Here is a 72089-nt window from a genome sequence, read left to right as displayed (position 1 = left end):
TTTGCAAAATCTTTTGAATGCTGAAGCGTTTTTGCAAAGATATAATAATGTATGTGTATATTCTTCAGGCCGTAAACAAGAGGCCAGTTATTCTTGCTGACCCTAATAGAACCGAAAAGCCACATGTGCGTGTTGGCCGGGGTCTCGTAGAAATGCACACCAAATCTGCAGCAGCGGAAACTGTAGTTCATGGCGAAAAACTTTTGTCGAATCATACCAAAGTAGAAATAACTACAGTCTTACCAGGCCATGAAAACTTGCAACTGCCTGTCCCAGTTCGTGGCGACATTACCATTCTGGGAGATGCGCTTGGAAGTTTCATCCAATGGCCTGAAACTCACATCTACTTGGCGAAGATATCTCCGCCTCAGTAGCGGAAAGCAGTTGAGGTTAGAAGAAATACCTTTATATATATGTTACATTTTTAATTGTTGAATGTTTTTATATGTTAAATTTATATGTTATTTTTTTTTGTAGGGAACAAAAAAGCCGGCTTTGGCGGATAAGCCTAAGTCCACAGACATGCCAACGACCTCGTCGAGACAACAACTTGATGAGGTATTTAATTAACTTCTCCATTTTTTTAAAAACCTCGCTCCCTTTATTTATATTTTGTCTGTATTTATAAAAAGCATGGTAATTTTGTGTAGGGGACAAAAAGACCGATAAGCCTAAGTCCCCGTCTTACTCGCTACTACTACCTCATCATTGAAAGAGCAGGTTGACGAGGTATTTAATTAAGTACGCTTTTATTTTTATTACTCCAACTAGGATATGTTACCTTTGGATTTTTTATTATTTTAATTATCTACTATATGTGTAGGCTGGTGGTAGTAGCACAAAATCAAAGACTCATTCTTTCCCGGATCTGAAAGTTAGGAGTTTAAACTCCACACAATATAAAGGGAAGGATTACATGCAAAAAGTAAGAACGGTGACGATGATGAGACTGCATGAGGAGGCTGGCCATCGCATAGCCACCGAGCAAGTGATAGTTATTCCGCTCGAGGAGGATATTCTAGGGGCTGAGCGCCAAGCACATTGATGCATGTCCTAAATATGATGTGTTACATCCCATTTTACACGCATTTCAGAGCTCATTCATGTAGTTTATGCTACATTTCTCCCTATTTCCGTCTACTTCCGTATTTTTGTACATTATTGCAGAAATGTGAAGAATCCAGCGGAAATCGAGCTAAATCCGTCCCCGAGTATCCTGCGTTGCATTTGACGTGAAGTATTTGCTTAAGGAACGAGCTTGGTGCGCATTTCAAGGCCCAAAGGACAAATCCACGAGTTATAAGAGGCAAGTAGCAGCTCAAGCAGTCGATCGACCGTTACCTTCAGTCGATCGACCAACCATCGGGGTACAGAAGCTACTGTACACTGCTAAGCAGTCGATCGACCGGCCACTTCAGTCGATCGACCAAGACGCTATTCCAGACGAGAATTAAAAGATCGAGATTTATCAAGCCCATTAGTTACTAGGTTTAGGAATTATGTTACGTATACTCTCTTTATAACGTAACCTAATTCATTCAGTTTGATTATCAAGCTTTATTCAGTAGTTTTACATTAAGTTTTACACAGTAACTTTCGGATTATTTTGCATAATTAGGGTTTGGATTATTGTTGAGCATTGGATTTTTAGTTCTTATTCCTAATCTTTCCTCTGCAAACTCGGTATTCTTCTGCCCTATTTTTAGTTCATCAATAGTATAGAATTGCTGAGTAGATTCCCGCAACCGTTATCATCGTTTATGTTAATTGTTTGTTCTACTGTTTTAAGCATGAATTCCTCTGTTTATTTTATTAGTTTTATTATTGTTATCATCATTAGCATGAGTAGCTAATTAGTTTGTGCTAGGATGTAGGCGAATTATAGCATAGGCGGCATTAGGTTAAACATAGCCTGATTCGCGTGTCAGTCGATCGACTGACATTCTTGGTCGATCGACTGACCTCGTGGGATTTATTCTCGTTTTAATTGTTTTAATGTTGTATTTGACGAATCGAGTGCACGCGACCAGTTAGATACCTAATTTACGACTGACCCATTAGATCGAAAGATAGGGACAGTTGTTAGACCACCAATTAAATCGACTAAACTGTGCTGAGATCGAAAGATAGGTAAAGTTTAGACCATAAATCACTTTTCAGGACGAAAGTTAGTATTAGTGACATTAGGGACCTATAGCGAGATCGAAAGATGCTATTTGTTAAGAGTGGACCGAGAGGACCTCTTGTTTCCCGCCTCACCTGTGTTCGATTTAGACCTGTTTAGTATGCTGCCGCCGAAGCTATAATGAACCGACCATCCTAGTACCCCTTCTTTATCTGTTTAAACCGTCTTTTTAGTTTATTATTTTTAGTTATTCTTAGCTTTAGACCAAATCAATCAAACCCCCACTATTGTTACCTTGGACTTTTATTAGACAGCTAGCAATTACGTCTGCCTCCTTGTGGTTCGACCCTGTTACCACTAGCCTAGGTTAGTCTTAATAGGAAAATATAAATTTTATCTTTGGTACTCACAACGACGGGTATCAAATTTTGGCGCCGTTGCCGGGGAGGCAATAGTTCTAATTTTTAGCTGTTTTAATTTTAGCCTTTCTTAGTTTAAGGGACTTCTGTTCCTTAAACTTTTCTTATATTCTTTTTTAGTTTCTTCTTATGCGCAGGTCACAGGGTGGTGAACTAGTACCATTCGATCCTGAGATAAAGAAATCTTTGTGCGAGTTGAGACGATCACAAAGGGTATTACCGACAGAGGAAGAGCTGAGTACTCTGTTAAGCTATTACGAGAACGAGCTTTTCGAGGAAGATCCACATTCTTCACCCGTTTCCACTTCTTCAGCCGAGACAGTTACTTCTCCGGAAATTCCAGTCATGGACGAGGAAGCAAGTATAGCTAGTCATTCTGAGCCGACAGCTGAAAACTTATATAAGGGGTTCGAATTACCAGGAGATGCCAGGAAGTTCGAACCAAAGACTTCATACATCAATATGGTTGAGAGAAACCAGTTCGGGGGAGCTGCAAATGAAGATGCAGCTAAGCATATGGAGACCTTTATTGACTACTGCTGTTCCATACCCCCACCAGCCGGCGTGACCCAAGACCAGATCAAGGAGACCATGTTCCTCTTCTCCCTTCGTGATGCTGCAAGGGAGTGGTATAGAGATCTGGACCGAACCGTTCATGGGATCACCGACTGGAATTCCTTGGCATTGGCATTCTACAAGAAGTACTTTTCTGCTTCAAAGACGATTGCTATTAGAGCCCAAATCACGAGTTTCAAACAAGGGCCAGATGAGAACTTCCACGAGGCATGGGTCCGATTTAAGAAGCTGGTGCGAACCATACCGCATCATGGGTTTGAAAAATGGAGCTTGTGCAATCATTTCTATAATGGGCTGTACGACGATCAGAGGGCCATTTTGGATGCTGCAGCTAATGGCCGATTTGCTGAGAACTTGGGAGCAACCAAGGGGTGGAAAATCATTGACGATCTAGCCACCCACAAGGCTGAGTATGGTAATTCCAGAGGGAACCAGAGGAGAGCTGCTGAATCTTCTTCTGTTGCTGCGCTTGAAGCTCTTACTGCGAGATTTGACAAGTATGAACTAGGAGGAGCTTCAAAGGGGGGTATTTACCAAGTAAATGCTATGTCAGACGGTCCTTTCGTCTGCGAAAAGTGTGGAGCTGAGGGACACGTTTCGAAAAACTGCCCTAGTCCTTTTGAGTCTTGTGCTGCCTTTCAACACTATAGGCAGACAAACACCTACTATGAGCCGAATACCCATCCAAACTTGAGTTGGAGGAGCCAAAATGTCTTGAATCCGACTCAACCTCCGCTACAGCAGCAACCACCTTATGTGCCCCCTCATCAAAAGAAACAATAATATCAGGAACTTCCCTATGTGCCGCAGCAGCAACAATCGCAGAATTCTGAATTTTCCGAGCTTAAGAACTTGTTGCTGAAGGAGTCCCAAGCTAGAGAGGCCGGGATGAAGTTGCTAGAAAGCCAAATTGCTCAATTGGCTAGTAAGAGTAACACTCGAGCCCCGGGACACTTACCGACCCAAACTGACCAAAAGGAGACCTTAAATGCCATCACTTTGAGGAGTGTGTCCACCCTTGACGGTCCTGCCATGGTCGAGGACGCTGTTGAAAAAGATGAGCCGGAAACAAGTCAAAAGAAAGCTTCAACGAATAAATCAAAGAAACAGGCGTCTACCAGGTATATCAGTCGATCGACTGATACACCCGGTCGATCGACTGATATGCGGGTTACAGGAGCTTCTGGAACTGTGCATCCTGGTCGATCGACTGAGGATAGTGGTCGATCGACCAAGATTACTGCTGATAGCGAGATTGTTCGTCCTCCGATGCCCGACAATTTGAGAGACTATTTGTTTCGGGGTTTGACAGTCCCGAAGACATTAGGACAAGACCCGAGTGCTGATGGGTCAGTCCCGGCTCCGAAGTTCGATCCGATGACGGTCAATGGCTCACATTTGCGACGGTCAGAAGAGGGGTCAAGCTTCAACAAGGAGAAGGTGATGGACTTTCAACCTAAGTCCACGGATACCGGCACACGCGATTTAGAGGAGAGGGCCAAGGTACTTCTTACAGCCTCATATCCAGAGAGACTCGTGCCGACGAAGGAACAAGTATCTTTCAGTAAATTTGAAAAGGTTATTATTCGTAGTTTGAATGTACAAGTTCATTTTCTCGAGTTGGTCAATCAAGTGCCTGCATACACTAAATTCATGAAACAATTATTGTCAAAGAAAAAGTCACTTGAAACAGTGCACACTGTAGCACTCACTGAGGAGTCATGCTCCTATTTATCTCACACTGCACCCCCTAAGCTAGAAGACCCGGGAAGTTTTTCTGTTCCGTGTAATATTGACACCTTTCCTATTGAGAAAGCCTTATGTGATCTAGGAGCCAGTATAAGTGTCATGCCCTTGAGTCTAGCTCGGAAGCTTAAGTTGACTAGGTTTGTTATTACCGATATGACAGTACAGATGGCTGACCCATGTGCGGTCCAGCCAATAGGGGTCTTAGAGGACATTCCAGTCCAAATAGGGAAGTTTTTCTTCCCCATTGACTTCGTTGTACTTGACATGCCTGAGGATGCCCATATTCCCATTATTTTGGGTAGGCCATTTCTTGCACACTGCTGGTGCAGTCATAGATGTCAGTCTAGGAACCTTGACTTTCAAAGTGGGAAAGCATTCTATTGTCTTTGCCCAGCCGGCTAGGAAAAAGGACCTTATGTGGCCTGTCACCTGTAACACGGTTTCTGAAAAGAAATCGTACTTTGTGCTTCCTGATTTACCCATCTCTATTACTACTCCTGTGTTAACACCTCCGCCCCAGACTGGGAGCAAAAAGGAGGAAGAATCTGTTGTTTCAAACATTGCAGGAGCTGGTTTGGGGAAGGAAGAGCTGCAGAATGCTTCAGCTGTAGCAGAGCAGATTGTTTCAAGAGGCGGTCTTGGGTGTCTAAGCTATGGGACTGATGAGGAAGTTGAAGATGAGCCGGCCAAAGTGAGATGGTCTGTTTTGGACTTGGACGAGCCGACAGAGGTCATTGATTGGGGAGATGAGGAGACTATTGATCCGTTGAGCCATATGGACGTGGAAGCTAAGAAGGGTGTAGCTGCTAAGATAAGCACCATTGAGGCTACCTCTAGTAGCCAAAAGCCGACGAAGTGGGCCATACCGTGGCCGTTTTTGATCAACTACTAGTTGGTCACATGTTTTCCAAACATTTTATTGCTTTTAGACAATTTCTTCGCATTTTATTTCGCTTGCTTAGGATTTTATATGCTTTAGACTTTGCTTTGGGTTTTTGCGCAATTTTGGGCGCGTATTATTGTGCACTTGCAGGTTTGTAGAGCTCACTAGCTCAAATAATTGAGCAAATACGAAGAAATAAGGAGTACAGCAGTACTTTCAGTCGATCGACTGGCCACATTGGTCGATCGACTGAGTTGCACTTTCCAGGAGCTACTGTTCCTAAAATAGTGGTCGATCGACTGCCATCCTTGGTCGATCGACCAAGGACGCTGCTGTACTTATTCACGACCTCTCCCCTGCTGTGTTTGGTCGATATGCGGACTTAAGGGAGTTTTCTACTCCACTTTACTTTCCGTCAAATTATTTATTTCTTCCGATTTTCTCATTTCTGCACAATTTTACCGCTTTAAAATTGTCTTCTCGATTTTATGCGTGGTTTTGATTTGTCTTTCAGGTACTTTTTAGTAGCACTGCTGGCTACTGAAACCTCCTAGCTCACGCTGGTTTGGGGAGGTTTCCTTTGCTGCGCTTGAAGTCTTGTAAGTTCCCGACTTCCACTTCACGTCATATTTATTTGAATTTACGCAAACTCCCATTTCTCTTTTCTTATTACATGATTTTGCACAATGGGGACATTGTGCGATTTGGTTTGGGGAAGGGTTTTGCGTCGCATATCATTTGCTTGCATTCACGTTTACATCTTGTTTTGCATTGTTTATTTCTTTAAATATTTATATAAATTCCAAAAAAATTGAAAAATTTCAAAAATTTCCATAAAATGCACGTTTATTTTAGCATATAAGTCGAGTCGGAACGGTAGTATTTCAATGATGATATTGCAATTGCATCTGTTTTCGCCTAAGCCTTGCTAATTAACATGTTATTAGTAGAATCATATATGCATATCTACGAGTTTTCGTTAAATTTATTTGCTGAACTTTAGACTTGACTTTGATTATTGGCAAGCTACATCATATTTCTGAGTTTTAGAGCCTATAACTGGTGACATTCATGACCGGTTTATCTAGGAATGTGAGTAGTTACTCCTTATGAGACATGTTTCCTTAATTTGCATAATTATGAACTTGATCTACTTAATACCTGTATGCATTCGGTCTATGGTTAGTTGACACATGTGGTAGAGGTTTCCCCTTATTCATTTTGCCCATGAACCCCACACTGCCAAAAACAGCCTTTTTGTCCCATTACTACATCCTACATTTAGCCTGTCCTTTGTCAAGCTAGTAGTCCATGTTTTTGGGATTGTCACTTAGTTTTTGGTAGCATATGATCTTTTGAGATGTTGTTGGGAAAATGAGAAGAAGGAAAGAAAGAAAGAAACAGAAAGAAAAAAAAATGAAAAATGATTCGAAAAAGAAAAAAAAAGAGTTTTGTACTGTTCAAAGCAGTCGATCGACTGGCATCATTGGTCGATCGACTGGGATCCGAGAAAGAAATCAATTCGCATGATTCAAGCCTTTATCTTATGGCGATTTTTGCTCCCATGTTGCATCTATATCCTATGGGGAGTTTTATTGATTTATTAGTTTGGAGATTTGAGAGTTTTGTGCTTGCTATAGCACCGTTTCTGTTGATTATGAGCAAGAAGTTGGATGTTGCCATATGGTTCCGTTTTGGTACTAGCTTGATCACCTGTACCTCCACTTTTCCATAATTATCTTTGCCTCTTCTTACCCATACCTCACATATCCCATATATACCTCGGCATGTGTCATGGTCATCTGTTTGGTTGGAATGCATATGTACGGTCATAAAGATCATTTTCATATTTTATTGCTGGCATGTTTTCATAGGTCGCAGTTAGGTGAGAGTCTTTACAAAAATAAATTCTTTCTATTCTCTTTTATATGCACCTGTGCTTATGTGTGATATGAGCGACCCGTGAGAGTCCGATTTGACAAGTCTCTATGGTTGACGGTTCAGCAATATTTCTAACGACTTCATAACTCGTTTGCAGGATTCATTTGCTAATAGATTATTGGTTGTGCATTAAAATGGTTTAGGCTTTGCAGTTTGTAATTCGCTCTGAGATTGAACTCGTTCCATTAGGTAATTAGATCGAGTCTAGTTCTTGCTTGGGGAAAAGCAAGGGTTTGGTTTGGGGAAGTTTGATGCATGTCCTAAATATGATGTTTTACATCCCATTTTACACGCATTTCAGAGCTCATTCATGTAGTTTATGCTACATTTCTCCCTATTTCCGTTTACTTCCGTATTTTTGTACATTATTGCAGAAATGTGAAGAATCCAGCGGAAATCGAGCTAAATCCGTCCCCGAGTATCCTGCGTTGCATTTGACGTGAAGTATTTGCTTAAGGAACGAGCTTGGTGCGCATTTCAAGGCCCAAAGGACAAATCCACGAGTTATAAGAGGCAAGTAGCAGCTCAAGCAGTCGATCGACCGTTACCTTCAGTCGATCGACCAACCATCGGGGTACAGAAGCTACTGTACACTGCTAAGCAGTCGATCGACCGGCCACTTCAGTCGATCGACCAAGACGCTATTCCAGACGAGAATTAAAAGATCGAGATTTATCAAGCCCATTAGTTACTAGGTTTAGGAATTATGTTACGTATACTCTCTTTATAACGTAACCTAATTCATTCAGTTTGATTATCAAGCTTTATTCAGTAGTTTTACATTAAGTTTTACACAGTAACTTTCGGATTATTTTGCATAATTAGGGTTTGGATTATTGTTGAGCATTGGATTTTTAGTTCTTATTCCTAATCTTTCCTCTGCAAACTCGGTATTCTTCTGCCCTATTTTTAGTTCATCAATAGTATAGAATTGCTGAGTAGATTCCCGCAACCGTTATCATCGTTTATGTTAATTGTTTGTTCTACTGTTTTAAGCATGAATTCCTCTGTTTATTTTATTAGTTTTATTATTGTTATCATCATTAGCATGAGTAGCTAATTAGTTTGTGCTAGGATGTAGGCGAATTATAGCATAGGCGGCATTAGGTTAAACATAGCCTGATTCGCGTGTCAGTCGATCGACCTGACATTCTTGGTCGATCGACTGACCTCGTGGGATTTATTCTCGTTTTAATTGTTTTAATGTTGTATTTGACGAATCGAGTGCACGCGACCAGTTAGATACCTAATTTACGACTGACCCATTAGATCGAAAGATAGGGACAGTTGTTAGACCACCAATTAAATCGACTAAACTGTGCTGAGATCGAAAGATAGGTAAAGTTTAGACCATAAATCACTTTTCAGGACGAAAGTTAGTATTAGTGACATTAGGGACCTATAGCGAGATCGAAAGATGCTATTTGTTAAGAGTGGACCGAGAGGACCTCTTGTTTCCCGCCTCACCTGTGTTCGATTTAGACCTGTTTAGTATGCTGCCGCCGAAGCTATAATGAACCGACCATCCTAGTACCCCTTCTTTATCTGTTTAAACCGTCTTTTTAGTTTATTGTTTTTAGTTATTCTTAGCTTTAGACCAAATCAATCAAACCCCCACTATTGTTACCTTGGACTTTTATTAGACAGCTAGAAATTACGTCTGCCTCCTTGTGGTTCGACCCTGTTACCACTAGCCTAGGTTAGTCTTAATAGGAAAATATAAATTTTATCTTTGGTACTCACAACGACGGGTATCACACATCTATCATGGGATCTGCTAGCCGTATGGGCTGGCCTAGACCAGATTGATATAGCACACATATTTGTTTGGATGAAGTAAGTTTCTTAATAAATAATTTCATAGTCTAATATTCTGACTACTAGATAGTGTTTTAAATACCGGAATTAATACTGTAATAATGTAGGATATTGAAATTGAGAGTGATCCCCGAGAAGAATATTCCATCTGATCAATACGGATTCCTGTGCCCCTATGTTTTATCTTTATTTATTCCGGATTTCTCGTTCGAACAACGGGTAGATTATATTGCTCAGCAATTGGCGACAACCAAGAAGCTGATTTTTGGCGCTTATAATGAAAAAGGGTAATAAACAAATTAATATTACGTTTCCCCCTACAATTGCATTTTCATAACTAATATATGTAATTGTTAATAATGATGATGTCTCTTGATGTAGGACTCATTGGGTGCTAGCAGCCATCATGCCGACAAAGAATAAAGTTTTCTGGTTGGACTCTTTACATCATCAACCAAGCGAGACTTTTAAGCGCTTGATTAATATGTAAGTTTATAATACTGATTTATTTATAATAACATTAAGTTTCAATTTTTATTTATAGAAAAAAGCTCATTTTTGCCCCTAAAAAAATGAGTTTCTGCCTCCTTTTTTATTTTTAAAAAAAAGGGCCTTTGAGAAGAAAAGAGCAAACGAGCAGGATCAACCCACGAAAGATTCTGATGTTGGCCCTGATTTTATTACGATAACAGGGTACGTGCTCAAATACAATAACATTAAGTGCAAAATCTGTGTTTAATACTAATACAATACCTAAAGTTCAAGATTCTGATGTGAGCCTTCTCTTGTCTGTTTGTTTTTATGTAATAATAGGCCCCTCGCCAGCCAGATAGCATACAATGTGGATACTACGCTTGTCGGTTCATGTTGGAGATGATTAGGCGAAGATATATCATTATTCCAGAAAAGGTTTGTAATTTAATAATGTGTTTATTACTTTTTTTAAATTAGAGCTATAATGTTGTCTTGCTTGCTACTATATATACCATGATGTTGCTAATGTTGTCTTAGCTTGCTTGCTGCTATATATACCATAATGTCTTCTCTTTGTTTTTTCCGCAGTATGCAATCAACCCGTCACAACATTCAAAGAAGACTCAAGTATAGATATAGACGAGGTAAGAGACATGTGGGGCAACTACGTCTTAGAAAATATAAATAATGCATGATACTCAGAGTTTAGATCAACTTATTAGTAAATTTTTTGTTGAAGTTAGGGAATGATTAGTTCATGTAAATTCAACTCCTTGTAAGTATATATATATATATATATATATGATGCTGCTGTTGTGGTTGAATTGAATCTATTGAGTTCTGATGAACCCAAATTGTGATTTATCTTTGGTGTTGGTATATGGTGCTGCTGATATATGCAGGTTTTTGAATGGCATGAAACAAATTTAATTTTTCAAAACATTAGGAATTCGTAATAAAAACGGTTACTAAAAAAAACCGTTGTGAATACTTTTCACAACGGTTAATAAAAAAAATACCGTTGTGAATGACTTTCACAAATACCCGCGCATAATATTCAACAACAGGTTTTAAACGAAGAACCGTTGTTAAAAGTCTTCACAATTTTGAAGGTAAAGTTACAACAACGGTGGCTTCAACTAAGAACCGTTGTTACTAATAATTTCAACAACGGGTATGTAGCATAAACCCGTTGTCAAAAGACTTCACAATTTTGGAGGGAAAGTTACAACAACGGTTATACATACGACAACCGTTGTTATATTATTCCCTCCAAAATTTTGAAACACTTTCCACAACGGAGAACACCCAACAACAACGGCTTTTAACCGTGGTGAATACTTTAGACAACGGTTTCATTAAATAAGCAAACCGTTGTAAATACCTTCTACAACGGCCGCTTTAACAACGTCCGCTTTTTGTTTTTACAACGGTTTTTACCCGTTGTTATAGGCTGTATCTGTAGTAGTGTAGCACCCTCACTTAGCCTTTCACACATCATACACCCTAAGTCCTTCTCGAGACCGTTACAGGGAGATAGTTAAGAATTTTGAGAATCCTCTAAAGCTCGTCAAGTATACCAATCTTTTAGGGCCAAGACATGGAAACTTAAACCCACATCATTTTAACCTACCTTTATGTGCTCAGGCTACATCAAGCCAGGAGACTCCATTTCTAAGCAATATTACAAGCCATAACCCCATCAAGCCTTAACTCCAAAAAATCAAGCTCCAGAGATTTGTTTCATCAAAGCCTCTTATTACCGAGCTCCACATTCCAAATATCCAATCCAGTTTCACCTTGACCCATACACGGAGTCTTCAAATACTTTGCTACCCAGGACGGGATGAACCCAATTCATCCTTAGGGTCCATTAAGTGTGCTCACATGACAAGGGAAATTTTACAAACTTAATTATACCTCCTTGGTCTATGATCAGAGGGAGTTATCTCAAATCAATTCCTCGAGTCACCAAAGGAATATTATCCTTGTGACCTATGCACTTTAAGGTCCTAACAACATAGCTTAGGCACACACTTGAACTACGAGCATGGTTTGATTTCACCTCTTCAGGTGGATACGTAGGCAGTCTTTTCTTACACAAGAAGGATACAACCACAACACCCAAATAAAGTTAACCAACCCTCAGAACTACGATCTGGTTTGATTTCACTTCACGTGAATACGTAGGCAGTCCTGAAGGACACAACCATCCTAATTAACAACTTTCAATCACCTCAATTATCAACCATCCCAATTTTCAACCTTCCAGCCTCAATTAACATCCCTTCCACAACCAACACCTCTTTACCGGGGGCTCCTTCTTGTCGCCAGTCTCTTTTATCAAAAGTACAGAGTCATCTTCTCATCCTGGGGACTTCTCTTTCGAGATGCCACCCTTCCTTTATTCCTCTCTCATTTGAGTCTAGCTAGTACTCGGTCCGGACAATGACAAAGATCTTAGATCGATTCTCGAAGTTATCATGCCTCAGAGAGGGGTCTCTTTTACAGCGAGCGGCGGCAAAAGATGTCCAAGTAGACAGATGGTCTATGCCTCATGCCTTGCCTTTATATGCCTTCATCATTCTTACAATTCTTATACCTTTGGAACTGATACGCATTGTCACCCACACTTGGCTAGGGATTGCGAATACTTAAATAAAGTCTGTCAACGTCATTCATGTGTCGCGTCAAACCTAAGTTAGTGTCGCGTCAGTCCAAGCTAAGTCTATATCTCACGTCCGTATAAGGTCTGTGTCATGTCAAGAACTATGTCTAAAGCCCATTGAGTATGCATAACGCATTATAAACAACAAATTTCTTTGAACAAGTTTTAAACGACTTTTGCAAAGCCCATGTGTTTCCTCATTCAAGGTCTATGTAATAATCGCTTACGTGCATATATTAGATTGCATTCTTGTGTGGCTACTAACCATGAAGGTAAGTATCAGAAGCAGTACTTTATCAAGACCTCGCTTGCCACAACGAACGAATATTCTTTGACAGGTGTTTCGACACACCTCTATTCTGTTCCCCCAGCGAGAGTACACGGACAGCCAATCGCCCCTCTCGAGACATGGAGATCAGTTCCCGATTATGTTCCCCCAGCGAGAGTGCACGGACAGACAATCCCTCTCGAGACATGGAGATTAGTTCCCGATTATGTTCCCCAAACGAGAGTACACGGACAGACAATCATCCCTCTCAATACGTGGAGATCAACATCAACCCCAAGACTTATTGAAGTTTGTTTGAAGACGACCCAAGCAGCTTCCCCAGCAGTTCCCACCTACGTCCTGCTACCCTTGACATTTTTGTTTCCTCACAGAGTTCGACAAAGGTGTCGTTCTCCAGAAGATCCCAAACCAGCGCCTCCTTCCTTAGGTTCGTAAACCCAAAGTTAGGATTCTTACCCCCTAGATTCTTAGATCCCAAAATGGCTTCCTTTAGGTTCATAAACCTTTAAGCTCTCACACCAACATCCTTAGGTTCATAAACCCATAAAATCCTTTTGGAGTTCTCATACCTCAGAAAGCTTAAGCGCACGCGTTTAAAACAAGAATTAGTAACCCAGTAGTTCCTAAACTTAATGTTAGGATCCCAATTCCTTTAGGTTCATAAGCCTTTAAGCTCCCACACCAACATCCTTAGGTTCATAAACCCATAAATCCTTTTGGAGTTCTCATACCTCAGAAAGCTTAAGCGCACGCGCTTAAAACAAGAATTAGTAACCCAGTAGTTCCTAAACTTAACCTTAGGATCCCAATTCCTTTAGGTTCACAAGCCTTTAAGTTCCCATACTGGCCGCCCTTTTAGGTTCGTATACCCAGGTTCAGACACCTACCTTCTTTTAAGTTCCCAAACTCCCTAGAGTTCATACACTTTTCCTTTTAGGATCATATTCCTTTAGGATCCTTTCCTTAGAGTTCCTACACCCAAACCTTGGTTACCCCTTAAGTTGAGATTAAATTTGGCCTCCTTCCCGACGATGCTTTCCTTTAGGGTCCCACACCCTAGCACAATCCTTATATATCTTTTAGGTCTTACCCTTAGCTACTATGCTTACCCTTAGCTCCTACGCTTACCCTTAGCTTCTACGCAACTCCGGAAACATCTCGAGAAAGAAGTCTCAGGTATGGTCTCTTCTTATGGCTGGCGAGCTTCCATACGTAGTCTAATGGACTTTAAACGACCCTCCCCGATAGTCGACAGACTCTAAAATGTTCCCGACGACAGGTCCTTGGTTCAGACCCCTTGAGCCGCCTCGCGTCGCCATAGTCGTCAGGTTGTAATCTTCGATTGACCTGAGGGCTATACTTTGACTTTCGCCTTGTCCAAGCCTTAGTCAAAGTGGGGGCTCTGTAGACACCTCGTTTCTACACCTCCCGCAAACACCAGGTGATGATTGGGCCGCATGTTTGGTACACAGAACGATTTATGACAGTTCGTAAGTTTATCGTCAAGTGATCGCTCAAATACTTGTGTCTACCCCTCGGTTATCATCTAGGTGTCATTACGGTCGTTTTGGCAGTAATTAGAGTACATTTGGAGTCCGGGTAAAAAACCGTCTTCATTTCCTAAAACCGTCAAATCCCGAGTCAAAGCAATGTGCTTGTCTACCTAAGGTTAGGATGTCATAAAATAATGAGATTATATCTCATTTTTAGTCTCATGTCTCTTCATTAGGCTAAACTAAAAGTTTACATTACAAAATGTGCATTTCATTTAAAAAAAAAAAAAAATTGGCTAAAATGACAACCCAAACTTTAGGCCCGTTTTACGAGGTGATAACGACTTTTTTGGGTCAGGCCTATTTCACAGAAAGTTCTAGATCTCTTTCTTAGCTTTCCAAAGCCACAAAAATCACCTTATTCCGAGTCTTGTAGAGAAAGTTATGCCTAAAATACGACAGGCTGTCAAACGCGCTTTCTTGCGCAGGAGGAACCCGCTGAGGAAAGGACGCAGCAAGTGCTGCGCCTCTTCCAAGGGACGCAACTCTGCTGCGCCTTTTCCTCAAGGTTTTCTTTTTGTCCAAGTTTCCGTGTTTAACCTAAGTCGGTTGTTTCCGGATCTTTCCTTCCGTATCCTACTCTTACCATAATTCCTCCGCGTGATTAGTATAAATAGGAGCCTTCGCGCCTCATGTTTCTCACGCGAGTGTCCGCCCTTCTCTTCTCCCTTTGCATTCTAGACCTTTGTTCTTACTTTTTGGCGTCTACGTGCTTGAACATTCGACCACGTAAGCTCGGATCCTTCTGAGTACCAGCCTCGTTTGCATGACCGACCAATTTGACTAACTCCACCATAATAAACTTTAATCAATCTGTTTTAATTCCTCTTACGAGGGCACTTTCGTTACATTCGAGTCGAGCATCACTAATCATAAACTTAATTCATCTCGTTTCGTCAAATATGTAAGTCTGAGGGTGTAAATCTCTCCTTTTATTTATTGTTATTTACTTTTTGTATTCATCATGTAAGGTTTATGTCGAAAATACTTCTTAAAACCGATTTGTAAAACCTAGCTTTAAAACCCTTTTTGCGGATTATCAAAAGACAACCGTCGAGAAAGGACGCAGCAACTGCTGCGCCTCTTCGAAGGGACGCAGTACCTGCTGCGCCTCTTCGTGAGGCTGCCGCAGTTCCTGCTTCCTTTCTTCTTCCTTCGTCTTTTGTCAATTCGTTTGTTTTTATTTTCTTTCGTTTGTTCTTCAATTCATTGATATAATAGCATAGTAATTCTAACATGTAATATATTATCATCATTAGTATTTAATTCATCTCATTAATTTCCGACTTAAATCCCAAATAACCAATATTTGCGGGTTTTCGTCATTAAACTCAATTCGGGTTTTAGAGGTTCGATTTACCCATATTGAATCTCTGGAATTCATCATTGATATATTTGCATCTGTTTATTTATTGTCACCGTCATATGTTCGTCATTAATCCATCGTATTTAGCCTAATTAGTTTAATTGGTTAATTTGTTCATTAATCATGTAATTAATTCGTATTAATCAACTTCATCCATATTCGTCTCATCCATGTTTTATCGTTTTTATGACCTTAATCATATGTAAATAACTTATTTAATCACTTTCATCCGAGTATATATTATAAATCAATCATTAAATTAACCCACGAACATTAACGATTTGCAGTTCCGGCTTCACAGCCAGAACTCACCCTTGGAACAGACGCAAAGAATCAAGCTGCGCGCCTCTTCCAAAGGGCGCGATCTCTTTGCGCCTCTTCCAGGTTGATTTCTGCCTCTGAACTTCCGTTGTTGCTTGACCTAGTTTAATTAGTTTACGTATAATTGACTATTAACCGTATTATCGCCTACTGATTCATTCGTTAATTGTTTTATTCTTTTTCTCAAATTATCCGTTTTAAAGGTATTTTCGACATAAATCGCTAAGTCCAATGTAATTATTGTAATTTTCTTTATTGTAATTTTATTTATTATATCTATCATATTTCTTGTATTATGTAATTGAACACTAACTCCTACTTTGACATTTATTGTATGTTAAATTACGTGTCAACCGACTTAGTCTAATTTTTCACATGTTAGGATTAAAACGTTGGATGTTGCATTGCATGCATATAACCGACAATGTATCGAGTATGAATAACTTCCCTAATCATTAGTAGAGGCGGCTATCGAGGCGGGCGGGATTAGGTGTTTGATCAAAAGAGCTTCCTAATACGTACCCTCACCCCTTACTCCAGATCTCTGTGAACATCCGTGTTCATTGGCATCCACGAGAGTCATTCTAGACATAGAATGCTAAGGGTAACGAGTTCTTGGTGTTCATGTCACTACTTTGTGTCTTGACATGACACGAGGTATTCGAACGGTTCCAATTTCCCATAAAAATTGGTGGCGACTCCACAAATGCAAACGCTTGTTTCCCAAGCGCCCCCGTGGGCCCATTGTCCACAGGCTCAAAGGGGGTGAATAAAAAAGGGAGATAATGGAAGAGACAAAACAAGGCAATTTGGCTATGTGAGGTTCATATGCATGTGGAAACAAATTTTATTTCATAACTTGTGCACAAAAAATGAAATGCAAATCATGGTCTAAGGACGGAATGACACACTTATGCGTCTAGACATAACACGTCTCGCGAGGAGACCTACTCACAATCCTAAGTGGGGGTCGGGTACGAATTCACCGACCCTAGGAGGCTCTAATCCTCACATTTGAGTAGTTAGGTCGAGGTCTAGGTCTGGCCTACGGTCCTTCCGGTCTCACAAGGCGGCCAAAACTTGGTGGACATGCCCTTTTTCCATATGGTAACCATGTGACACGGGTGTGAGCCACGAGGAGGGGGAAGGCACAATCAAGACATAACTCATCATTGGGGTATCATAATCCCTCCCTAGACCACATTTTTTTGAAAACATGTATTCACAAACTCAATGCAAACGCAAATTAAGCACAAACAAATATATACAAGACACAACGCATGCGGAAATTAAACAAATATGAATTGAAACGTGCAACAAGTTTGACTAATCCTAGCAACACATCAACACCAACAATCCAAAAGTTCCCCAAGGGAACATCCAAGGCACAAAATTTCCCATCCTCCTTCAAATATGCAAGATATATAAAGAAAGAACGGAAAAAGGAGAAAGAGATAAGAACGTCTATACCAAGCGGTCTTCTAGTCTCCTTTTTGCCTCAAATGGTCAATGCTTATGCCAAAGGTTAGCCAAACATATATAAACAATGCAATATTTTTGGAATTTTTGGAATTTTATCGATTTTTAGGCATTTTTTATAATTTTTCAAATTAACAAGTATATATGTATATGTACAAATATAAACAATATTCACAAAGTGGATATTTCCCTCCCCACACTTGAAATTTACATTGTCCTCAATGGAACAAAGTATAGGGAGAGAATCGTAAAAATAAACAACATATTTTTGGTGGTTTTTGAATTTTTCGAAATTAAAGAACATGTTTTTGGATATTTTTAAATTTTTCAAAATAAATAACATGTTTTTGTATTTTTAAAATGATGGAATTTCCTCCCCACACTTATTTATTTACATATTTCCAATGGAAATAAATGTGTGGAGGAAATTCGGAAATGAAATACATGTTTTTGTTGATTTTTTTTTTTTTCAAATTTTTAGTGGTTTTCAAATAAGTATGCAATGCATGATCTAACCTATATGCAATATTGAAATACGATGCAAGCTATACTATATGAATACAAAGAGAGCTAATTTATATTAGCTCCTTTTCGGATCATGTCACTAAATGCAAAATGCGGTAAAAACTTAATTAAAGAGAAAGAGAATATATACATTGCGGTGGTTCTTGAGTAACTCCACCAAACCTCTTCATTCAAGGACTTCATTCAACCGGGATCAATATCCCTAGATCCCACCAACCTTCCACCTTCAACACAAGAATCAACAAGACACGAACCCTTGGTCTTCATCATCAAAGCATGCAACTTACTCATGGCATCTTGAACTTCTTGCCATTTTCGGTTCATTTCTTCTTCAAGCTTTTCCTTAGTCTCTTTGTCAACATTAGGGTCACATACCCTCTTTCCTTTTGATCTCTTCCTCCATCTCTTTGGCTTCTTCTTATCAATTCCTGGTTTTGATTTTGGAGGGGGATTGGTGCTAGAATCGAACTCGGTTTCCCAAGTCTTGCCCTTTTCCCCACACTTATCTTTAGCATTCACTTCTTCTTCAAGGAACTTATTCGGTGGCTCATCATCAACTTTTGGCTCACAAGAAATCAATAGTTCCATGTTCTCATCTTCATTTTCATGGAGTTCTAAAGTTTCCACGACAAACATGTTTTGAACCACGGTTTTCTTTGAAGCATGTGGTAGCTTGAATTCAACTTTTTCCTTCCCAACTTTGAATGACAATTGTCCCTCTTTGACATCTATGACGGCTCCTCCCGTGGCCAAGAATGGCCTACCAAGAATGACACGAGAGCGTCTTCCCATAGGGATGTCCAACACAATAAAGTCGGTAGGAATTGAAAGCTTACCAACTTGAACCATGATATCCTTGAGAATCCCATTTGGAGATTTGATTGTCCCGTCGGCAAGCTTGATTGTAATGGAAGTGCGGGTTAAGCTTGAAATATTTAACCTCTTAACAAGGGCAAGTGGTATGACACTCACACTTGCCCCTAAGTCACATAAAGCACTATCCACCCTTTGGTCACCAACGGTACAAGGAATTGAGAAACTCCCGGGGTCATCAAGTTTGATGGGGATTTCTTTAGATTTGACCACATTGCACTCCTCACTTGAGGCATCAAGCTCATGTCCACTAATGTCCACTCTTCTAAAAATGACTTCTTCAAGGAATTCGGAATAATGAGGCATATCCACCAAAGGTGGATTGGAGGTTTCCATTTTCACTACCAAGTTTATAAACTTGTCATACCTTGAAGTATCATTGGCCCCTTCTTGCTTGGCCAAACAGTGTTCTTCCACTATGATCATCTCTTCTTTTTCCGGGCTCCTCTCAACTTCCACCATCACATTTGGTGCTTCCACAATTTCTTCAAGCACAAATTCTTCACTCATAGTGGTTGGTGTAGTCATAACCATCTTTCCCTTATCCGGCTCGACTTCAACATCCAAGCTTGTACCATGAATTGTCATTATTTTCTCAAGCACATAGTCTTCTATGCTCTCTTTTTCGGGCTCATGGTCAACTTCTTGGAATGTTGCCATAGCCATGGAAAAGGGAGTAGTGTAAGATAACTCCCCTTGACTTGGCATATCAAATGACTCTTCTTTTTCCTCTTCAACTCCAACCATGATTGCATTAACTTCCTTTGACTTCATAGGGTCTCTTGGATTTTGCCCTTGTCTTAGAAATACACCCGGTGGTTTTTGAGAACTCATGAGAGCTTGGGAAGCCACTTTAGCTTCAAGATTCTTGATTTGTTGTTGGGTATTACTTGCCAAATCCCCTATCAATTTCACCAAGTTGTCATATTTATCATCTCCCATGATATTACTAGCTTGGGGTGGTGGCTCTTGGTTGAAAGGTTGGTTGGAAATTGGAAGAGGAAAGCCATATCCTTGATCTCTAAAGTTGGAAGTTTGGTTGTTCCCTTGGTAACCTTGGTTAAACCCTTGATTTTGCCCTTGGTTATACCTTTGATTATTGTTGTATCCTTGATTGTTCCAATTGTTGTTGTTCCATTGATTGAATCCTTGACCAAACCCTTGGTTGGCTTGGTTTCCTTGGTAAAAGTTTTGATTACCTTGGTTCCCTTGGTTACACCCATAATCTTGGTATGCTTGAGATTGGTTGGCAACATTTTGGTTGGATCCTTGGTTGTTGTTGAATGAGGGCCTAGGTGGACGGTTGGAGAAATTGTTAAATGCTTGGAAAGCATTCACCTCTTGCACATTGTTCCCATCAAAATTGTTACGGTGGTTATTTGCACATACTTCATAAGTGTGACCTATACCTCCACATGACTCACAAGTTGATCTTTGCATCACTTCTTCCATGGATGGTCCATGAGATGTGGTAGTTTGGCTCACTTGGTTCACTTGATTCTTCTTACTCAATTCTTTAAGCTTCTTGGTGAGCATATCAATACTGATAGATGTACCGTCAGGGGTTCATCCTTGACTGGCTTGGTCAGTAGCGGAGGTGAGGATAGATATGCTTTTAGGTCTTCAAAGGCTGATTGGTGGCCAGGAGTCCACTAGAAGTCTTTGTTTTTACTGAGCAGGTTATAAAATGACTTGCACCTCTCCGATGACCTGGAAATAAATCTATTCAGCGCGGCTACTCTTCCTATCAACTTTTGTATATCCTTGACACTTTTTGGTGGTTCCAGTTCCAGGATAGCTTTGATCTATTCAGGACTGGCGTCAATCCCTCTTTTTGTCACCATATAGCCCAAGAACTTGCCTGCTAAGACTCCGAAGTGGCATTTGGACGGATTTAACTTCATGTTAAATTTTTCCAGTATTTGGAATGCCACTTCCAGGTCTTTGACATGGTCCTTTGCTTTCTTTGATTTAACCACCATGTCATTAATGTAGACTTCCATGATGTCTCCAATTTTATCTTTAAACATATTGTTGAGTAGCCTTTGGTAGGTTGCCCCTGCATTTTTCAATCCAAAAGGCATGGTAGTAAAGCAATATATCCCTCTTTCAGTAATGAAGGTTGTACTCTCCTGGTCCGGAGGATACATTTTTATTTGATTGAATCCACTGGAGGCATCCATGAATGTTAGCATCTCGTGGCCTGCGGTGGCATCTACCATTGTATCAATATGTGGTAGGGGGAAAGGATCCTTTGGACAAGCTTTGTTCAGGTTGGTGTAGTCCACACAGACTCTCCACTTGCCATTCTTCTTCTGGACGACTACCACATTGGCTAGCCAGTCAGGGTACATAACTTCTCTGATCATTCCCATGTCTAGTAGCTAGTCAACTTCTTGGTTGATGATTTCATTTCTTTCTGCAGCAAATTTTCTTCTTTTTTTGCCGTACAGGCTTAAATGACTTGTCGATATTTAATTATGAGTTATAACATCAGCATCTATACCAGTCATATCAAAATGTGACCAAGCAAAATAAGACATCTTAGTTTTAAGAAAGCTGACCAAATTGGGTCTGACTGAGTCAGGTGCATCAGATCCCACAAGTATTTTCCTGTCAGGATAATCTTGTTCTAGGATGACCTCTCCTGTCTCCATCTGCGATTGAGCTATATTTGCATTCTTGATAGGGGACTTTAATTGCTATGCAAGGGACTTACCTGACTTTGAAGGTTTCAAAGCCTGAGTGTAACATTCCTGAGCTGCTTTCTATTCTCCTCTGATGGTGGTTATCCCCCATTCAGTTGGTATCTTTACACACTGGTGATATGTTGATGGGATGGCTTTGAAATTGTGGATCCAAGGTCTGCCCAGGATTACGTTGTACAAGGACAGGCAATCCAGGACTCCGAATCTTTCATATGAGGCTACCCCTTCTGCGTAGGTTGGCAAGTTGATTTCTCCCAGGGTATTCTTTGTTTCTCCGCTGAATCCGACCAGGACACTCGACTTCTTGGTGATTTTTTCTTCGTCTATTTTCATGGCTTTAAGGACGTCTAGCATCACTAAATTAATTGAGCTGCCTCCATCTATAAGGATCCTTGACACCTTAGCTGTACCAATTTGCATGGTAATCACCAGGCTATCATGATGCAGATCTGGTACTCCCTGTAAGTCAGAGTCATCAAAATTAACAGCGGGTAGTGATTTAGATCTAAAAGGAGATTGAAGTTTTGACTCCCTGATAACTTTTTTGGCGGCTGAACTGGTCAGGCCACAGATTTCTGAGCCTCCGTTTATGAATTTGACTTCATAAATGGGGGGAGGAGGAGGAGGATCTCTGTTATTCCCTGGATCTCTTTTGCCTGATCCTTCATCTTTGCCTCTGGGTTGCTAGATCAGATCTTTGATGTAACCTTTATTTAGGAAGAACGCCCCTTGTTTCCTGAGCTGAATGCATTCCTCTGTGGTGTGTCCAATGTCCTGGTGGAAGTCACACCATCTTGAAGGATCTTTCCTGGGGTAGTCTGATTTCTTGGGCCATCTGACTGTGTCTCCAAAGTTCTCCAGGCGTTTGATTAACCCTGCAATATTTATAGAGGAGTTATATTCAGGAATAGTTGGTAGGCTAGAAAGGTTACCTTTGTATTCTTGTGCCGTATTGACTTTAGACCGGTCAGGCCTAGAATAAGGTGCTGATCTGGAGTTGCTTCCTTTGTGGTAGGAACTTTTTCTGTTGGTGTGGCCATAGCTTTGCTTTCCTCCGAATGAGTTTGTCCTGAAGTTGAGATCTTCTTTCAGTCTGATATGCTCTAAGACACTAGACTGAACGGTAGCAAAGGTCGGGCAGGCCTTCTTGGTGAGATCTGCATAGATGTCACTGTCAAGCAAGACTCCCTGCCTAAATGCTTCCACTGCCGTCTTCTTGTCACATCTGGGGATGGCCACCTTCTCTTTGACAAATCTGGCCAGGAATTCTTTGAGGGGCTCGTCCGGGAGCTGCTTCACTCTGAACAGGTTGCTAGGTCTCTTTGTCATGTCCCTGTTGCTTGCGAACTGTTGGTTGAAGACATAGACCAGATCCGCGAAGTTCTTGATGCTTCCATTTGGGAGGTTGATGAACCACTGCAATGCTGCTCCGGTCAGGGTAGTGCCAAAGCCTTTACACATGCAAACCTGCTTGAGTTCACTGGGTATCGAGGCTGATAGCATCTTCTGCTTGAATATGGAAACATGGTTTTGTGGATCTGAGGTCCCATCATAAGTTTTCATATATGGAACGGTGAATTTTTTGGGGAGATCAATCTTTGCAATATCATCCGCAAAGGGTGAATCAGCAAAGCTATCAGCTTCCACTTCAGCTACAGGATCTAGCACTCCGGGTATATTCTCTATCTTGCTGTGGAGTTTCTGGATTTCCTGAAGCATGGTCATCATTATTGCTACATCAGTTTTGTCCATTCCACTATCAGGGGTTGTGTGTGGATTAGGGTAGACATCCTTCTCTAGAGTTCCAAAACTGGAGAAGTAAATCTGCTTGATGATGGATGAGAATGGAGTTCCAGGCTCAAATCTGGTTTTAGAGCCTGAAGCCTGATTCTTCAACTTCTTCTTCTTCTGGCTGGATTCTGATTCTTTGAGCCTAGTGATCTCAGACTCCGCCTGGGCCGCCTTTTCTTTTACTGTTTCCAGTTCTTTGATTTGAACCAAGGCAGCAGCTAGTGGCTGTTCTGGGGTGAGTTCAACCATATTCTTGCGAGAGTATTGAATGAGGGATGAGGAAGTTTTTTGAGAATTAATGAACTAGATGCCCCACGGTGGGCGCCAATTGTTTTAGCAGGATTTTCTCTGGAGAGATCCGGCCTGCTTAATATATGGTCAGGGTATCTAGTTCTGTAAATTATAAGTGAAAATATAAATGAGATATAGATAAGAATGAGAAATAAGTAATGTTGTTGTATTTCTTATATTGGCTGAATACAAATATTGTGTATAAACTCGAGTACCAAGGAAGAATGTGAGTAATTAGTAATTTTTAATGAATTATCAATAATCAATGATTGATCCTTTACAATTGTTCGAGGTAGCTATTTATATGTCCCAAATACTAACGTTGGATGCTCCTCAACGTCTCTCTTAGCCATTGATAGTTGTTGCTAAAAAATAGGGCACATTCCCTATTAACTCTCTTGACTTAGTCTTCCTCAACAGACATTAGCCTGCTGCGATAATAGGATGCTTTTGGAATTGGACTAGGTCTTCCATGAAAGTAGGACACGTATATTTCCCCTTTACATAACCGTTATGTTGCCTGATAATTTAATCTGGCTTGTTTAAGAGCTCTGCTAGGCTGTTCTATGCTTTCCTGTCTTGGTATCAAACTTTCTGTAACACCCCATACTCCAAGTGCCTTACCAGGACCACTCAGGTATAAGGATGCTACCATCTCGGTTACCCATGGCAATGATAATCATCAGACAATAACGAAACAACATTTAAATAGTATAACTTTAGTGAAAGGTTACAATCCAAAACCAAATACCAAAATACGAATACAAGTTCTCAAAACCAACTGTCTATCAGCTAAATGAAATGTTTATTAAACTACTAAAGCTACAGCGGAAGACTTCTATCATCAGACGGTGGCACATCCCAGCTATCCCATTAACTCGACTCATACCTACTCAATAACTGCTCACCATCCCCGAATGGATCACCACAGTTTTTAAAACATTAAACGGGGTCAGTACTAATCACACAATTTATATAACCAACAACACGGTAAACAAACAGCTCAAACGATCACACACACAATCACGCCCACTCCAATCAATCTCCGTCACCGACTGTCCACTGGACCAGCACTGCCAGTGGGGGACCACAGCCGTACCCACCAAATCCCCGCTCATCATACCGAGCGATAACCATGTCCCATTAATGTGCACATCCCCTCCCGTGACGGGTTCCACGGAGGGCGAAACTAGGGCGTGAAGCCACTCCCGCAAGTGACTCCACTCAGCCGAGAACGCATCTCGAGAACCAGAGACAAACAATCACAACCATCAAACAACAATCCACCAACAACCGTCACAATACGAATACGATAATATTCAACAATCACGAAACACCAACAATGCATTATGGGACAAATACTGAGTAGGGAAACCCTACCTGGAAAACAACACAGTTAGACGGTCTCACAGCTGATAACAAAAGGCTTCTTCTACGAATCCTCCTCCTAACATACAAACATATAATCACTACCAATCACGAAATACAACAAAACCCCCAAATCCCAAATTAGGGTTTAACCAACTTTAACGAAACACTATAAAAACGGTACGTAGATCTTACCCTCGACGCAAGGATCAAAAAGGTATAAAGAAAGGTAAAATCCGACCTTCCAAGCTCCGGGATTTGCCAACAATGCGATTGATGCGAAGAACGTAGTTTTTTTTCTCTTTTGAAAGCAATTAGGTTGTAAAAGTGTTTAAAGAAAAGTGGCGGAAGTAATTATATACTTAATCGCATTATTAACAAAACCCGACAAGTCATCACCCCGTAAACCGGCTACTCGATCGAGTAGCTGAGGTACTCGATCGAGTGCCCCCTTACTCGATCGAGTATCAAGGTTACTTGATCGAGTACCCAACAGGTCAGAAACTATTTTCAAAACGCAACACACCCTTACTCGACAGAGTAAGGCCTACTCGATAGAGTACCCAGAGACTCATAAAACCGTAGTATTACAGTCTTCCCTCCTTAAGAAGAACTTCGTCCCCGAAGTTCAAACCACAACAAGACAAAGACGCGCACTACAACACTCCCGACTCAACAACCAAAACAAAACTCAACATAAAACATGTTACTAACCCAAACTCAACCCGACTCAACCACAATAAACATACCGACACAACATAAAAAGGGTATAAAAACTCTTAAAAGTCTTCGCGATCATCTCCTACCCCCCTAAAAGAAACAAGGTTACGTCCCCGTAACCATACATACCTGATCAAAAAGGAAAGGGTAACGCTCTCTCATGGCCTCTTCTGCCTTCCATGTAGCTTCCTCAGCTTCGTGGTTAGACCAAAGGATCTTAAGCAAAACTGTCTCACCATTCCTAGTCTTCCTAACCTTCCGGTCAAGAATCTGCTTAGGTACCTCAAGATATGATAAGGACTCATCTAGCTCTAAGCTCTCTGCCTCTAACACATGTGACGGGTCACTCACATACTTCCGCAACTGAGATACATGAAACACATTATGCACTCTCTCTAACGCATCTGGTAAAGCCAGACGATATGCAACCTCTCCAACCCGCTCTAAGATCTCATAAGGCCCGATGAACTTCTGACTGAGCTTGCCTTTCTTCCCAAATCTCATAACCCCACGCATAGGAGACACTTTCAGAAGAACCTTGTCCCCAACCTGAAACTCTATATCCCGGCGATGTAGATCTGCGTAACTCTTTTGCCTATCCTGAGCTGCTCTCATTCGTTCCCTGATCATCTTAATCTGTTCAACCATCTCTGGTCCTAGAACCACTGCCTCAGCACTGTCGTCCCAACAAATCGGACTCCTACATCTCCTCCCATATAAAGTCTCAAACGGTGCCATGCCAATACTAGTGTGATAGCTGTTGTTGTAAGAAAACTCTATCAAATCCAACCTCTGTTACCAGCTACCACTAAAGTCCATCAAACAAGCTCGTAACATATCCTCAAGAATCTTGATCGTTCTCTCAGTCTGACCGTCTGTCGCAGGATGAAATGCTGTACTCATCTTCAAAGTTGTTCCCAAAGATTCTTGCAACTCTTTCCAAAACCTTGAGATAAATCTCGCATCTCTGTCAGATACTATGTCCTTAGGGACTTCATGTAACTTAAGCACGTTCTTCCGATAAGCCATAGCTAATTGTGCTTTAGTCCATGTATCTGTCATTGGCACAAAGTGAGCTGACTTGGTCAGTCGATCCACTATTACCCATATCATGTTGTTACCCTGTTGACTCTTTGGCAAACCCACGATAAAATCCATAGAAATGGATTCCCACTTCCACTCAGGTACCTCTAAAGACTGAATCTTACCTTGTGGTCGTCGCTGTTCCCCTTTAACTCTCTGGCATGTCAAACAACGGGCCACAAACTCAGCTGTTTCTTTCTTCATCCCAGGCCACCAAAACGTGTTCTTTAAATCCTTGTACAGCTTGTCACCACCTGGATGTACTGAATATGGTGTACAATGTGCCTCTGTCATGATAGTCTTTTTTAGCTTCTCATCATTAGGGATACACCACCTACCATCAAACCTCAAACTACCATCTGTATGAATAGAGAATCGAGACATTGTCCCTTTCTATACCCCAGCTCTCCACTCAACCATCTTAGGATCCAACGCTTGTTTACCTCGAATCTCATCATAAAGATCAGGCTGTACTGTCAAATCTCCCACGGCATCCCTCTCTGTATTATATGTATCCTAAACTTCCCCACCTCATCTCTCAACCTCATCAAAGATAGAGCTGTACACAAAGAATGCACACTCTTCCTACTCAAAGCATCTGCAACAACATTGGCTTTCCCTTCATGGTAGATAATATCCATGTCATAATCGCCAATCAGCTCCATCCACATCCTTTGTCTCATGTTCAACTCCTTTTGAGTGAAAATGTACTTGAGACTCTTGTGATCCGAAAATACCTTAAAGGTCGCCCCATAAAGGTAATGTCTCCAAATCTTGAGAGCAAACACCACTGCACCCAACTCCAGATCATGTGTAGGATAGTTCTCCTCATAAGGCTTCAATTGCCTAGAAGCATAGGCAATCACTTTACCATTCTGCATCAACACACATCCCAACCCATTCTTTGAGGCATCTGTATAAACCTCAAAGTTCTCGATCCCTTCAGGCAATGCTAAGATAGGAGCTGTGGTCAAACGCTCCTTTAATGTTTGGAACGCCGTCTCACAACTCTCATCCCAATGAAACCTGTTCTCTTTCCTCATCAAAGATGTCATAGGTCTAGCTATCTTGGAGAAATCTTTCACGAACCGTCTGTAGTATCCAGCTAAACCCAAGAAACTCCTGATTTCAGCAACATTCTTTGGTGCTTTCCACTTTGTCACTGCCTCAATCTTTGCCGGATTCACAGCTACTCCCTCCATAGAGATCACATGCCCCAGAAAAGCAACTTTCTCTAACCAGAACTCATACTTGGACAGCTTAGCATATAACTCATGCTCCCTCAAAGTCTGCAATACAATCCTCAGATGCTACTCATGTTCCTCCTTAGTCTTGGAGTAGACTAAGATGTCATCGATAAACACCACCACAAACTTGTCCAAAAACTATCTGAAGATTCTATTCATCAAATCCATAAACACAGCCGGTGCATTAGATAACCCAAACGACATCACCACGTACTCATAATGACCATACCTCGACGTGAAAGCTGTCTTTGGTATGTCCACCTCTCTAATCTTCACCTGATGGTACCCCGGCCTCAAATCAATCTTGGAAAAGACTGATGCACCACTCAACTGATCAAACAGGTCATCTATCCTTGGCAAAAGATACTTGTTCTTCACCGTCACTTGGTTCAGCTCTCTGTAGTCTATGCACAACCTCAAACTCCCATCTTTCTTCTTCACAAAAAGAACTGGTGCTCCCCACGGAGATACACTAGGTCTAATGTATCCCTTCTCTATCAGATCATCTAACTGTTTCCTGAGCTCCTCCATCTCTTTAGGACCCATCCGGTACGGTGCCTTAGAGATTGGCCCCGTCCCCGGTTTCAACTCAACCGTGAAATCTATCTCCCTCTTCGGTGGCAACCCCGGAATCTCCTATGGAAAAACATCTGCATACTCATACACCACTGGTATCTGATCAACTGTCGGACTCTCTATCCGGTCATCTCTCACATGGCACAAGATCAAAGGGCATCCCATCCTCAGATAAGACTTCAAGGTCATAGCTGCAATCAACTTAACTTTGGGTTTTACCACAAACCCACGATAAGACACACTAACACCTTTAGGACCTCTCAAAGACACTTTCTTTTGATGACAGTCTATCTTAGCTTCATACTTTCCCAACCAATCCATCCCGACTATCATCTCAAAACCGTCTAACGGAAACTCTAGCAAGTCTACAGGTAGATCAACTTGCCCAACTATCATAGACACATCTCTATACAACCTCCCACATGATACAGACTCACCCGAAGGTATAAAAACTTTTTCACTTACAGACTCATATACCCTCAAACCCAACCCTTTAACATGACTCGAAGATACAAACGACTGAGACGCCCCCGAATCAAACAAAACAAAGGTATGAATACCGTTAACAAGAAAAGTACCAGTGATAACATGTGCATCATCCTCAGCTGCTTTCTTGTCCATCATGTACAACTTTCCACTGGTCTTCTATCCACCTCCCTGGACAGTACTGATGTGGTCGGCTTAGCACCCGACCCCGATTGTTGTTGTTGTTCGTAGCTGGTTTCTGATAAGAATTACCGCCATTGCGGTTACCTCCACCCTGATAGCTCTGACTTCCCCGGTTAGACCATGACCCAGACGGTCTATTGCTCGCATAACTCTGTGCAGGTCCCTGAGAATAGCTCCCCTGAGCCGATCTCTGAAAAGCTCCAGGCATACTCGTGCACTCATGTCTCTTATGGCCTACACCGCCACAGCCATAGCAGGTCATCCCCCAACTACCACTACTACTCATACGGCCACGCCCAAAGGAATCCCCAGCACTGAACCCTGACTCAGAAGAAAACCCTCTAGCTTGATTGTGGTTGCCTTTCTTGTGACTAGATTGGCCACCACCCTCACTCTCAGCCTCTCTTTTCTCAACCACTCTCTCTTGAGCCATCTCCACCAACCTCTCAGCTCTCCCAGCCCTCTCATAAGCTTCCTTAACATCAGTAAGGACTCCCACGGGTAGCTTATCCATGATCTTAGGGGTCAACCCCCTCTCAAACCTCAGCGCCAGGTTCTCCTCGCTCAAACCCATATCCTCAGCATACCTAAACTTCTAATTAAACTGCCTGTAGTACTCAGCAACTGACATATCAGATGTCATCTTAAACCCATCAAACTCCTCCCTCAGTGATCGGAGCCATTTAGTTCACAAATTAAGCAATTGTGGTCGTTGGTCAATGGTCGATACAAAACACAATTTATACTTCACAAACAACTCTACAAATTAGTAAAGAGGCAAGTAAAGGTCGGATCCCAAGGGACGGGTATTGAAAACGAAGATTTCTATTGCTACTAGTGGTGTCTAGGGGTGTCACAAGTTGGGTTGATGTAGAAGGTTACTAAACTAAAATAGCAATGAAAATAAACTAACAAGGTAAATGAAATAAGGGTGTAAACAATTGATTAAAAGCACTAGGGTGTCATGGGTTCATAGGGGATTCATGGGATATGATCATACAAACATGTTCTCAATTTATAAGCAAGCAATTATTGTTGTGATGGATTGAGTTGGGTTATATCTTACAATCCTAGGAAAGTTTGGGTCCCGGAGCCGAATCACATAGATTGTACAACACCTACAAGTCGACTTAATCTTTCCTACTTAACACATGCATGATCTAACAAGACTCGAGTTGGGTTATGTCTTACAAGTCAAGTTGAAGAGATAGTAGATGATAATAAATGCAAGGATTCATAGGCTTAGCATTTCATCAAACATAACATGTGCATGTATTAAGATCAAAACAAGCAAGCAAATAAGATATGAAAGCATATTGATTTAAGCATGAATCATTCCCCATGTTGGTTTCCCTAATCACCCATTAAACCCTAGCTAAGAGACTACTCACTCATTATCATATTGATCATGCTAGAAAGGTTGTCAATCATACTAACATAATGAAACATGATGAATAAATGAAAGTAATTAGCAATAATTAAAAAGGGATTAAGAGATTATACCTACTAATGATTCCAACAATAAAGCAAGAATAATAGAAGAACTTGATGATTGATGGAAGGTTGTCAATCTCCCAATAAACCCAATAATCTTCTAATTACCCAAAATAAATGAAGAACAAGAGAGAGATTCAAGAACTAAAACTTGGATTAAAACTAGATTAATATTTGATTACAATATTGAAGAGAGATTTGATTGATATTAACTACTCTAAATATTGATTAGAAGAACATGCTCCTCTAATTAGACTAATGGGGTATTTATAGTGAAAATTAGGGAGGATGCATTAGGGTTAACTAAGGGTTAAACTAGTAATTACACTTTTTAAGTTGAGCAAGGAGACTCCGGTATTCAATGAGAGAAGGGCGTCTCCATTTTGTAACTTGAAGGACGAAACCATGCTGTACTGTGATCCGAGCGGATGGAGGTCGAGACGGACGGATGGGGCATGGACGATCCGAGCGGATCAAGGCGAAGACGCTCGGATTGGGCCTGGGGGATCCGAGCGGATCCTGGGTAAGGACGCTCGGATTGAGCTGGGCGGACGGACGGATCATGGATGATCCGTTCGGATTCTTCTACAGCGTCATTCCTTCTTCTTTTCTTTCCTTTTCTTCATAGAATCCTTGGGGATTTCCTTGGGGACTCAAGGATCCTTTCTCAACATTGATCTTCTACTTAGCTATGTACAAAGGCCTTCTAGTCTTGTCTCTCCTTGATGCTTGGTCATTGAATACGATCCATTTAGCCTCGTTTTGCCATGAAAATACAAGATTCTTACTCCTTTCCTACCAAGGGATCAAAATCTCAAAGAATATGCAAAACAAAGATCTAAAGATAAGAAATGACCCAAATAGGCACTAAAAAGCATAGAAACAATGGTAATTCGGGGGCTAAATATGCGCCAATTATGGTCGCATCAAATATCCCCAAACCGAACCTTTGCTCGTCCCGAGTAAAGAGGTGACAAAGACTAGGACCAATACTAACCTAACCTAATAATAATAGCCGATATGAGACAATTAGCGGGTCTCACTCCGCCCCTTCAACTCACAACAAGACAACCATGAGGTAGGATGCCTTCTTGCAAGGCAAGGTGGGTCTTGCCAAAATGGCGACACATCCAAACATTAAGCACACAAAATCAAGTAATGGATGCATCTACAAAAGAATAGCCACTTTCCTCATCTAAGTGGCGGGAATTATCTACAAGGGAAGCAATTCAAGGGCACACAATCCTTCATAGATGCAATTTGTTCAAACTACTAAGCCTAGAAGGATACCAATAAATCACCTCCAAAAGGTGTCAAGCTAGGGTACCTTTGTCCTCAATCGTTAAATGCTTTTGTCAAGAGTAGACTCCCTATGGTGTTAGAAACACTGGAGGATCGCGGAATTCCCCCTCTTGCCTAGACAAGAAGAAGGGTCGTCCCCTCTCTACCATGCACAAAAATGGATATGATGGATAAAGGGATCGATAGACATTTGAGTTTCACTTTGGGAGTTTGCTTTTGTTTTTGTTTTCCCCCCAAATTTCTTTGGCATTTGACATTTGAGAACACTTTCTTTGCCATTTCTTTTTGATTTTTGGCATTTCAATACTTGACAACTTTTTGCATTTTTGAACATTTCCAAAGTCACCCCAATTAGTAACGAGGGTGCCTTGTATTTGAAGCTTTAGGAGTTCTATTTTTGCTCCTCTTTTCATTTGATGCATTTTTGCAAACTTTTTTTTTTTTCACTTTTCATTTCTTTGAACTCAAATCAATTTCTTTTTGTGCCCATTCCCTTTGATGACAAAAATGTGGTAGAACATGGATGATGGATAGAAGTATGCATGGTTTCAAGGGTCACCTTGGAATAAACGGTAGCCAAGGAGTTATCACACCACAAGGTACTCTTGACTCGGCCTTAAACCATGGGTCAAAGGATACTAGCATGACACATCCTAGGGTGTTTTACAAGCATTCTAACAAGCAAATTCTTAAGAATAAAAAGCATCTACTAGGGCCTATATACACTTGTCAAGCTTCCGAAGTAGACGGTTTCGCAAAATTTTTCTAACATGCAAACTACATGCCATGATGCAACTAACATATAAACATCCTAATGCAAATGATTCTACCAACTAATATGACATATAAACTAAATGCAAGTCCTAAGTTCACATTGTTTTACCGCATCAATCAAAATAAAGCCACATAGTCATTAACATAAAGAGGAAAAAGGAGATTGGAAAGATCATACCATGCGGTCTTCAATATCCTCATGTCTCGGATGTGGCGTAGTCAATCAAAGTGAACAAGGATGAAACAAACATAATATATACAAGACAATATATACAAAGGAAATGAACTTGTTTTTGGATTTTTCAATTTTCAAATTTTTATGATTTTTGAAATTTTTCAATTTTTATGGGTTTTTGAATAGAAGTTAAGTGTTAGAATTCCCATCCCCACACTAATATGGGCATTGTCCTCAATGGCCAAAATGATGGAAATTATGCAAGAGTGATGCATGATTTCTATGCTAAATGCAATTCTACACTAAGCTATTCTACATGATGCATGTTGTTTTGTTATGACGGAGAGGATAATTTAGATTACCTCCCGTTGCGTATGCATCAACTTCCCCAAACCAAGTAAGACACTATTGCTAATGTCGAGACATGGGGGAGTTCATGCACATGCTATGCTATGCATGAGACTAGATTGTCATTTTGGATTTTACAAAAGTGGGAACAATAAAGAGCACCTCAAAGGAACCGAGGTGTGAGTCCTTTGATGTTGCTAGGACTCAACTAACCAATGATCAAAATGAAGTAAAGTACAAAGAGATATAGACAAACTGTGGGAGAGTAGGAATCTCCAAGGCTAGTCTTCCATCATACTATCATTATCACCACTTCCCTCATGAGAAGTGGTCTCATTGCCACTTTCCTTGGCACTTTCTTCATTGCTTTCCTCATCATCATCTTCACCATCTTCACCATCCCTTTCTTCATCTCCACTTGCTTCTTCCTCAATATTATCATCAATCTCCTCATCATTTCCAACAACCTCATTATCTTCCACCACATCCCTTGATGCACCCGGGAACAAAGCTTCTCTATCCGCCCAACTAGGCAAAGGACAAGATGGATCAAGGAGTCCTTGCCTAGCTAAATGTAGGAGGGGAGGATATTGAGCTAGATATGCATTCTTCCGGTCTTCATAAGCTTGCTTGTGCATGGTTCTCATAAGAAGAGTTACATAGTCTTTCCCAATTTCAATTCCTTCCGGCGTAAACTCTTCATAGTCATAGGGGTAAGGTGGTATGATAATGGAAGAGGAGGGGGCCTCATGGTCACCCTTTTGTTGTTGAATGATGTACTCGGCTTCTTTGGTTAGGGGAAGTAAATAGTTGGTCCGGTGGACACTAAGACGGCAAATCTTTGCGGGTAAAGTGAATGAACGAGCCTCACTAGTAAGCCACCCATACTTGGTATCAAGGGAATTGTGAACAACCCACTTAAACTTGTTAATCAAGGTGGACATATCAATGAGATGGCCACCATTCTTAGCCTTGTACTTGCTATCCTTATTGAAATTAGGATCAAAGTGCTTGGCTAGGACCGTGACAAGGCCGCCATTAACAATAACGGTCGTACCCTTCTTCCCACTATCTACATGAAGCCATCTATCAACCAATAGCCTCAAACAATTGTAAGGCTTGGTGTGAATTCTTCCAATATTCAAAGTTGATTCAAGGAGAATAAAATCGAGCCCCGTGAAATGATTGGTGTCTCTTCTAGCAATTATGGTATTTCCCACAACTTTGTGCCAAACTCTTATGCCCGGATGATGGACCAAGAGAGCACGACAAGCATGAAAATCTTCATATTTCTTCCCGGAGATTGCCTCCCAAAGAGGCGCGGGATCGTACTTACCATATTGCTTATAGAATTTATGTTCATCGCTAAGACCCAAAATTGCACCCAATTCCGGAAAGGAAATGCGTCTACTAGTGTTAGCTAGACGAAACTCAATATTTTCCCTATTCTCAACTTTTGTCACTTTCAAGGAACTTAAGAATTCCAAGACAAGGGAGGGGTATGTTACTTCTTTCATTTCAAACAATTTCTTCAAACCCATGGCATTGAAAAAGACTCTTGTTTGTTCAAGGACACCTAGCTTCTCTAAGGTTTTTTCACATATGAACTTGGTGGATTGAATTTGTTTCATAGCAAACTTGACAAATGAATTTCTATGGTCATCGGAAATGAAAGTTACCTCCGGATAATGCAAGAGTTGATTAATTACCGGAGTAGAAGGTGATGCTTCCATAGAAATTTGTTGAGTTTGTTGCACTTCTAAGTTTGGTGTTGACACCACCATTGCCAAAGCTTTCTTTGTTTGTAGAGCTTTTTGCCTTTGAGAGAGAGCCTTTGCTTTTGGTGCCTTTGTTGCCTTTGTTGCTCCCTTTGTTCTTGCCATTTGATGAACAAACCAAGTAGAGAATCAAAAATCTTCAATTTGTAGAATGCCCAAATCGATTTTGAAAGTGAAAGGCTTTGCCTTTATTAGAGCAAAAATCGACTCAAAGGGTGAAGATTTTGTGCTTGGTTTTGATTTTTCTTGAAGATGGAGTGATTAATTTGATGTTTGAAGGGTGGTTTGATTTTGTTTTGGTGATTTTGTTGAGGGTTTTTGTGTTTGAGATGGAGAGGATGAGGGTTTTGGTGTTATGGGTAGTGTTTATGAATGAATGAATGAATGAAGGTGGGGGGTATTTAAAGAAACGAAAATCTCGAAGATGCAGGCACGATCCGTGCGGATTAGGCGCAATCCGCTCGGATTTTCAAGCTTCAAAATTTAAAAATCCCGCCTAAAGACGGGCGTCTCTGGGAAATCCGGACGGATTTTTATTGAGGGACGGGCGTCTCTTGGGAAATCCGGTCGGATTCTCATCCGAGATTTTTCTTGTTTTTCTTCGACTTCAAGACGGGCGGATTTTACCGAGACGGACGGATCCTGGGAGACGGGCGTCTTTCCGAAAATCCGCTCGGATTCCTTAACAGACAGAATTCTTCAATTTTTGCACAGGCCCAAGACGGGCGTCTTCTCACCGGGGCTCGGATCCTCTGCAGACGGGCGGATTCTCCAGAATCCGCTCGGATTCTTCCTTGATTACACGGATCCTTGCGCAAACCCATTCCTTAACATTCTTTCTTTCTTTCTTTCTTTTCTTGTGTTCTTCATTGTGGGGGCACTACTAAGGCGTGAATAGCCTAGGCAATTGCCATCCCCACACTAAGGTAAATCACTACACATCAATTAAAATCATTAGTCCCTCCCTCACTTCTCTCTTTTCATGACAATTATTTTGATCAAGGTAAATAAAATCCAAAAATGACAAAAATGCAATGCAAAAATTAAATGTAAGTTAGGGAGTTAGAAATATTTACAAGTGGTGGTTTAGGGAGGACTCCACCAAACTCTCATTCTTGATGAGATGTCAAGGAGGCATGTTCAAGGTGTTGTTGATGTTGCTCAACACCTCGAAGAAGTAATTAAAAGCTTGTTCGTTGTTATGGTAGAGGTTCTCAATAGACCGTGGTTCTTGTTGTTGATCATGATCGATGGCATGCCCAATGTAGGGATTAAAGATCCCTTTAAATTCGTCGTCCCAAAGACCACAAACTTCATTGAGTTGATCATTGAAAATCTCTTGCTTGGATGGAGACAACTCTCCCAAATTCTTCTTTTGGCTAATGAGGCCATCTTCTTCTTCCTTGGTTGATTTTGATGAGCTATGCAAGCTCTCCTTGTCACAATTCACTTGTTCTTTGAATGGAGCATCTTCAACTTTCTTCCTCCATTGGAGTTCCGATCTCTTCTTCTCATCTTTCCGGCTATAATGATCAATCATGAAACATGGCTCATGCAAACGAGGAGCTCTCATGGTCTTGTCAAGATTAAAAGTTATGCTTTCATCTCCCACTTCTAGAGTGAGCTCTCCATGCTTCACATCAATCACCGCACCCGCGGTGTGTAGGAAAGGTCTTCCTAAGATGATTGGAATGTTGGAATCTTCCTCCATATCAACAATGACAAAGTCCACCGGGATGAAAAACTTCCCAATTCGCACGGGGACATCTTCCCATATCCCTAGCGGTGTCTTCGTCGATCTATCGGCCATTTGAAGTGTGATATTGGTGCACTTAAGCTCTCCCATTCCCAACCTTTTACTCACCGAGTACGGCATGACACTCACACTAGCCCCTAGATCACATAAGGCTTTGTTGATCGTTGTGTCGCCAATGGTACACGGTATTGAGAAGCTTCCCGGATCCTTTAACTTTGGAGGTGAACTCCCTTGAAGTATGGCACTACTCACCTTAGTGAAGGCGATAGTCTCAAGTTTCCGGATCGACTTCTTCTTTGTGAGGATATCTTTCATGTACTTTGCATAGGCCGGAACGTGATTGATTAATTCCGTGAAAGGAATTGAGACTTCTAAGTTCTTCACAATTTCCATGAACTTTCCAAGTTGATCATCAAATTTGGGCTTGACTTGACGACTTGGAAAAGGAAGTCTAATCACAATGGGCTCCTTTTCTTTGGCTTTATCTTCATTTTTCTTTGAACTTTCTTCTTTTGATGATTCCCCTTCTTTGGGACCTTGCACCACAACTTCATTCTCACTAGCTCTCACAACTTCATCCTCAACTTGCTCCTTCGGTGCTTCATACCTTGTACCACTTCTCAAGTGAATGGCACTAACCGTTTCATGTCTAGGGGATTACTTTGAGGTGGTAATTGCCCCCTTTGTCTTTGTGAGCTTGAAGATGCTAGTTGGGTCAATTGTGTTTCCAACATCTTGGTGTGAGCTAGAATGTTGTTGATGGTGGTATCCTTCGCTTGGCTATCCTTTTGCATTTGGGTGAAGAATTCTTGTTGATTCTTTTGCATTTGAAGGACCGCTTTTTGGACATCAAAACTTTGGTCATTGTGGTGATTGTATGGATTTTGATTTTGGTAACCTTGGTTTTGATTGAAAAAGGGTCTTTGGTTTTGATTTCTCATGGGTGGTGGAGTGTATGTTGTTTGAGGGTTTTGAACATTTTGGCTTTTGTATGAGAGATTTGGGTGGAACTTGGTATTTTCATTGTAAAAATTTGAATAAGGGGTACCGCTTTTGTAAGCTTGGAAAGCATTGACTTGCTCGGTTGTTCCCCTACATTCACTTTGATCATGACCTAAGGTTCCACAATTCTCACATATCCCACTTGGGATTGATGAGGATGCCGTCATGGCATTGACATGATGTTTTGATTTTGAGTTTTCCTCAAGTCTAGCCATAGCTTGTTCAAACTTCAAGTTGATAGTGTCAATGTGAGCACTAAGTTGAGCACCCAATTGAGTAACGGTGTCCACTTCATACTTTCCTCTAGTAGCCTTGCGAGGCCTACTATATTGCGAATTATGGACCGCCATTTCCTCAATCTTGTTCCATGTTTGATTGTCATCAACTTCGGTGAACATTCCATTTGATCCCATATTGAGAATGTTCCTTGAATCTTCATATAAACCATTCCAAAATTGTTGCACTAAAAACCATTCGCTAAGTCCATGGTGAGGACATGAGCGACAAACACCTTTGAACCGCTCCCAAGCTTCATACAAAGATTCTTCATCCCTTTGTTTAAAACTCGTGATTTGAGCTCTTAGCATATTGGTCTTTTCCGGTGGGTAGAATTTTTTGTAGAAAGCGAGAGCTAACTTCTTCCAAGAATCTATTCCAAGGGTGGCCTTATCGAGGCCCTTCAACCATTGCTTTGCGGTTCCGATTAACGAAAAAGGAAATAAGACCCATCTAATTTGGTCTTGAGTCACGCCCGTTTGAGAGATAGCATCACAATAATCGCAAAAGGTTTCCATATGAGAATGAGGGTCCTCACTTGGCATGCCCCCGAATTGGCTCCTCTCAACTAGTTGGATGAAGGCGGACTTGGCAATAAAATTTCCGGTAAGATGTTGTGGGGTAGGAGTACCGTTTGGTAAATTCTCCTCGGTGGGTGTAGAGTGGGACGAAAATTTAGGCATTGTAGGTGGATTTTGTGTGGTATTGTTTAATGGGTTCTCTTCTCCTTCTATTGCGAAAGGATTGACAAACTCACTAGTGGGTTGAACAACTTCACCAACACCTCCCAAATTCCTCCTAACAAGTCTCCTATTATTCGTCAAGGTTCTTTCGATTTCACGGTCAAAAGGTAACAAATCTCTTTGTAACCTTCTAGACATGCAAAATATCAAACAACTAGAAAACAATTAGAACAAACCTTGAGGAGTTTTACTTCCCCAAGGTGAAAAAAGACACAACTAAAAACAATAAAAGAAATCTAAAATCAATTAAACACCGTCCCAAAACGGCGCCATTTTTGATCGGAGCCATTTAGTTCACAAATTAAGCAATTGTGGTCGTTGGTCAATGGTCGATACAAAACACAATTTATACTTCACAAACAACTCTACAAATTAGTAAAGAGGCAAGTAAAGGTCGGATCCCAAGGGACGGGTATTGAAAACGAAGATTTCTATTGCTACTAGTGGTGTCTAGGGGTGTCACAAGTTGGGTTGATGTAGAAGGTTACTAAACTAAAATAGCAATGAAAATAAACTAACAAGGTAAATGAAATAAGGGTGTAAACAATTGATTAAAAGCACTAGGGTGTCATGGGTTCATAGGGGATTCATGGGATATGATCATACAAACATGTTCTCAATTTATAAGCAAGCAATTATTGTTGTGATGGATTGAGTTGGGTTATATCTTACAATCCTAGGAAAGTTTGGGTCCCGGAGCCGAATCACATAGATTGTACAACACCTACAAGTCGACTTAATCTTTCCTACTTAACACATGCATGATCTAACAAGACTCGAGTTGGGTTATGTCTTACAAGTCAAGTTGAAGAGATAGTAGATGATAATAAATGCAAGGATTCATAGGCTTAGCATTTCATCAAACATAACATGTGCATGTATTAAGATCAAAACAAGCAAGCAAATAAGATATGAAAGCATATTGATTTAAGCATGAATCATCCCCATGTTGGTTTCCCCTAATCACCCATTAAACCCTAGCTAAGAGACTACTCACTCATTATCATATTGATCATGCTAGAAAGGTTGTCAATCATACTAACATAATGAAACATGATGAATAAATGAAAGTAATTAGCAATAATTAAAAAGGGATTAAGAGATTATACCTACTAATGATTCCAATAATAAAGCAAGAATAATAGAAGAACTTGATGATTGATGGAAGGTTGTCAATCTCCCAATAAACCCAATAATCTTCTAATTACCCAAAATAAATGAAGAACAAGAGAGAGATTCAAGAACTAAAACTTGGATTAAAACTAGATTAATATTTGATTACAATATTGAAGAGAGATTTGATTGATATTAACTACTCTAAATATTGATTAGAAGAACATGCTCCTCTAATTAGACTAATGGGGTATTTATAGTGAAAATTAGGGAGGATGCATTAGGGTTAACTAAGGGTTAAACTAGTAATTACACTTTTTAAGTTGAGCAAGGAGACTCCGGTATTCAATGAGAGAAGGGCGTCTCCATTTTGTAACTTGAAGGACGAAACCATGCTGTACTGTGATCCGAGCGGATGGAGGTCGAGACGGACGGATGGGGCATGGACGATCCGAGCGGATCAAGGCAGAAGACGCTCGGATTGGGCCTGGGGGATCCGAGCGGATCCTGGGTAAGGACGCTCGGATTGAGCTGGGCGGACGGACGGATCATGGATGATCCGTTCGGATTCTTCTACAGCGTCATTCCTTCTTCTTTTCTTTCCTTTTCTTCATAGAATCCTTGGGGATTTCCTTGGGGACTCAAGGATCCTTTCTCAACATTGATCTTCTACTTAGCTATGTACAAAGGCCTTCTAGTCTTGTCTCTCCTTGATGCTTGGTCATTGAATACGATCCATTTAGCCTCGTTTTGCCATGAAAATGCAAGATTCTTACTCCTTTCCTACCAAGGGATCAAAATCTCAAAGAATATGCAAAACAAAGATCTAAAGATAAGAAATGACCCAAATAGGCACTAAAAAGCATAGAAACAATGGTAATTCGGGGGCTAAATATGCGCCAATTATGGTCGCATCACTCAGCTTACTCCTTACATGCTCCGGTACAAACTCTTTCCTTATAGCCCTCCGAAACTCTTCCCAAGGTATAGCAGGTAAGCCCTGGTTCGCATACATCTCCCTAGCACTCACCTTCACCTTATCCCACCACTCGCCAGCTACTTCCCTCAGGTAGAACGCAGCTTGTTCTACTCTCATCTCATCAGGACAGTGAACCAGGTCTAGTATGTTCTCCATCTCACGATGCCAGTTGTCAAGAAGGTTCGGTTCCCCGGTTCCCTTGTACTCTTTTGGGTTAAACCTCGCTATATAAAGGCTGATCTTAGAGTGGTCAACCTCCTTATCCTTTCCCACTTTCTTTAAGGCCTCCGTAAGAGCATCCTGATGCTCCAACATCTTAACGATATCATCTATGTTCATGGTCTCAGCTCTCGCATACAAGGCGTTTCTCTTGGGCGGCATCTTGAAACTATATAAGAAAGGGTAGATATAAACATACGCACTAAAACCTCAAAACACGAAAGCTGACTGCCCAGACCACACTCGATCGAGTGCCTAAACCTACTCGATCGAGTAGAGGCTACTCAATCGAGTGCCCACCATACTCGATCGAGTGCCCAGACATCAGACCCAAAACAGACCTTCTGATCTCTAACATACTCGACCAAGTAGCCCAGCTACTCGATCGAGTGACCCCCTACTCGATCGAGTGCCCTATGTACTCGATCGAGTACCCAAAAACACGTTTCTGGTTATAAAAACGTCAAATACCCACTCGATCGAGTCAAACCCACTCGACCGAGTACCTCACCTACTCGATCGAGTACCCCCTTACTCGATCGAGTCATGCTGACTCGTATATACTACCCGCATGTTATCTCACATATCCCAACATACTCTATGCAACTTTATAAACTCAACATTATAATATAGCTAAGCATGCAATTCTACCAACTCTTCATATGATCAACAAAGCACTAATGTTGAACTTGACCTTGAATAAAAACTAAAAAATGCTAGAGATAGAAAGAGAAATATTCTCTGAAATTTTAACCTAGTTTTCAACAATCATACACAATAACAATGGCAGTCATGACGTTCTCAGAAAATTCTTTCTCACCTTTAGCTTCAGCTTCAACGTCTAAAGCTCAAAAAAACACAAAAACACCAAAAAGTAAGGATAAACAACAACAAAATAAAGAGACTTTGGGTGAGAAAAGTGGGGATAGTCATGGAAAGCCCGTGGAAACTACAATACAGAGACCAGCAACTGCAGATGCTAAAAAGACAGTATCTTTGGGTGAATTAGTTGGTATTCCTGTCCTAAACTTGTCAGAAGGCGGGGAGGAACAACAGGGTGCTGGTTGGTCACTTCGAAAAGGTAAAAGGAACATTCCTATCATGGAAACAATTGCAGAGGATGAGGAGCTTGCTGAGTTACTTCAATTTACTGCAGATGATGTAAAATCTGAGGTAGAATTCTGGTCTCAGTCTGTTTATTGCTATATTCTGGGCTCTAATCCACCTTTTGAAGTTATAGAGGATTATGTTTATAAGGCCTGGGAGGAATTTGGCATTTACAGAGTTTCTTTCATGTCTAATGGGTTATTTCTGGTTAGGTTTAAAACACAAACTGGTATGGATGCCTTACTTAATGCAGGGTATTATTTTTTTGATAACAAACCTATCATAATTAAGCCATGGGATGCTGAACTTAACTTAGTAAAGGAAAAAGTGGAAACTGTTCCTGTTTGGGTGAAACTATCTGGAATCCCTTTGAAGTTTTGGGGGGATTGTTTGCCTGTCATAGCTGGTTTGGTTGGTACGTATGTTAGAAAGGATGTGGCTACCATAGACAAGACCAGGCTGGCTTATGCTAGGGTTTTAGTGGAGCTTAAAATGGATCAAAAGTTACCACAACAGGTTAAGTTCTTAGATGAAGCTGGTAGAGTGGTGGTTGTTAAAGTTGAGTATGAATGGAGGCCGGTTACCTATGAGCATTGTAAGGAGTTGGGTCATACAAAGCAGCAATGCAGGAAGGCTCTCCCTAAAGTTAAACAAAAGGTGGGTGTCAAGCCTACCCAACCTGCACAAAAGAAACAGCAACAGTGGAGGCCTGTTCAGAAGCCTGTGGAACCTGCTCAGGAGAAACTTTTCACCCCTGATGTTTTCCCACCTCTGGTTAGGCTATCTGTTGCTACTCCCGCTATGCATATTATGAAACTTAATAGGCAAGGAAGGATTACTGGAATGAGGGCAGCAGGGAAGACGAAGCCATACTCTTTCCTTAATGCACTAAATGGGACTACTCCTAGGGGGGGTAGGGAGAAGTGGTAAGGATCCCCCTCCTATAACCCCTCATGCATAATATTGGCTTTTGGAATGTACGGGGTCTAAATGACCTGAATAAACAGAGGGTGGTCAAATGGTTTATGCACTCTCAAGGTGTGGGTTTATTTGGATTATTAGAAACAAAAATTAAACCTAGGAATATGTTGAATAAGAATATGTCCTTCTGTGATGGTTGGAGCATTACTACAAATAGTAGTTGGCATAAAGGAGGGAGAATCTGGATCTTATGGAAGCCTGATCTTTTTTGTGTTAATGTGCTAGCTTATGGAACTCAATTTATCCATATGAAGGTTGAGTCAAGACTAGAAGGGAAACAATTTCTTCTTACTATGATATATGCTCATAATGACTTGTCTGAGAGGATGAAATTATGGAAGTTTCTGAAAGAAATAGCTTTACACTGTGATGAACCTTGGATCTGGGCAGGAGACTTCAACACTGTGCTCTCTCCAATTGAAAGGTTGGGGGCAATACCACTGAGGCTGAGATGGAACACTTTCAGGAGTGTGTCTCTCTTTGCTATGTAGAAGATCTTCAAGCTATTGGAGCTTTATTTACGTGGTCTAATAAACAAGAACCAGCTCATAGAGTTTATAGTAGATTGGATAGGGTGATGAGTAATCATGAATGGATGTTGGAGTATGGGGACTATATGGCACATTTTCATCCAGAAGGGATATTTGATCATTGTCCTTGTACCATTGTGCACAAAAGAACTGAGTTGATTGGTAGAAGAAGCTTCAAATATTTCAATATGTGGGGTCAATCTCCTCAATTTAAGGCCTGTGTGAAGACTGTATGGGAGAGACAGTACTTGGGCACAAAAATGTACCAACTGGTGAAGAAAATGAAAGAGCTTAAACCAGTGCTAAAAAGTTTAAATAAAAGTTGCTTCTCGGATATTGAAAACAGTTTCAACTTGACAAGTGCTTTACTTGAGCAAATTCAGACACAACTGGTGGATAGTCCTGGGAATATGGAGTTAATGCAGCAGGAGATGGAAGTGTCTCAGGAACTTAGGGCCTTACTTACTACTAGAGATAGTTTTTTGGTGCAAAAAGCTAAGGTCCAATGGTCTTTAGAATGTGATATCAACACTGCTTACTTTCATAATGCTATTAAGAAGGGGGTTTTGCAGAATAAGGTGTTGAGCATTGAGGATCACCATGGTAATCTATGCACTGATGGAAATAGCATTCAGCAGGCATTCTTAGACTATTATACTGATTTGCTGGGTAGTCAGAGTGCTACTGACTCTATTAATGTCCATGTGGTTAGGAGGGGGCAGTGTTGTACTCCTGAACACTGGGAGATTCTTAATAGGCCTGTTACATGTGATGAGATTCAGAAGTGCTTATTCAGTATACCCAAGGATAAATCTCCCTGTCCTGATGGGTATACATCTCAATTTTATAAAGATGCTTGGGATTTAGTAGGTGAGGAAGTTTGTGCTGCAGTGCTCAATTTTTTTGACAGTGGAAAGATGCTAACTCAGATTAATGATACTTTGATCACTCTTATCCCTAAAATGGATAGACCTGAGAGTGTAAAGCATTTTAGGCCTATAGCCTGTTGCAATGTCATCTATAAAACTATTTCCAAGCTCCTCTGCAATAGGTTGGCTGCTATTCTCCCTAATATTATAAGTAGGAACCATGGAGCTTTTATTCATGGAAGGAGTATCTTGGAAAATATACTGATTTGCCAAGACCTGGTGAGACTGTATAATAGAGGGAATTGCTCACCTAGGTGTATGTTCAAGCTTGATCTTCAAAAAGCTTATGACTCTATTGAATGGAGTTTTATTGATCAAATGTTGGTGGCCTTGTAGTTCCCTGAGAAGTTTAGAAAGTTGGTGATGCTGTGTGTGACTACTCCATCCTTTTCTTTGAATCTCAATGGAGCTACTTTTGGCTTCTTCCCTGGTAGAAGAGGTTTGAGGCAAGGGGATCCTATCTCCCCCTTGCTGTTCACCATATGCATGGAATATTTGTCAAGAGTCTTGGATTTTGCCACAAATAAATGGGAGTTCAGATATCATCCCCTTTGCAAAGGGCTTAAACTGAACCACTTGCTATTTGCAAATGACTTGTTGCTGTTTTGTAAGGGAGATACCACCTCAATCATGCTGATGTTGAGAGCTTTCTCTACCTTCTCTGCTTCCTCTGGCTTGAAAATTAATGTGGCTAAATCTGAAGTTATTTTTGCTGGTGTTTCTACAACTGTGAAACAGGATATTCTCCAAGTTACTAGATTTAAGGAGGGTGCTTTACCTTTTAGGTACCTTGGGATCCCAATTCAGGCTGGGAGACTGACAAGGCATGATTGTAACATCCTTGTGGAGAAGATAGTAGCTAGAGTTAGAGGGATTGGTGCACGTAAATTGAGCTATGCTGGTAGACTGACATTGATTAATTCAGTGTTGAATACTTTGCACAATTACTGGTCTGCAATTTTCCTTATCCCTAAGATGGTTATACATAGGATTGTTGCAATTTGTAGGAACTACTTGTGGGATGGGGGCACTGAATACCAAAGAGCCCCACTGGTGGCATGGGATAAGGTATGCTGTAGCAAGAAAACTGGAGGATTAGGTATTAAAAATGCTGAAATGTGGAATATAGCTACTGTTGGAAAATTGGTGAACTGGATCTATATTAAAGCTTATAGGCTCTGGGTTCAATGGATAGATCATATATATATGAAAGGCTCTGATTAGGTTTCTTATGTCCCTCCTGCAGACTCCAACTGGAATTGGAGAAATATATGCAAGGTAAGGGATAAGATGGCTACTGGTTACGTGAATAGTTCTTGGCTGCCTGATGCTAAGGGTTATTCTATTAGGTCTGGTTACTGCTGGCTGCAGGGTATGAACCCCTCTGTAAGCTGGTATTCTGAGGTTTGGGATAATTGGTGTGTTCCTAAACACTCTTTCATTGGATGGTTGATAAAGCATGAAGCTCTCAATATGAAGGAAAAGCTGCACAAACTTCATCTGACTGATAATGATTGCTGCATTCTTTGTGCAGCTGGACCTGAAACACATATGCATCTCTTTAAGTCATGCAGTTACAGCAAACAGATTTTGAGTATGATTGAGGACTGGATGCAGATTAAATTGGAGCATGGTATTCAGCATGGGACTGAGTTGCAGAGACATGCTTGTAGAATGGCTCAGATGGCCTGCTGGTATTACATCTGGCTAGAGAGGAACAAATGCAGGATTGAATTGAAGCTCATGAAACCTGCCTGTATTGTGAAGGATATTCGAAGATTGGTGCATACTAGGATTAATCAGTTTATTAGATTACCTTTATTGAATGTTGACAAAACCTGGGTACAACATTTGGATATTCTATGCTAATTAGCATGGATGCTAAGTGTGGCCCTTAAACCCTTGTAATCATTGCTCTATCTTTTTGTTCATTAATGAAAGCTTACATTTAACCAAAAAAAAAAACAAAGCACTATATCATATTATCAAACGCCACATAGTAAACATCCAACTTGCTTCTTGTTCAAACAACAGTTCTATACGTTTCACCAACCTTTCATTCGCAATCTCAACCTTCTACTCCAAACATCCAACAATGACAACATACATCATCACATTCACATACAAACTAACAAACATCACATACGACCTTGTAATATACCCCCCATGTGACCGGTTCAAAATTGTAGGGCGAGTTCCCGACTTTAGGACGTCTCCCAAGCCTTTGCATTAGCTCCTACAACCTTTACCCCGGGTTCATTTCAATTGACTCCCTATGTTCATTAGATTCATTGGTTACAGGTTTCAGGATCGTTGCTCTGATACCATTTTGTAACACCCCCATACTCCAAGTGCCTTACCAGGACCACTCAGGTATAAGGATGCTACCATCTCGGTTACACGAGGCAATGATAATCATCAGACAATAACGAAACAACATTTAAATAGTATAACTTTAGTGAAAGGTTACAATCCAAAACCAAATACCAAAATACGAATACAAGTTCTCACAACCAACTGTCTATCAGCTAAATGAAATGTTTATTAAACTACTAAAGCTACAGCGGAAGACTTCTATCATCAGACGGTGGCACATCCCAGCTATCCCAGTAACTCGACTCATACCTGCTCAATAACTGCTCACCATCCCCAAATGGATCACCACAGTTTTTAAAACATTAAATGGTGTCAGTACTAATCACACAATTTGTATAACCAACAACACAGTAAACAAACAGCTCAAACGATCACACACACAATCACACCCACTCCAATCAATCTCTCACCGATCGTCCACTTTGGACCAGCCACCCGCTGGGGGACCGCAGCCGTACCCACCAAATGCCCGCTCATCATACCGAGTGATAACCCTGTCCCATTAATGTGCACATCTCCTCCCGTGGCGGGTTCCACGGAGGGCGAAACTAGGGCGTGAAGCCACTCCCGCAAGTGACTCCACTCAGCCGAGAACGCATCTCGAGAACCAGAGACAAACAATCACAACCATCAAACAACAATCAACCAACAACCGTCACAATATGAATACGATAATATTCAACAATCACGAAACACCAACAATGCATTATGGGACTAATACTGAGTAGGGAAACCCTATCTGGAAAGAAACACAGTCAGACGGTCTCACAGCTGATATCAAAAGGCTTCTTCTACGAATCCTCCTCCTAACATACAAACATATAATCACCACTACCAATCACGAAATACAACAAAACCCCCAAATCCCAAATTAGGGTTTAACCAACTTTAACGAAACACTATAAAAATGGTACGTAGATCTTACCCTCGACGCAAGGATCACAAAGGTATAAAGAAAGGTAAAATCCGACCTTCCAAGCTCCGGGATTTGCCAACAATGCGATTGATGCGAAGAACGTAGTTTGTTTTCTCTTTTGAAAGCAATTAGGTTGTAAAAGTGTTTAAAGAAAAGTGGCGGAAGTAATTATATACTTAATCGCATTATTAACAAAACCCGACAAGTCATCACCCCGTAAACCGGCTACTCGATCGAGTAGCTGAGGTACTCGATCGAGTGCCCCCTTACTCGATCGAGTATCAAGGTTACTCGATCGAGTACCCAACAGGTCAGAAACTATTTTTAAAATGCAACACACCCTTACTCGACAGAGTAAGGCCTACTCGATAGAGTACCCAGAGACTCATAAAACCGTAGTATTACAATTTCTTCTAGGGTTTAACAGGTTACCTGCCCCGGAATGTACTTTCATTCGTCAAGTAGTAGTTACATTTGCCCGGTCCTTGGTTGCCCCACTTAGCCTAATTACGCCAGGCTAGAATGAGGTCGGTCCAAGTTAAATTGGGCTCAACAGAAGCATTGGGAGCCGGCCAACCGGATTTGAAGACCTGAAAATTAAATTCTGAATAAAAATTTGACGAAGGAGTATTCCCAGCCGGTTGGGCGGCCGTCAGTCCCATAACCGGCTGAGAATACGCTGCCAACAATCAGGTCTTTGATTAAATTTTGGAAATCATGTGTTCCAAGACGGTTAACCGGCAGCTCGGCTGGGAGAGTTTGACTTGCCTAATTTAACTCGAAAAACACCAACATTAACTCAAAAATCAGAAATCACTCCTTCTCCCTAACCCTAACTCCCTCAAATCCTCAACAACTTTTCGGACATTGTATGGGTTAACAAAATCCACCGTGGTAAGTTTCAATTCTTGAAACGCTGCCCTCTTCCCCTCACCCGATTCATTTGTAGACAATCTGTGAGAGCTCTTGGTTTGGATAAAGCATGCCATGAATTGTTCAAATGTTTAGGGATGGGGGATATGTATAACCTTCGCCATAAGACCTACCCCCGACTTACTTGGGAATTCTTGAGCACATTCTCACTTGAGAAAAAACGGAGTACAGGAATGGTGAAGGATGTCACTTTTCGACTCATGAATTCAATATACAATATCCCTTTGGAGAAGCTATGTAAAATTTTTTGTCTCAAGAATGCTAAGACCTACCGACCCCCGGAGGGATTTGAATACGGGAAACTGTGGACTGCAATTTAGGGTTTGGAGGACAAGTCAAATCTGAAAATGGCGGCTAATTCTTGCCATAATGCGCCAGTTCGTATTTGGCACCGATTTATGGGGTGGACAATCTTTGGGCGGGACATGTTTTGGATTTTCCATTCGGATGAACTAGAAATTCTTGGTTCTTACTTATTCCAAAAGCCCGTGAAATATGAGATAAACATTGGCCATCACCTAGCCCTTCCTTTCCAAAAACCCTTAAATAACCCATTTCCGAGAGTCGAGATTTATGTGAGTGGGTTGATCACCAAAATTGCTAAAGAAGTGGTGATAAATTTCGATGAATCCAAGTTGAGATACGTACCGGGAGAGTCCTACCACTACGCCAAATAATCGGTGCAACAACGGTTAGATAAGGTAATATACCGTTGTAATACAAAATACGAAACCGTTATTACATCGACCGTTGTTATTTCGTGACCACGGTTGTTAAAAAGGCGGAACCGTTATAAAATGTAAAAAACGGGTTCAAATAACCGTAATACAATATTAAGAACGGTTCAAAAACCGTTGTCTATAATATTGAAACCGTGGTAGTATTAGTCTGAATGCTCTACGGAATCCTATGACAACGGTTTTACTGAAATACAACCGTTGTAAAATAGTAAATATGACAATGGTTTATGCTTATTAAACCGTTTTAAATGTCATCAATTTGATAACGGTTTGTGATTATTAAACCGTTATATTATGGATGAATATGTCAACGGATTTATATTTAAATGCGACTGTTTTCAATAGATTTATTGACCACAGTTTTATTTTTAATCGTAATCGAATTTATAAATATTTTATTAAAAAAAATTGTTTTAGCAGGTTCCAGACTTTTTCTTTGAAATGCTAATTTTTGCGATGGCAGTTCCATTGAAATGTTACTTGCAAAATAGCATTTCAAAGAAATTGCATTTCAAAATTTTAATCCTGCAATATCAGAATATTACACAGATTGATCTATTCAACCCAGCATCAAAATATTATAAACAGGGTAACCAAAACTAATTACACATGGCTCTATATACACACCTACATAATGAGCAGACTGTTGACCATCCGCTAATGAAAGAAAATAAGTGGCCCACTTATTTCTCATGTCGGCGATGTCTTCCTTCGAATAGGTTAGGTCTTTGTTGTTGACGGAAGGTGGGAACTACAAATCAAAATATACTTAATCAAAATAGACAGAATAAGTGGAATATTACACAGAGCTAAACCTAAGTTACGTTTGAATAGTTATTAAAACACACTAACCGGTGGCTCAATGTTGATATACTTTCGGGTGATAATCTCCCACATGGACCGACAATAGAAAAAGGCGCATTGTAGGCTGTCTGGTTGTATTGGAAACTATTATATAAATCACATACAAATAAGATAAATTAGATCAACCTCTCGCATAAACATAAATTAAATGATACGAGTAATTATTCAGAATACACTTACTTTTATCGTGACAAAAGTTAGACTTGATGCTCCAATTGTTTGAAACACACTAATTCATAAATATATACAGGAAATTATAATTAGCATTTGGCTCAGTAATATTGATGGGACATTAAAAGGAGCCTAGTCTTCAAAGGTCATACAATAACAATTGACATTATAATGTAAAGTTGTAAACTTACTCAGTCATCATCTTTACAAATTTCTCAGTGGGACTATGTCCGCAAGAGTCAATCCAGTACACATGCTTTTTGTCACATTGATTGCCGTTAGCAGCCAATGCTTGCTATAAAATATTGAAAATTGAACTGTTAGTTCATATACATGCATGTAAGCGTGTTAATAAATGAATAGAATCGTGATCCATTATAATAAAATACTATACATACCGATTCTCATTGTATGGGGCTAACCATAGGCTTTTGGGCGTCATCAACCGTTCAACAATTTTATCGATGTATTCTCTGTATTTGTATCCAATCGACTTGTGAGAGAACAATTCACGTGACACGAATCCGTAGTCATGAGAAACATAGTTCCCCTCAGCGATGTGTGTACACAGGTACCTATTACGACAAATGGAACGAATAATATTATTTTCATTGATGATTTAAATAAACATCACTATTCGTAAAAACAAATGACAAGTTTTAATTAAAAAACTTACTTCATCCAAATTACAATGTGCATAGCATCTAACTCGTCAAGGTCGAGAAACTTACACAATGATTCCCCATCAATACAAATAGTTGTACCTTTGCCCATAACATCCTCTCCGATGTCAATCATGAGTACTACCCCGATAGCTAGCTTCCTTTCAGCCAGCTGGTGCAAAGCTACCAACGTTGGAGTATTCAATTTTTGCTTATAATCATCAGTGTGATATCTAAGTTTAAGACGAACACCAACGTTGTGTGCAGCAAGAGTAGATTTAACCCCGGTCTAAAATTTAGAAAATAAATATATACATTACACGAGACGTCATATATAATTTAATTAACCAAAAAAAAAGGAAAAACTCACAATCTATTTTTCAAATTATTACTACCGCTTAAATTTTGGATGGAGAGGCAGTTAAATCAATGACTTTTGGTGTTGACGTAGTAGTCCTAATTTCAGCTATAATGGCTTCGTGTAACTCCTGAAAATGTAAAAAGTCAAATCAATGACTTTTGGTCTTTCTCACTTCGCATGCCCACTTTTTTCTTCTTCTCCCCTGCTTCCTTTATGACTTGCCGAACCATAACCAACTCTTTTTCAGATGGCTTATCCCCCGTTTCCACCATTCTGAGTATCAACCTGACCATTGTTTGTAGCTGTGTAGTAGAAATGAATATGATTAAGATTAGTATAATTTCAGCACACACACACACACACACACACACACACACACACACACACACACACACACACACACACACACACACACACACACACACACACACACACACACACACACACACACACATATATAAATTATGTTGAATAAAATACAGTATTTATATACCCTATCATCACCACTCATTGTCCTTCGAGTATTTTTCCCAAAATACTTAGTGATACCAACATGCATCGATACCCCTCTCACACGACCTGGATGCTCTGCTTGCCGATTGCCCTAGCAAGAATGTCATCGCGTCCTTCAGGCTTCCATTTTCCTTCCTGTACCTTCTTCTCACAGATCCTCTACATACACATAAAACAATTATACAACTAAATTTTATTTAAACTCGCAATTATATAACCAACCACCAGTGGTAGGAGCGACATATTTATTCAAACTTATAATTTTCTCTTTGATGGCCTTATCATATGGAGTTTCTAACTTTCCATTCTTAAGAATGTGACCGGCCACCCAAGCGTCGTGACGATTGATAGTTCTAAGCTTCTTCTTAATCAATCTATAACCACCTCTGGAGCCATGAAAGACGCTCTCTTTCTTTGAAATGTTCTCTTGGTTCTTCCTACTCATAGTCTTCATAAAATGAATTCTATCGAGTAACGTAAGCATGTTTCATTACTTATTAAGTGATTACTATTAAAGTGATCCCAATGAGTAGCAGATAAATTACCTTAAACTTGTCATATTGCCTATAAGCAATAAAGTTATACCAATCTTGCTGGTTGACATACTGATACTTCTTCGTTGGTGGTTTCTGTTGGAGTAAGTGTCCCCGACAATAATGCGATCACAATTGTCGATCATATTGATCACATATTTAAATCTCATATCAAGAATACGAAAGGGATGATACATAACATATATAGTCAACTGGTCCACACATATCGGTAGTGATTGGCTGGCTAGAGTTTGACATTACTGTCATGCGACGGTGGTGATCAGTTGATCCCTTGAGGTCACACCTAAAGGACGATTCCCTTAATTGAAAAAAGGTTAATCAATTGTATGTCGATACAGATTAATTAATTCTTTAAAATTGAACAAATTATTATCATAAGAGAGAAAATGACATCTTATTATAATGTGATTAAATAAGATTTTATTTAGTAATTTAAGAAGTTATATTACTAAAATTAATCGGTGTTTGCGAAACACGCGAGATGAGAATGATAAGTTAGTTATAATTACAAGATGTTGTGAATTATACTAACTAGTATTTAAATGACCATTTTATGAGAAAGTAATTTTGAATTACTAGTCAATTTGTTAAATGTGATTTATTTAATTTGTAAATGATATTTAATTTGTTAAATATGCATTTTAAATTAAAATATGACATAAGACGTGTCACATGTCACATGACATTTAATTGTACAATTGACAAAAATAAAATGGACTCCATATTACACATCAAAACCGAAATTGGTGGGCAAATTTTAGAAGTTTTGTCTTATTCATTTGTCTTATTCATTTGTCTATGACACTTGATAGTGACATGACTATGGACAAAGGCTTGCACAATTTGTCTTGTGAAGACAAAAAGGAAAAAGAAAAATGGTCCATAACCACTTAATCCCACCGGTTTTTGGAGAGAAAGAGAGAGAGATTCTTCTCTATAATTCATTCTCTCATGTTTTTATGAAAACCCAACAACCTTCTCTCTCTTGTTCTTCATAAAATCAAGTTTTATGAATCAAATTTGTACAAATCAAACACTAATAATACTAGTAGTAGTATATGAGTATTAGTAATCGATTTTAAGGTAAACCACATTACAAATATCTAGCACATGTTAGTTTGTGGGATTTTGGGATAGTTTTGGGTGCTACTTATTGGAGGGCTTCTATTTTGAAGTCATGGATGTTCATCCATTATTGAAAAGCTCAAGAAATAACAAGAAGGACATCTTGTTGGTGCCCATAAAACCGAAATTATATAGTAAGAACAATGATTTCTTCTCTTATCTTATTTATGTTTGCATGCATAAGATATAAATTAATTTTATGACTAAATTAATTGAAACATATATGAATATGTCGAAATAATGAGACATAGATTTCTAACAAGCGGTATCAGAGCCTTAGGTTGTTTGCATGTAAATCGATTTATAGTTTTTCCGAGTTATATGATTAACATACAAAACTAATTAATTTGGTTTTATGAAGATAAACCTTAAAATAAATTTGCATGTTTAAAGTTTCTGGTCCTAAAATGTATTTAGGATATTTTGGTTTATTTATGGATTTTTATTGTTCATTTTATATATTATTGCCATTAAAATGTGATTCTTATGATAAAAATGTCATTTTTGGACGAAAATTAGGTAAACTTTGAATTTTTCAGTGGTTTTTGGATATGTTTTCACATATATTATCTACCGATGGCCTCTAAATTGTCATAATAATATGAGTTTTTATGCTCGAAATATGGATTTTTCAATATAAAATCGTATTTAAATGAGAAAATAGGTTAATATGAGTTATATTTCAAATATGGTCATACAAATTTAGTATGTTGTCACATGCAATTTTACAATATGTGTGTAAAATTTTTGGCTATAATGAATTCTTTATGCATGATTTATGAATTTTTGATGAAAAATCACATAAATAGTGACTTTAATTAGTAAAAATTGCTAAAACATACTTCATGACTAAGGAAAAACGTCACATGTTGTATTTTATCACCTATTTCAGATCTAAAATTGAAAAGTTGATAAAAATAATTTTTCTCATATTTTTATGGTAATAATTGATAAATCCGATAAACCGCAACATTGTTTTTCTCGATAAATTTCGAAATTTTTAACCTAAGTTTTTGAACATTATGAGTGTCATGGTATTTTTCCAGAATGTTCATGAGTTTAAAATTTCAAATTTCAAATTTATTTGAAATTTTTATGATTTATTTGAAGTTTATGGCATTATATTGTAATTTTAAGTCCTTTTATGAACAATATTAAGAAATATAAGTTAATTATTGTCAATATATTAGTGGAGACTAATTTTGAGTCCTAAGATGGTTAGGGTAATTAACTAGTACATAAATATGATTTTATGTAATTATTCTGATTTTTAAAAGGTAAAATCACGCACATCCGTAAAAACCGATTAATATACGATATTGGCTCTTTAAAGGCGATTTAGCATAAAATTGGGCATGTTCATACATAGCTGCATTTTATTTATGATTGTCATAATTTTATTTTATATAATTTTTGAATTATGTAATTTTACTTAGTATGGCCTTAGTTTTTAATTGATAGTATGACCTTAGTTTTTAATTGATATTACCCGAAATGTATAGGAATATCGATTCGGTTGTAATTTATTGTGATCTCGTATCACCGTTTTGTAATTTAATAGATTTATTTTATTTTAATTACAAATGTATAATAGGAAATTATGTAATTTGTTATGTAATTTATTTATTCCGGAGATCCTTGACGACGGTGCCACTCGAGAAGGCGATCCATTAAAGACGGTGTTGCCTTGATATGCGTGCCAAGACCGAAGTTCAAGCGACCAAAGGAGTTGGTTTCCAAATTTGTAATAGTTAAATTAGATTTACTTTTTTTTAGGAAGGCCATACTAGGATTTTTATTATGCTTTGCATTTTATTTATATGTTGCATGCATCGCTAAATCGCCATAACTAAAACATGCATTATCATTTTTATCGAGTTTATCGACCGTGTCAATAACAATTATCGTAGTTCACCGCTTTAGTTCACTTAAAACGTGATAGATAATAAATTGACATGACCTCTCGCTAAAACAAACAATTGAGACTTAGCCTTACCAAAAAGTAGAAACCATGAAAACCTATTTCGTGAGGGGGTGCACTCGGCCACACCGGGGTACAAACCGTATTACGTAGGGGAAGTGGGTGATAAATGTCTATCCATCAAATTCATGTTGATGAGGGTTTCATCGGCCACACCGTGCCCAAGTTAATGTGGGTTTGGATCATGGACACATTTATTCGAAATTTGGATTGAGCTCAACAGAAGTATTCATGACCGTAGTCGCATGTGTTCCGGGCTAAAGATAAATATTAATGTAATTTTATCGACCAAGAGCTTTAAAAGTAGAATCGATTAAAGAGTTAATCCACCGAGTTATATTGATAAGGGATTTATCGGCCACACCGTGCCCAAGTTAATATGAATTTGGATCTTGGAATCATTTATCATAGTTGGGTAGAGGTCACTATGTAAATGCTTTACTTGTTATTTACAAGTATTAATAAAACGATAAATGTTAAGTTTTCCACTATTCCGTTATGATATTGTTCTATTTCTTTACCGCAATTCATATACGATATCATTTCGATTTTTGATTCAAATCTCCATTAAAATATCGTAACTAAAGATAATTTTGAATTTTCTTCTAAAAACCTCATATTATCCATTGTAAGGATCTCTTGTGAAGAGTATAGATAAAAGTTATTCGTGATCAAAAGGGTTTTTGATTCTTGACTAACATATCTACTTACAATGAATTGTTTCTCATATTCTTAATTGAGTTAAGTACTTTGAAATGCTATATCATTTTGGTAACTAGATTTGTTGGAAATCAAAATTGACCAAAATACCGCAACCACTTCAATGAAAGTTTTAAGACTAAACGAACGAATGAAGAGTAGTCTTCATGAAATTCAAATTTTGCTTCTCTAAGCAAAGACTCATTGAAATGAGTGGGAGCATTCTTTTAAACCGTTAAGAAAAGGATAAGGTTCTAAGAAGTAAAATTAGAATGGAATTGATACAAGGCAATGTTAAAAGTAACGTTATTGAGAATAACAATACTAAACCTATCAATCTCGACAGATAAAGTTTCCATTGTCTTAAATGTTGGACACTAGAAGAAACTACCCCAAATTATTGAAGAATCAACAAGTTAGTTGTGGGACATCTAATGGGACCTTCTTCTTTAAATGTTTATTCAATTAACATAAGTTTTGCTAGTACCATTTCGTCAATATTAGAAACCGATGGTGGTTTTCATCATTGTATGCGATACATAAGATGATTAGAATATGACGACTAGCATCAAATAATATCGAGAGATAGAGTCATTGTGTACTCAATCTAGTTTAGGGTTTATAGTTATACTTAATTATGACTATTAAGTGCATAAACTCTAAATAAGAATATGAACTTGTTAAGATACAAAAGAGGTTTCACTTTTGTAACCCTATACACCATGATTTGATGTATGGCTAGCCCATTATCAAGGTGATTATATTCTAAACCAAACTAGAATGATACATCATGAAGATGATGCAAGACTCAAATTGGTAACCCAAGATTAAACCTTAGATTTTGGAATGATGAACGCAAAGAGTTATCGAGTACTCTTGAAACCATTAGATCTTATGGTATATGCGTATCTTGTATTCAAAACAAGATGTCTCGTGCCCTTTTTTGGTTGAAAAGGAGATCGAGGTTGTAAATCATTGATCCAAAATAGGTTGATCATTTTCTTTTACCAACGATTTAAGTTGACGCTAATGTGTTTACTTAATAAGGTAAATAGAGAAATCCTTGAAAAAATTCAATGAGTTCAAAGAATCACGATTTAGTCGTGATGTGATTATCAAAGTGAAGACTTTGATAAAAGCCAAAGGAAATGTGATATAGTATCACAAATTAATTTCTCTTAGCACGCATTATGGGATAATGTGTGGTTGGATAAAGAAATCAAACGCTATTCAATATGGTTTGGACTTCAATCAAGTTACTTTGAGTTACTTGATCCTCTTTGGGGTTTTATCATTTTGTCTAAATTATTTTTCCACTAAATCTAAAACGAATCATATGAGATATGAAATGGTAGGGTACCATGTTTGTAAGTTTTCAAAAGAAACAAATGCTCATTTTTCCTTACTATAATCTCGAGTACAACGGGATTGTGGCTCGTGAAGCTGTCTTTCTAAAATACAAGTTTATTTCTAGAAGACAGAGTGGGAGAAATTATTCAAGAGCCACAAAGAATCTTATGTCGCAAGAAACTGGTCTTTCCTGGCTACATGAGACGTTTTGTGTAAAACATTGTTTCTTTAAAACCTAGGAGGTTAAATTCATCACTTGTTGAAGATGATGAATCCATGTTACTTTTAAGAAAGTAAAGAGCTTACAACTTACAAAGAAATTGTTTGATTCAAGTTACTTCTGGAAAGTAATGAACATATGACTTACATGAGAGTGTTTAAGTCACAACTCAATACAAGGCTTAGAGCCATGAAAATCCGAAATTAATTCCAAGTGAATTGTTAAAAATCAAAGCTTGATTGGTGGCAAAGGGTTTTGCACTAGTTGAAATGCTTAAGTCTATTTGGATCTATTAGGGATTGTGTTTCATTATGATGATATACATATAGCGAGTGAATCTAAAACTCACTTCTTCAATTAGAAGGAATGTATTCAATTCATGTCTTGAGTTTTGTAGATTCTTGCCATCCTAAGTTAATGTGAAACTTAAGAGAGGGTCTTGAGTAGGACATCAATGAGTTGGAATCAATGATTTGATCATGGTATGAAAATTTTCCCGATAAGTCGAGAAGTTGTGTTTATACATGAAGTTTAGTGGGAGTTACGGAAATTTTAGTAGTCTTATATGCGGATGACATATTGATCATTGCGAATGATTTAAGACTTTGGAGAAATATAGTACATCTTTAATATCCGGATTTATGGAGATAAATCCACATGATATTAGCTTCAAATAAGGAGTCTTATGTTGATAAGATTCATGACTAGTTCAATCGAATTGAACATATTTGATTGATTCCATTTGTTTCATTTTAAATCAATTAAATAGGAAATGATGTATAACACTTCATATACTTTGAGTATGATGAATTGTTTCAAATAGAATTTAAGTAATAGTTACCAAGTAAGACATAAAGATTACCCTTAAGTGCTTGCAGAAGCATTAAGGATGTAATGCAAAGTGTTTTTGAAGCAATTTTGTGTAAGGGTGTTACACAAATGACAATTGACAATTGAGATTGCGCATGGTTTCTAACAAAACCATAATCAAAACACATTAGGATGGTTAAGATACCATTGTGGTTATGTTATCTAAGAAATAGATTTTCTAGAATCGTTCTAGGCAATAAAGAACAATGAGAAATATTTACAACGGAAATTGAGTACACTTGCAATCATGAGATGTGCAAGAAGGATGAGTCCCGCACACTGTGAAAACAGTGGGAGCTATTCTAAGGCTAGAGGGCCTATGTCTTGATTGGATCTCGACACGTACTCAAAAAATTTTGTAATGCAAATGTATACATTACAAAGGAAAACAAGTATGTAGTAAGGTTGAGTAAGGTACAAGAAGTTGATAAAACCTACTAACCAAAGCCTTCTCATAGGCTTAACATGATGAGTCATGACATTTCAATTGAATTGAGATGAACAACTACATACAAGATCAAATTAGATTATAGAATATGGAATAATAATCAGGCATTGACTATTCATATGTGATAATCGCATTTGTCGTTCGAGTTTTATTTTAAAACTCTTTTATTATACTTTGTTACATCCAAACGGGTTGTATGACGATATTGAACCCCGTTAAAGTGAACCCGGATTAACATAGTATTCGCCCGTAATCATTTGTATGAGGTGACGTCTCGAAGTGACTAGAGTGTGATGCGATTGATGGCAAGTTCAGTGCCATACAGTCATGTGAGATGACTAGTCGATCACATAGGAAGACTGTTAGGAACACTTTGTCGGGCAGTGACCGCTTATAGAGTTCTGGCAAATTTATATAGCCTGGTCGTGGCGAGAGCTACTATAGTATTCTAATGAGTCGATTCTTTTGACTATAGACTGTTCGCCAAAGATGGCACAGTTTCAGATTAGCTTTGATTTATGTTACTACGACCTTCGTAAATGGGGTCAAATGGGCATATTTTGGGTTATGATGGTTGTGGCTAGTCGAAGGGAATAGTGCGATAGGAATTGTCCACCCGTTTGTCAGGGTTAAAACAATATCTCAGGGCCACTCGAGGAGTAATGAACTGGAAATGCGTGGCCACGCTCGGAAGGTTTCTATAGTAGAAAATTCTGGTCAATCAGTTATTCTCCAGATCGAGGAAACCACTCTCGATATGATCACTTGCAAGTACGACCCGAAAGACACCTTGCATTGAGTGGGAGATAGTAATAGGACAAGAGAATTGGTGACGCACACTTGTCGAGGACAAGTGGGAGATTGTTGGAGTAAGTGTCCCCGACAATAATGCGATCACAATTGTCGATCATATTGATCACATATTTAAATCTCATATCAAGAATACGAAAGGGATGATACATAACATATATAGTCAACTGGCCCACACATATCGGTAGTGATTGGCTGCCTAGAGTTTGACATTACTGTCATGCGACGGTGGTGATCAGTTGATCCCTTGAGGTCACACCTAAAGGACGATTCCCTTAATTGAAAAAAAAGGTTAATCAATTGTATGTCGATACAGATTAATTAATTCCTTAAAATTGAACAAATTATTATCATAAGAGAGAAAATGACATCCTATTATAATGTGATTAAATAAGATTTTATTTAGTAATTTAAGAAGTTATATTACTAAAACTAATCGGTGTTTGCGAAACACGCGAGATGAGAATGATAAGTTAGTTATAATTACAAGATGTTGTGAATTATACTAACTAGTATTTAAATGACCATTTTATGAGAAAGTAATTTTGACTTACTAGTCAATTTGTTAAATGTGATTTATTTAGTTTGTAAATGATATTTAATTTGTTAAATATGCATTTTAAATTAAAACATGACATAAGACATGTCACATGTCACATGACATTCAATTGTACAATTGACAAAAATAAAATGGACTCCATATTACACATCAAAACTGAAATTGGTGGGCAAATTTTAGAAGTTTTGTCTTATTCATTTGTCTATGACACTTGATAGTGACATGACTATGGACAAAGGCTTGCACAATTTGTCTTGTGAAGACAAAAAGGAAAAAGAAAAATGGTCCATAACCACTTAATCCCACCGGTTTTTGGAGAGAAAGAGAGAGGGATTCTTCTCTATAATTCATTCTCTCATGTTTTTATGAAAACCCAACAACCTTCTGTCTCTTGTTCTTCATAAAATCAAGTTTTATGAATCAAATTTTTACAAATCAAACACTAATAATACTAGTAGTAGTATATGAGTATTAGTAATCGATTTTAAGGTAAACCACATTACAAATATCTAGCACATGTTAGTTTGTGGGATTTTGGGATAGTCTTGGGTGCTACTTATTAGAGGGCTTCTATTTTGAAGTCATGGATGTTCATCCATTATTGGAAAGCTCAAGAAATAACAAGAAGGACATCTTGTTGGTGCTCATAAAACCGAAATCATATAGTAAGAACAATGATTTCTTCTCTTATCTTATTTATGTTTGCATGCATAAGATCTAAATTAATTTTATGACTAAATTAATTGAAACATATATGAATATGTCGATATAATGAGACATAGATTTCTAACAGTTTCTTGTTTATCTCCCCAGTCTTCTTATCGAACAAGTGGTTCTGAGCAACCTTTAACTTCCATGCTCTGAAGGATTCCCCAATCTTTTTTTAGGTAACCATCATGTTCTTGGGGGACAGTGTAAGCTCCCTGTATATATGGTGAGCATATTTGGTTAGTTTCGGCTAATAGCACATATCGAATACTAAGATAATTTCATCTCGCTGCATTTATTATTGTATATACATACCTTTATTCTCCCCCATAGCTTTTCCTCATGGTCTTTACTCAACTGATCGATACGCGGTTAACCGAGAGGCACATACTCTCTTACACAATAACCAATCCAAGTCGCGAATTTTGAAAAAAAGATACCATCTGGTAGCCCCGTTGATTTATCCCATTGAAGTTTATTAGGTATCCCTCTATCTATTGCTTCTAGGGAAACCCTATGGGTCCTTCGCCCCAGTATCCGATTTCAAATTATTCTCATCACCTGAATCTTCTTCGTTTGACCTTTTCCCATCATTTCTTTTCCGCTTTCCACCCATATCTAAACCAAAAATTAACAAACTACTAACTTTAAGCATTAAGTCGACATAGCAGGAGCACTGTCTCAAATAAATGATCACACAGTATACCTAAAAATATAGATTTGTTTAACACACAATATATTTAAAATAATAGGTGGTGTTTAACACACAATAAACATAAGATAATTAGGGAATAATATCACAACTAAGAAAATAAAGACATTATGTTAATGAGACGAAGGAGTAGGGTTTATTATTACTTCTTCAAAGAGGAGAAGTCGGCCCCGGTATGGCGATGACGGAGGGAATGGCGACGGCAGAGGCGACGACGACGACGACGAGGACTTCAAAGATGGCAGCGACGGAGAATAGTAGTGGTTCTAGGGAAACTCAGTGTTCGAGGGTTTTAAGTGAGCGAGGAGAAGGTTTGCATGTGTGTTGTTTGAATATTTGATTGAAACTAATAAACACGGGTTCAGCAAAACAGTATTTTGTATTTTGTAATATGATCACGACTGACTATAAACTCGTAATTGTTTTTATTATATTACATCGGTTGGTGCCTAACCGTTGTTATTTATCTTTCATTGTGTCAAGTTTTTCCCGCAAAAAAAAAAGCATCTTCCATATTTGGTAATTCGTGTTAAGTTAGTACAAACTTCTTTCCTCAATTAGGCAACTGGGATAGCAAGTGGGGGAAAATAAAAATTCAAGACAAAATTATACACAACCCAATGTAATGAGAAATATTAGCCACGGGCCCACGGCTTAAAAAATACCGTATGGTCAAACAATTAATTTTTTTTAATATATTGAGTCGTATGGTCATATCTTACATTTATTTATTTTTTTAATATATTGAGTCGTATGGTCAAACAATTAATAAACTGTGCACGTTGAAGTTAGAACGTCACGATTGAAAACGGTTGTAGGTGAACCGTTGTTAATGAACAAATTTACAACAGTTGTAGTTGTAGGTTAACCGTTGTTAATGAACCAATTGACAACGGTTGCAGGTGAACCGTTGTTGATGAACCAATTGACAATGGTTGCAGGTGAAGTGGTGAACCGTTGTTGATGAGTATTACGTAGCAGCAATCTGGATCTTGATTACTGACTGATCTATGGAGTTCAAAAAATGGAAGCAAATCAAACAAGGATAACTCAACACTTTCGAAATGATCATTTCTTTTAATTTTAAACCAAATACATTACAGCATTTATCAGAAATCAAAAGATGTATAATAAGCAGGAACAACCCCGGTTAAGCGTAAAAAGCGCTTCTCAACCTGCCACCAATCACACCACTCTGGTATACCGCTAACTTCCGGTTCATTGGCTTCATATTTTGCAATAACAGATTGAATATATGCAAGGACAAGACTTGCATGTGGAGATAAGGTTGGAAGAGTACAACTCAACATATCTCTGCGAGTAACAGGCCAATGAGGGTATGAAGATGATGATGATGATGAGGCTTTGTTGACAAGCCGGACTACTTCACGCCTATTAATCCAATAATTCCGTTGATGTTCAAGGGATGCTTTGATTAATGGGTGTTGATCGACGGGAAGCCCGGCGAGAACCTTCCCATCATCTTCAATCGTTTGTGTAAGTCAGTCTTCATTGTTGATAAAAGTAGGGTTCATTGCCATGTTGTTTCAAATTTGTGTAATGGGGATGAAATATTGTGATTTGATTAATGAATATTACTAAAGGATGCTTTAACATTTATAGTCACATTTATAAGTTTTTTCAAAACCGTTGGTAATTAATTTAATGTAAAAGTTGACTTATTAACAAATATTTTAAACCTACGTAACTTGCAATAAATAACTAAAAAAATAAAATACGCTAACACGCATATATTATTCAAGAAAAACACATACCTAACAAGAAATTAAAAGACGCGCGATTTTAAAACCATTAATTAGAATAATAATAATAATAATAATAATAATAATAATAATAATAATAATAATAATAATAATAATAATAATAATAATAATAATAATAATAATAATAATAATAATAATAATAATAATAATAATAATAATAATAATAATAATAATTTACATAATCATCTTGTAATTCCCCTGCGATTGAGATAAATATTGGGAATTCAATATGTGGATTATTAAGCGGCACTTATTCTGCCTCCCATGAACGAGGCACAGTGTCAATATAGTGTCGATATGTTCTTAATAGATTAATGTCACAATCGGTTGCAATCCATAAATATCGCGTTTGTAACACATCATCCGTATAATAATTTTTCTTCCCAGCATCATGATCCTCGTATCTTGCCTGGAGTTTTCTCGCTTGCAAAAAGATTCCAGCTTCTTCCCAAAACCTTCAAACTCGATCATTGCGTAACCAAGAAAACCATGAACTTTAGTCCAAGCTGGGTGGACCTTTTTAACGTTCGTATAATCACCTTGACAAAGCATATCTCTCATCCAAGTAAAACTTCTCGAAAAGCCTTACCATTGTCATAATATTTGATTGGAAGGTTGTGTATAATACACGCAATAGGATGGACATAGTGCGTATTTGATTGTGATTCGGCGGGTGTAGAAGACGACAACGACATGGTGATCGAAGTGTAATATTTTTAATTAAATTATAGGCTATTATTAATTGAACTTTGAATTGGTGAATATGATTAATTGATCACATTATAAGTGATATTTTTAGGAAAATATGTATGCATGTATGGATATAACAATGGACGGATAGTAATAACGGTCAAACAAAACAATGGATGCAACGGTTCATTATTTATCATACATGCACCAGTTGAATATTTTACATTGAAAAAAGTATATAACGGTTATCGTTCACCCGTAAATGATAAATAACGGGTACAGAGGAACCGTTATATCATAATAGCAAATGATAACAGTTACAAGAAACCCGTAGCTATAACATAACAACGGGTACCAAAAACAGTTGCCAGTGTTAATTTAGTAACGGTTTTCGAAACGCCGTTTTCTTAAACTGGTAACGGTTGTCTAACAACCATTGATAAGGGTGATTATATAACAAGTTTATGAAAACCGTTAAACGTTTTTTATAACGGTTTGCTAAACAACCGTTGTCACATTATAATAAGAACCGTTTTCGACGGAAACCATTGTTCTTATTAGCGCGGTCTAGGTTTCTGCCAATATTTTGAAAACGGTAATCTAAGTGTCGTTATTAAATGCATTAAAACCTTGTGATATGTTCCTTATTGATGGTCCGATTTGACGTAGTGTACTTGACAAAGGACTACATGACCCACAAGCTCGATTGGATAAAGAAGCACCCCGAGGATGGTCTTGAATGTGATACCCGACCAGGGGTCTACCTCCTTGAGATTAGGGAGGACCCTTCTCAACTTCCAAAATCTCTACTAAGCACCTTTGGGAGGGATCACCAAGGCTCGACCCAAACCTCCATAAAATACACTATGCCCTCCCCCTTTTGCCCTCAACCTCCAAACCAATTTCCACCTTGGACTCAACTCCAACAAGGCAAGGGCTCCTCGAGCCAAACACCTCAGTACCCTCTACTTCATCCAACCTTGATTGAATTTATGGAAAATGACAGGCTAATCGCGTACCTACCAAAAATAACCAACTGGTCTCTAACTAATATAGCTAAGGAAGTCGGGATCGTATCCACAGGGAGACTAAAATGTGTTCTACTTGCTAACTAAAGTCTGTCTAGGTATTAAATTCGGGGTTTTTTGATATTTTGATTGATAAACTACAAGTGTTGAAGGAAAGAGAAATAAAGAGTAGAAAACGAGTTCAAATAATGAGAGAAAAGGATAGGACGTCGGGTGATGCATGTATTTTATATAAGGTTTTCACCCTATATTTCCACGCATTTCTATGCTACTTATGTGGCATTTTGATACAAATGTCCGCCGAATAGTCTACTTTGGTCTATCTTGTATTAATTGCAGGAATGAGCCGGAGGGAGCACAATCGAGCCTAAACTCGCCCCATTTGCATGAATTTTGAAGAAAGAAGAATCGGAGCCCGGATATTGTTGCCTAAGGATGCGTGAAGTGGTTACGGAAGATGCTTCGAGTGCACCTACGCTGATATGGTGTTGTTGCTCTCGATCGACCAGATTGGTTGTCAAAACCTGTCGATCGTGTACATAGGATGCTAAAAGATCTCGATCGAGTCTTTTCTCTACTCGATCGAGATGGGTGTTTATGAAGTTCCTCGATCGAGTCCTGTTTTATTCGATCGAGAGGTTTGCTGCTTGTTCTTCTCGATCGAGGAGTTTAATTCTACTCGATTGAGAGGCTTAGTTAATTACGCAATCTTTCAGCATCTTTTGGATATTTTAATTTGTAACTTAGAATAAATAAGAAAGAATAGAAGACGACGAGACCTTCTTCTTCTTCTTCTTGTTCTTCTTCTTCTTCTTCTTCTTCTTCTTCTTCTTTTTCTTCTTCTTCTTCTTCTTCTTCTTCTTCTTCTTCTTCTTCTTCTTCTTCTTCTTCTTAGAACACTACTCTTGAAACCTAATTACTCCATTGCTACTCTCTTGTATTCGGTACTTCTAATCTTTATTTCGATTAATTATTATGGCAATTTCATTCTTATTTTCATCTCTTCCATTGATTTCTCTTTCTCTTATCTCTTTGTTAATTAGTATGCTCAATTTATTTGTTGCGCTATTTATAATTTCTTCAATATCCATCATGCATAGGTAATTCTTCTTTGCTAGGACATAGGGGAGCAATGGTAATTAGGGGATTTATGAATAAGTGATTAGGGTTTAGTGCAAATTAGGTTTGTATTGTTAATAATTGCATTTAATAGCGATTAGTTGCTTGAGTCGACGCATTTAGCTAATTGAATTGGTACACCTTGACCTAGATCGAGAGATTGGAAGGGGTAAGACCTGCAATGAACATTAGGGCATGCTAGTGAGGGTGAAAGCTAAGCTAGTGATGTTTTAGGGCGAATAGCGGACCGAGAGGACCTTTTCATTACCCTGAAGACCGAATTTATGCTGACTTGTGACTTAGATTGGACTCCTAGAAAGCCATGGTGAACCGACTATCCTAGATATCTCTCTTTGTTTGCCAATTTTTCTAAAGTTTCATCCTTGCCTCTTTTGGTTTGTTTCCTTTACATCTCCATAGTTTAGAATAAACAATCAAAACCCCAAGAAACGGTTACTTAGACAGACTTAGTTTAGCATACATTTTTCCATCTCCCTGTGGATTCGATACCGGACTACCTCTACTACATTTTATGGGGACCAGTTGGTTTTACTTTTGATAGGGATGCGACAGCCGTGTCATCGGATCACCATGAAAATGCAACGGTCAAGTCTAGGGTCAAAGATCAGTCATGAAACAGTATGCAGGGTAGTGAAAAGGTCCTCTCGGATCGCTATTCGCCCTAGAATGCTTTTTCCCCCCCGATCTCGCAACTTATTAGGGCACTCTATTGTTTGTAGCAGGTCTAACTCTCACCAGGTTTTCGATCTTAGGTCGGAGTTTACAAGTTCAATTAATTAATCACGCGCATTAATCAACTAATCGCTATTAAGTACTACAATTAACAACACAATTTCATATACAAGACAGATCTAATAAAATAATTAGGACCATCTTATTATTATGGCTTCCCTAAATCCTAGGAAAGGGAATTAGCTACGCATGTTCATAATAATGAAAACGATAACTATGATGGAAATTAGAGCAGAGTTCATGATTAAGGAATAGTAAAAATAATTAGACATACAACGAAAAACAAAGGAAGAGAACGATGAGAGTAAAGCAATAATTAAGTATAAAGAATGAAGATTAATTCAATTACCGAATTCGGAAGAGTAGAGAAGAAAGGTTGCAAAAGCTAGATCTAAAGTTTTAGAGAGAAAGTAACGTAAAAGAGTTTACAGTGTGTAAAACGTCCCCTCAAATTGTTTACAACCCTTTCTTAAATACTATGTCCAAAAGAAATAACAATTAAAAGCTAGATGGGCCGAAATATGAAGAACAAAATTCCGGCCAAAACAGATACCAGTCGATCGACTGACAATCTCAGTTGATCGACTAAAACATAGATTCCAAGTTTTGTCAAAGCAAACTCAGTCGATCGACTACAGAAGTCCGTCGATTGACTAAAACACCAATTCCAGCTGCACCAGACGTCACTCCAACTCTCCTATCGGCGTCTTCACGCATACCGAGGCCTAAATTTCCGAGTTTACTTCTTACCAACATCAAAACGCAGCTCCAAAGGCGGGTTTTGGCTCCGTTAGTAATTGGATCTGCAACACGCAAAGATTACAAAACAACCCAAAGTAGCCAATTCATGGGAGAATAGTAGTTAAACGCTACACAATATGCATAGAAATGCGTGCAAAGTATTAGAATAAATGCATATAAAAGGCACGCATCAGAAAACAAATCCCTTGAGGCACAAATGGCAGCAAGTGAGCGCCAAGAGATGGGAATGAAATTTAATCGGCTCTACCACGATCAAGGATCAGCCAATTTCCTGTCAATAACGATTTCTGTAGACGTGGGTTTGCGGGAACCGATGGACCACATCATTCTTACTAGCTTTGGCCCGATGGTGGATACTTGAGCACCGATGGGAATTTGATTTATGGAGACTTAAACCTCCGTGATTACTACTTTACCTCTCCGGTCTTTCCTCGAGCCCCCGTTGAGCAAGAAGAAGGGCAAGATGCCCAATGGTTCGACAGTGTGAGGCCGTATTTTGGTGGAAAGGGTGGAGTCTCCAATTCAGAAGGTAGTGAGATGGCTACGAGAGGAGAGAATATGGAGACCGGTCACGAGGAGAATATGACCGGAGATGAGGAAAATGTTGCAATGACCACTGACGACATTGTCAGTAGTTGTTAGTATGTGGCGGGGTGGATCGACCTCTAGTCGGCTTTCCTCCCCTTTAAATACAAATGGCAAGTACATCCCTAAATCCAAGCTTTCATGCATCTTAAATTTATGTATGCATTTAGTGTACTTGTATCATACTTCATGTAGTTGCATTCATATAGGACTTGCATTAAAATTAAATTCTTGTAATATATGTTGGCATTTGGGATTTGTATTCATATAGATTAGAATTGCATTGTATTTCAATTTAGCATATAGGTTAGAGCATGCATTGCATTCTAATTTCAAAAATACAAAAAAAAAATTGAAAAAACAAAAAAAAATTCAAAAACAAGTCCTTTTATTTTAATTTCCTCCCACTTATAAATAAATAAGTGTGGGAAGGAAATCACACAATTTAAAAATATCAAAAACATGTTTTTCCTTCTCAAAAATATAAAATCCAAAAATATGCTTTCAATTTTCAAAAATATCAAAAATATCAAAAATACAAAAATATGTTCTTTACTTTTCCATTCCCTCCCTATAAGATTCCCATCGAGGCGATGAGAATCTTAAGTGTGCGGATGGAAATATCCACCTTGTGAATATTTGCAAATATTTATAAATTTATACTTGTAAATATTTATAGATACTTGTAAATTTGAGAAAATTGCAAAAATACATAAAAATTTCAAAAATATTAAAAATTTCAAAAATATTGCATTGTATATATATATGTCTTTCTAACCAATGGCATAGGCACACACGGAGCATTTGAAACAATAAGAGACTAGAACACCGCTCGGTACACTCTTTCCGATCTATTTCTCCTTTACCGTTCTTTTTCTTTTATATTCATATATATGGAGGAGGACGAGATTTTGTTGATGAGGATGTTCCTTTTTAGAACCTGTGGTGTGTGTTGATTGATGTGCTATTAGGATTAGACCTTGTTTGTATTTAGAATAGTTGTATATATATATATATATATATATATATATATATATATATATATATATATATATATATATATGCATTCATGATTGCATATACTTGCATTCACGTAGTTGTGCATATGTGTTAGTTGCATCTCATATATGTTGCATCTTGTTTGTATATATTTTGTATAGGGAGTCTAGATATGGAGGATAAATGTCAACAATGATGATAATTGTTTTGACCGTGTCTTCCCTCTTTTGATAGCTCATACCTTGTGATGGCACCTTGTTAAGGTTTTTGCTTATAATTGTTTTGACCGTGTCTTCCCTCTTTTGATAGCTCATACCTTGTGATGGCACCTTGTTAAGGTTTTTGCTTGCAAAAACCCGGGAAGACTAGCTTAATGACCAAGTTTCAACCACCTTATGAGATCGTTTTAGGCCCAAGACTTAACCTAGGATCGACAAAGCTACTTAAATGTGAGGATAGAGCCTCCTTATGGCCGGTCCATCAAACTAGCCCCGTTTAGGTATTGTGAGTAGGTCTCTTTACGTGGTATGTCATGTTAAAACGCATAAGTATGGCGCTTGTTCCTTGATATCGTGGAAGTATTGATGTGCATATTGAGGTAATATTGATGAATAAGAAGACAAACCTCACATAGCCATACAAGCTTTTTTTATGCCTTTTAGTTTTGGTCCCTTTTTGTGAACCCATTTGAGCCTAAACCTATTCATTTGATTGACCAACGAAATGAGCTACATTCCAAAAACATCCCTCCTTGGTCGAGTATGTTGTTGTAGCATCTTTGTTAAAGAAATATGGGTCGGAACCTTGCTTTTGGAGAGTTGCGCCTAACACTTTATGTGAAGCTTATTGATACGGTCGTTATGTACCAAAAATAAATACCTAAGTATAACTAACAGAAGCTAACGATAACTAGGGTCGATCTCCACAGGGAGGCAAGATATCTATCTGTAAGTCCGTCTATCTAAGTCACAATTGGGGGTTTTGAGTTTTGTTTTCTAAACTACTAAAGATTAAAGGCAAGAGAAATAGAGACAAGCGCGATAAAGCAAGAAAATTCGAGATATATAATCAGATAAAAGAGGTATGTCAGGATTTCGGTTCAGCATGGCAGTTCATCGACTCAGTCACAAATAGCCTAGACAATCTACTGTGAGAAGGGCAAGGGAAAGGTCCTTCCGGTCCGCTATCCACCCTAGATTTCCACTAACTTAACTTCTGTCTTCATTAGGGTAGTCTACTATCTATAGCAGGTCTGTTCATTCCAATCTTTCGATCTAAGAACGAAGTTAACCAGATTAAAGTTATTTAGAAGCGTGCACTCAACTAAACATGTTACAGTTATATTGCTATGGTCACAGATTCTCACAAATAAATCAATTAGCCTATTCACAACATCGTCACATTACTACCACGGTTCCCCTAATCCTAACATAGGGAGATTAGCTATTCATGCTTTTGGAATCAACAACAATAACAATAATCATGAATAAACTAAGAGAAGACATGCTAAAGAGAGTAAAGAGATGAATTGTATACTAACAAAGATAACAATAGAATAGAAATTGAGAGATAATAAGGAAGAACAAATAAAAGCAAGCAAAAGATTATATTAAGGGAAAGAGAATGATTACAAAGTATGAATCCGGCAATGAGAAAAGTAGCAGCAGTAATTAAGAGATGTAATAGGGATTTGGAGTAAAGTCTGAGTTCTAAAACGTACTTATGACCTAATGACGACTTCCTTATATAGGGAAGTGGAAATTAACTAAAATAAACCTA

General features: G+C 38.9%; 2 protein-coding genes and 1 non-coding gene across 3 annotated transcripts; 2 read left to right on the top strand and 1 right to left on the bottom strand.

Moving 5' to 3' along the window:
• Positions 1-21827: 21827 nt before the first annotated feature.
• On the bottom strand, positions 21828-23807 carry LOC141602118 (uncharacterized). Its single transcript, XM_074422431.1, has 3 exons — positions 23424-23807; positions 22608-23363; positions 21828-22226 (listed from the first exon to the last, which is right to left on the bottom strand). The coding sequence occupies exons 1-3, from the start codon at positions 23805-23807 to the stop codon at positions 21828-21830; spliced, it is 1539 nt and encodes a 512-aa protein (XP_074278532.1).
• Positions 23808-38621: 14814 nt separating this feature from the next.
• Positions 38622-38728, top strand: LOC141602764 (small nucleolar RNA R71). The gene has a single exon (XR_012524674.1). It is a non-coding gene; the product is annotated as a small nucleolar RNA R71 (small nucleolar RNA).
• A 7580-nt stretch (positions 38729-46308) lies between these two features.
• Positions 46309-46887, top strand: LOC141602116 (uncharacterized). The gene has a single exon (XM_074422430.1). It carries the CDS (start codon positions 46309-46311, stop codon positions 46885-46887), a length of 579 nt encoding a protein of 192 aa, XP_074278531.1.
• Positions 46888-72089: the final 25202 nt, after the last annotated feature.

This window comes from Silene latifolia, chromosome 9 (assembly GCF_048544455.1).
Source record: "Silene latifolia isolate original U9 population chromosome 9, ASM4854445v1, whole genome shotgun sequence".
Classification (NCBI taxonomy): Eukaryota; Viridiplantae; Streptophyta; class Magnoliopsida; order Caryophyllales; family Caryophyllaceae; genus Silene; species Silene latifolia.
The sequence above is the reverse complement of the archived record's forward strand: the minus strand, read 5'-3'. Positions and strand labels throughout refer to the sequence as shown.

Coding starts and splice junctions, on each gene's coding strand:
- LOC141602116 (XM_074422430.1), top strand. CDS start 46,309: ATGGCTACTGGTTACGTGAATAGTTCTTGGCTGCCTGATGCTAAGGGT.
- LOC141602118 (XM_074422431.1), bottom strand. CDS start 23,807: ATGGTTGAACTCACCCCAGAACAGCCACTAGCTGCTGCCTTGGTTCAA. Junction 23,364..23,423: donor TACCCGGAGTGCTAGATCCT/GTAGCTGAAGTG, acceptor GATATTGCAAAG/ATTGATCTCCCCAAAAAATT. Junction 22,227..22,607: donor TGGAGAACTTTGGAGACACA/GTCAGATGGCCC, acceptor TCTGACTTACAG/GGAGTACCAGATCTGCATCA.